The sequence below is a fragment of the Fundulus heteroclitus genome, chromosome 16 (assembly GCF_011125445.2).
Source record: "Fundulus heteroclitus isolate FHET01 chromosome 16, MU-UCD_Fhet_4.1, whole genome shotgun sequence".
Lineage (NCBI taxonomy): Eukaryota > Metazoa > Chordata > Actinopteri > Cyprinodontiformes > Fundulidae > Fundulus > Fundulus heteroclitus.
Genome location: NC_046376.1, coordinates 35870726 through 35938854, shown reverse-complemented (window position 1 = coordinate 35938854; position 68129 = coordinate 35870726). Strand labels below are relative to the sequence as shown.

Below are 68129 nucleotides of genomic sequence, written 5' to 3'. Positions count from 1 at the left end.
CACAGTCAGTAACCTCACAAAAACTACTTTTTCACTTTAAGTTTTCACATACTGAAGTATAAATACATTGATTTGTTTGGTTTTTAGTGTGACAATATTAAAGTACATTAGTTCCAATTGTAGCGCGCACATTTGGTTAACTTTTGTATATTTAATTTTGTTACATACTTAACATCTGTTTGTTTCCTTTTTTTGGTGTTGTGGGGAGTGCCTTCAACTGGGCTGAAGCAGAGGACTCTGGCTGGCACACTCCAATCCCTGATTGACTCACTGATTGGGTGGTACCATCTGGAGTTCCACTAGGGGGGAGAAGACCATGGAGTCTTCATTTTAATTCTGTGGCATAATCTTTCTTTTGCTTTTGTGATTTGTTTATTTTGTTAATTTTTTAGTTATTAGTCATTTAAGTTTAATCCTTAAACCAACTGTGTTTAGTTATCTTTGTTGTTGCGTAGATGTTCCCTTTCCCCTCTTCCTCAGTGTGTCAGTCTGGTCTGATCAGCCAGTATTTAAGCCCCCTTTGTTTGTTTTATGTCAGGTCAGTTTGTTTGTTTGAGCAGTTAGTTTGAGGTTTTTGTTGTGTTTAACTGTGATATTTTTGGCTTGAGTTAGCTTCTTCATTTGACCTCTTTTAAGAGCCCTATAATTATTGTTTGGAATTTTTGTTACTTTGGGGAAATAAAACCCAGTTTTTTGAAAGTTACAACTGTGTCCTCATGCTTGACCGGCTCGGTCCCTAACAAGGGACATTCTGTCGAGATAAGTTCTAGTTGGAGACAGCTTTGGTACTGAATTTGATATCGATGTACAGACTGATTCTCTAATCGTTTGGACTTTTTTCAGTAAAGAAGTTAGCAAATTCATTGCAGGCCCTGGTGGAGAGAAGTTCCGATGTCACAGTCGCAGGAGGATTTGTTACCCTGTCGACTGCGATGTTATGCCATTTTATGACGTGACAGACTGCAGCTCCCAGCATGCAACATGGTCGCTCTGACCATCCCATGAGAACCTTATCTCGTTGCCATGGAAATTACATAAAAGGCGAAGACGAACAATACTCTTTTCTTTTCTGGTAATTTCCCAAAGTGAGAAGACCTAAACAGCTGTCCCTCTCGCTGGGTTTTTCCCCACGTGAATCGATTCCTCGCTGGTCCAAGTTTTTGCCAAATCAACTTACCCTGTATTTCTAAGCAGGGAGGTCGAGACTTATAACAACATGAATTCCTTTTTGATCTTACTGAAAGCAGCTACCTTCCAGCGATCCACACAGACTCCGCTCGTTGTTTTGGCCAAACAAAGAGCTCCCAGAGAACTGAGTGATCTGCGCTGCCCGAAGCCTCTGCTTGGAACCACGGACCCAGGTCATATATCGTCATAGTCGCCATCTTAAAAAGGTACCAGTCAGCTGCCGGGTGCCACCGGCACTACAAGGAGTTAGAAGCTAACCGTGCATGGACATTGCTAGCAACTAGTTTGTGCAAGAAGCATTCCCCATCTGACTTCAGGTCTGTTTCAGTATTCCAGTTTGCTACCACAAAGCTATTTAGCCCATGCCTTTCAATGCTGCTATGTCAAAGCGCTGACTTTCTGATCCTGAATGTGATGTTAATCAGTCCTAAACAACCGTGACTTGATTTATGCATTGCTACCTCTCATTTAATCCATTTCGACTTGTTTTATTTTCATTTACTTCCTTTTGCATGTTCTTCTGAGTAATGAGTAGTGTTTCCTTGTGTTTTATTAAAGGTATACTATGCAACCGGGGTTGATTTTCCAGCGAGGCTCCCCACAGAGGGCGAAAGTAAAAGTGCACTGTCGTAAAGATGCTCAGCTGTTCTGGTTTCTCTGTCAAGCCAGGCGCGGTTGTTTTGAGCTTAGCAGACAGGCGAACGCAACGAAAAGTGGAAAAAACGGCAGTACAAACAATGACTAACACAGTGAAGGTATGAACATCAAGCTTCCCGCAGCGCTATCTTGCCGTCGCCGCGGCCTCGCCAGTTTTATTATTATTATTATTATTATTATTTTTTTTATTTTTTTTATGTGGGCGAGACGCTACCGCCGCCGCCTCGCCAAGCCGCAGCCGCCGCCGCCTCCGCCGCGGAAGCGTCTCGCCAACATAAAAATAAATAAATAAATGATAATAATAATAATAAAACTCGATATGCTTGCATGTTTATTTGACGTTAACACGCGGTTCTTTGTTGTTGCTTTAGCGCATGCATATAGTGAATGGCAGGGCAAAAACACATGGAGTTCTCGCCGTAAAGCGAGACTTCTGTGTGTGCGGGCCGTGAGCTCTTGCAATTGCAAGTGCGGTATTTCCCCCACAGACCCCCAGGGCGGCCGAGAAAACCTTTGTTTGACCTGAAATGACTCATTTACTCATCCAAAACGGTATGGAACACATTAATTAACTGAAAAATGTTGCATAGTATGCCTTTAATGACACGGTCAAAACTTTTCATCCACCAGAAGAGGCCGCTGCATTTGTTGACTGCATTAGTAACAATGCTTGCACAGATGAGGTGAGCCGTTTCCTCTGTTGTTAATCGGACATCTTATTGGGAGGCTTAATTAGCTATGTCTTACCCTGATTGCTCCCATCCCATGTGACTTTTAATTCAAATAAAGGATATTTTTATTCTTAAAGAGGGGAGAACAGTGGGGAAGGGGAGGAGAGGAGGTCTTATTTACTTATAACACAAATATTCTACCTATCATGGTCATTTTTTTGTTCTACCACTACATATAGTGATTATTGTCTCTTTTACTGATGAGTGGGGGGGAAGTCACCTATTATTTCTTTTTTCTTTTACTTACTTACATTTTTTTTTTCACTACTACAGTATACTGGGGCAGAGCTTAAGAGAAAGGGAGTGTGCTTGCATTTAGCGTTAGGCAAGGGGTCCTACAACTGAAAGTGGAGTCGGATCCGGTTCTTTATGGTGCAATCTTTTGTTTAGGGGTGTTTATGAAGGACCTATTGTTAGTTATTGTAAATAGTTTTGTTCTAGATGTGGCCACTGGTTTTCTGTCTGTTGTTAGTACACTCATTACCAGTTGATACACTAGTTACGCTGCTTCAAAATGTGTTGGATTTGTGTTATAGATGAGGATGTTAAGATATGAAGTGTGTAAGTGGAACGATCAGCTCAACCTGGGAACTGCATCCCCCACTTAGATAGCACTGACACAAGGATATGACACAATCTATCAGATAGGTGACACACTTTTCTCCACTGATGACACGTTAGGAAGTGTACAGCCCTTGCTTGGGTGTGTACCTAGATTCCTTTATAATGCTTGTGAGATGATCACTCAGGGCTTCTTGCTGATCAAGAGCCCATCAGCGCTGATGTGTCCCTAAACATTTCTCTGACTTTAGCAGATTAAATAAATTTAAATAAATTGAAGTATACTTTTCTGTTTTGAGCGTCTTCCATCCAAAACAATATTTTAAGTGGGGGTCGCCTGTCGGGTAAAACGAGCTGGGTCCACCGAGGGTGTTTCACTGCTGACCGGGTGTGGTAGCTTTACAAGGACAACTATTTAGCAGTGATATATACCATTAAGTTAATTTATGGTACATACTTAATTTAAGTATGAATATTCCTAGTGTTAAATTATTTACTTGGAATGTATGGCGGATCTATCACCCAGCAAAGAGGAAAAAGATTCTCACCTCTCTTAAGAAAGGAGTGGAGATTGCCTTCGTACAGGAAACACATTTGAAGGATCCAGAACATCTTAAACTTAAGAGGGACTGGGTGGGTCAGACTTTTTTCTCATCCCACACATCAAGCAGCAGAGGTGTATGTATCCTGATAAATAAGAGGCTGCTCTTTCAACTTGAATCTTGTATTAGGGATAGAAGAGGACGATAAATTATAGTTAGGGGTCGGTTGTGGGGCAGATGCATCTGAATTCTTAATGTTTGTGTGCCACCAAACCACCCCACTGATTTTATTACACAGACTTTCCTGGACCTGGCTGAGCTTGAAACGGAATCCTGTATTGTGAAAGGGGATTTTAATTGTCATCTAAACCCGCTGGTGGACAGTGTCTGCAGATCCTCAGGTCCCGTCCAAGAGAGCCAGGGCATTAATAAACTCTTGTTAGGAGTCTGGGTTCATTGATGCGTGGAGGACGATACATCCTAATTCCAAAGAGTTCACTTTCTTTTCCACGGCACATAAGAGTGCTTCGAGAATAGTTTTGTTTTTACCCCTAAGTTACTGCTTTCCTCCGTTGTTTCTTGTGAAATAGGAACCATCTCTATCTCTGATCATAGACCCGTTTACTTGCAGTTTTCTCCGAGAAGCTGCACAAAATTAGTTCCTGGAAGTTCAATCCAAAATTACTTAGTGATCCCCAATTTGATTCGTATTTCAAATCAGAATTTAATATATTTTACAAAATAAATAAAACCCCAGATGTAACCTGATAGGGTTAATGATAATAACCCCTTATTGTCCTAGAAAAAACAACCTAAAACACAAGTTACTTTCCTGCAGAGAAGCCAAGATGGAGAACAGCGCTCCCTCACAGTCTGGCTCATCTCCGCCAGGCTACCTCTGTGTCAGGATTTGTCCTGATGAACCCGAACACAACCACACACACAGAGCTTCTTTTAGTGAGGTTTATTGAATAAGATAAGTAGTGGAGGGTGAGAACAGAGCCTGTATCCGGGAAGAGCAGGTGGAGGATGACGGCAGGAGCTGGTGGACTGGAGAGAGCTGGAGAGCTGCAGGTGCTGCGCCGAAAACTAGCAGCTCAGCTAAGAGAGAATCCTTCTGACGCAGGGGCAGCAGTAGGACCAGGAGCACGGCTGAGAGAGAGTCCTAGGACACAGGGGCTGCAGTGGATCCTGCAGCACAGCAGGGAGAGTTCTTGGAGGTGCAGGGCTGCAGTAGAGATCACCTGGAGCACAGGAACACAGGAGTAGCAGGAGGATCAGTAACAGACTGGGGCAGGCATAGGAAAACTCGGGCAACCAGACGTGGGAAAATCTCTGGCAGCGAGACTAGGGAGAGTTGATGCTCAGACAAACGTGGGTGAATCTCTGACTGAGGGCATTAGAGTTTTGAAGACAGACCGGCGGTGAGGAGCTGACTGAGGGAGGCTTTTATAGAGAGGCTGGCAGGTGGAAAGAGTCCAGGCTGATTGAAGGCTGAACAGGTGTGGATGATTAGTGGAGTGGAGAAAGAGCTGGGTGGAAGAAGAAAGGTGCTGGAAAGGTTCAGGGTGCAGCAGGCAGAATTGCACTCTGACACTCTGTCTTTCTGCCTTTATTGTCGGACATCAAAGAACGGTCAGGAGGGGTCAGGAGTTTACATGTGGGTCGGTATAGAAAGAGGGGTGCAGGTTTATTGGGGATAGTAATCAGTCAACTGCAAGATGCACAGCTGGATAAGGCAAGACATTCCTTATCTGTGAGAACCATTTGTTCTTCCTGTCTGAAGTTAAAACAACAGAACATTCCTGCAAGCCAGCTCTTGAAACAGACTAAATGCCTGTAACTTAATGAAAATAAAATGATTACATTCACATTTCTCTTACAAACCCCATCAATATTATGGGAAACCTGCAAGGTAATGCTAGAGGCCTTATTATCGCCTTTGTTGGGAGTAAGAAACGTAAATCCTTGCAATCTCAAAAAAGATTAGAAGGCATACTTGCTGATATGGAGAAGACATGCAAATTCTCCTTTTGATGATAATTTGCAAGCAATGCTAGCCGCAAGAGCTTCTCTATATGCTCTGCTTATAAAGCCAAGCAAAGCATTAGATTTGCTAAACAGAAATGTTACAAATATGCTAATAAACCAAATAAATATCTTGCAGGACTAGTGAACAAGGATACAAACGGTCATTTTAAATTTTATACAATGAACATTTGTAAGGTTCTTGGGAACTTTTATGGACAGTTATATAGCATTGGAGAACCCCCCGAGGCACAGATTGATAGATTTCTTTCTAAGCTTACTTTACCTAAATTAACTGAGGAAAAAAGACAGGGGTTAAACAAGTTAATTACGAAGCAGGAGGTCCTGGAGGCCTTACAAACCTTACAATCGGGTAGGTGTCCAGGACCAGACGGCCTCAGCAGTAAGTTTTATAGAGTTTAAATCTGAGCTTATGAATCCTTTACTGGAGATGCTAAATGATTCATTCAATAAAATCTCCTTACCTAGATCTCTCACAGAAGCTAATATTAGCCTCACACTCAAAAAGGAGAACCAGCAGATGAATGCCCTTCATATCGACCCATTAGCCTTCTGAATGTTGATTTCAAATTATTAACTAAAACTTTAGCGAGGCGCCTTGAGAAAGTCTCACCCTCTATTATTAATACGGATCAGACAGCGTTTATTACCGACGGAAACTCCTGCAATAATATGAGAAGGCTGTTCAATGTAATCCAGTTGTCAACTTGGTGGTTGGTGTGGTGATAAGTCTAGATGCCGAGAAGGCTTTCGATAGAGTTGAGTGGCTTTTATTTTCCATCTTAGATATCTTTGGATATCTTTGGGGATGCTTTCAGCAAACGGGTTGGGTTGTTATACTATAGATCAGTAGCTGCTGTTCGTATCAATGGTCAGGTCTCATCCTATTTCCCTTTGGGCAGGGAACCAGGCAGAGATGCCCTTTGTCCCCATTGTTGTTTGCTCTTGCGATCGACCCCCTTGCAGAAGCTATAAGAAAGTGTCTAGATATTAGTGAAATATCTGTTAGTAAGAGAAATCATTAAATTGCCCTATATGCTGACCACATATTGCTTTTTTTTTAACTAATCCAACACAATGTATACCATCTGTTCTGGAAGTTAAACCAATTTAGTATATTTTGGGGTATAAAATAAAATTTTCTAAGTCTGAGACTATGCCAATAGGCAACACCACTCCACACAACCCCTGTCCTTTTAAATGATCAACCACAGGCTTCACTTACCTTGGGATTTTCATCACACCATCATTAGAAGCAATGTATAAAGCCAACTTTGAACCTTTATTAAAACAGAATTGTGACGACGTACCCGGAACACCTCACCAGGGAGGCGTCCAGGAGGCATCCTGACCAGATGCCCGAGCCACCTCAACTGGCTCCTCTCGACGTGGAGGAGCAGCGGCTCTACTCTGAGTCCTCCCGGATGACTGAGCTCCTCACCCTATCTCTAAAGGTGAGCCCAGACACATTCCAAAAAAAGTTAAAAAACAAAATAACTGGACTTTTTTTTTCGAAGTTTGAAGACGTTTCACTTCCTATCCAGAAAGCTTTCTCAATTCAAAATGTCTGGGGTAGTGTGGAGCTCCAAGCTTTATAGTACTGCCCAAGAAATGCCTTGTACTTGACTGACCAGTGTAAATTTGTGTTTTGATCCTCCATTTATGCCACTGGCCCTCACTACACATCCACACAGTCTTAGACAACAACAGCAGTTACGGCTCAATAACAGCAACACCAAAAAACATTGTTAATTTCTGCTCTGTTTTCTACTTACCTTACTTATTTTTCTTTCTTGTTCAAACCAAAAAATATAATTTCTTCTGCAGATATGGTAATCTGAGAATCTGAGGATATGAGTAAAAGTTAAATTTGTTTTGTGGAAATACTTGGGGAATTCTATGATAAACTATGAATTTTATATACATTTTTCTATTTGGGTCCCTGTTGGAAAAATGTTGAAATTACAGTTTACAGGTTTGTTTTGTTGAAAAAGAGTTTGATCTTGGTCCATAACCTTACCTTATATTGTTCAAGATATGAACATTCTGATAATATTTTGAGAATTTTACTGCAAACTGAATTACTAAAAGTAATTTCTTAATTTAGGTTTGAACTGCCTATTTTGCTGAAATGACATTCAGCAATCTTTGGTTGAATCTAAGGACAGTAGAAAATATTGTCCCAGCTATAGACATGTGTATCTGACTATAAACTGAAATTTGTTTCAATATCACCCATATGCTAAATGCCTTGAAATTGCAAGATTTAAGAACTCAGTTTTGTCCTGCAAATTTCCAACTTGGTCAACGTCAAGCTGCCGTGAAGCTAGTGAAGGAAGTGCACTGTGAGGGACGAGGTCAAGGTCAGACTTGCTAGGTTTGGCTTTGTACCAATTTATAACTGCCTGTTCTAGTTACTTCTGTATTTTTACTAAAGCTGATGACATCTAGTTTTCACAGAGTTCAGTACATTGTTGCCAACTTCCTTTCAAATCATTTGTGAGGTGTCATCATATAAAATGGCTTTGGAACTACTAAGTTTGTGTGTGTTTATTCAAAGTTAATCACATGATTGAAAATCACCACTCAGCTGTGCTATGAGCTGGTTAACGAGGGTTTCCCAATACTGCTTATGCATTGGTTCTGTTTTTGTTACATATCTTTGTTCCGAACAAAGTGCCTTTGTTTGGAAAAAAAATATCCCAGATATTTTTCAGACTGCTTGGACTCAAACATCTGGTTCATATTGGGAGATCTATACTTGTGTAGCCAACATATGGAAGACATCAGCAAGCTTTTGTGTTTTGATGAAATGTTTTTTGTGCAACTTCCTCAGACATTACCATCACTGTGGGAAGGCAGGCAAGACCATTTTTTTTCATCTGTATGAACGCTTGGGCTAACATGCAAACACAGACTGGAAATACAGCTTTTTCCGCACAAGGACTTGGCTTATTGCTGTTGATTTCCGGACTGCAAGCAGGGACCAGTATGATGGGGAACATAACTTCTGAGGTGAGCCATTCATTGGAAAAGACTTGAGTTTGTTTTAAGAGTGTTGTGTAATGAGGGTTGACTGTTGGATAGTCAATGCTTTTTTTATGCAGTTCAATTGTAGAAGTGATGACTGAGTAGTCGTGTTCTTGTTTCTCAGAAGAAATGGGTGTGTCATGTTGTGAGCAAGCTGATATTAATAGTGCTTTGAGGTTGATGTCTGTTTTAATTTGATGTGATTTTTTTTCTTCTTTGATTGAGAGGGTTTCTGAATTAACAGGTTGGCAGGATGCAGAGCAAATTCTGTTGCTCCAGTGCATTTTAACACTGAAGCTTATCGACCAGTATTTTCACTGGATTTTGCTCATGAGTTGCTAAGCCACTTTAATTGCTGCTGTTCTGTTTCAGGTGTGGTAAGTCCTAAAGATTTATCTGACTTAATTGTCTTGGAGCAATTCCAAAATACTTTTCCAGAACGTTCTGTTTTGCCATTGTCTCAGGATACTTTGTCTGTAAGCCCAGTTTGGATGATGAGTATGGGTAGGAATGTGTTGCCTGTACCTGTGCATAGACTGTGTCTGGACTCAGAACTCGTGCAGGGAGAAGTTTGTATGGGTATGTGTCCCAAGATGCCTGTGGATGGCATTTCATAATTTTGTGGAATGATTTGTTGGCTGGGTGAGGGGATGCCACCTAAAATCTTTGCAGATATAGTTTCAGTGGGGCATGCAGAAAAATGTATGTAAAGGCTCTGGGGTGACGCAGTTGTGTGCAGTTACAGGCACACGCGTACCATTTAGGGGTACAAAAAACATACAATCATATCCTTCTGTACCATTTCTGGCCTTGTTTAAAACGTGATGCTTCCACTTATATTCGCACCTGTCACACGTGCCAACTTTTATAGGGAAACCAAATCAAACCTTTTGATCACTCTTCCTTGTCCAAAAGCTGGTAGTATTTATTTGTTAACTGTAATGTGTCACACTACATGTTATCCTGCTGCTTATCAGTTAGATAGTATTATCTCAAAATCTATTGTAAAGGCATTGACACAGTTTATATCTATTTTTGGCATTGCTTCTGTTGTGCAAAGCAATCAAGCTTCCAATTTTTCGTCTTGCATGTCTTCACAGGTTCTAAAGCAGCTGTGCATTAAACATCATCGTGCATCAGCGTACCATGCAACAGCCAGGGCGCACTGGAGCGTTTTCCCCAAATGCTAGAATCCCTTTTACGTGCTTATTGTACTGAACTGGGTCTGTACTGGGAGGAAGGTTGTTTGTGGCTTTTGTTGTCTGGAAGAGAGGTAGTACCGGAAAGCGCAGAGTTCAGTCCAAATGACCGGGTGTTTGGGCATACTGTCCGTGGTCCCTTTTGCAGCAGAACCTGGAGGATTCTGAGCCACCTATAAATCTGTCGCACTATGTAAATGGTTTTAGGCATTGGCTTTAATTAGCTAGTGTTTTGGCACATGAGAAGTTGTCAGCTGCTCAAATAAAGATGGAAAGCCCCTATGACCGAAAAGCTAAACAATGTGTTGTCAGCCCTAGTGATCAGGTTCTGGCCCTGTTACCTGTTTTGGAATTTCCCTTCTGGGTGAAATTTATGGGTTCATGCTCTGAAGGTATAAGAACAGAATTGTGCTATTTCTACTCTGAGCCGTAAGAAGTCCACTCTGTGTCATGTGAATTTGTTGAAGCCATATCACTCTCATGACTCATTGGTGGAAATGGCACTGTGCAGGCAGAAGTCAGCACTGGTGGGTCCAGCCTTGTCAGTGGGTCCAAGATCTGGAAATACATAGCCTCATGATCTCCTGGACACCCAGTGTTTGGATGATCCAGTCTTAGACAGATGCCTTATATAGTGTCCCTGTAATTTAATGTTATTGCCAGCTATGTATGTTTGTCTTTATTGCTCCCTTCAAATCTCTGATCTGGTTGCTGGCATGAGGTACGTGGTGAGACAGACTTAGTGTTTTGAGGGTTGGTATTGGCAGGATAATCTTAACATTTTGTGTAACATTTTGTCCCTTGGGAACCCCCTTTTTTGTGGGGCAAAACTCCTGTCTTTCCCAGAGTAATTGTTCTTAGATGAAATGAGTGTGGCATGGAGTTAGCTGTTGACTGGGAGCACCTGGGCCAGTCTACCCAGTGTATGCTCCTTACACCAGTACCTGCTTCTGCTTCCCCAATTGCAGGCAGTCCTAGTATTTTTGTTAGATTGGTTTTTGTAATATATAGCTGCTTTTGCTTTTGTTAAATTAGTTTGGTGTTGCGTTGGACATTGTCTTGGTTTTGTTTGTTTTGGGCTGCTGTCCTACCATACTTTAAAATATTCTGTTTTTTTGTTTAAAACTTGTGTTAATTAAATAAAAACATAAATCTGCCTCAAATGAACTGGGTCATGACAACTTGTAGTTAAAATTTAACAATATTTCTACTTTTAGTTTACACAGTGGAGGAGGCGGGGGCGGGGGCGGGGGCATTCACATCAAAAATTTTATTAATATAACAACATATATTTAATTATCATAATGTAACCAGAGGTTTTATAAACAAAACCAAATTGTAGTGTGTATATTGTAAAATTCACCAGAAACCTAAATGCTGTACCAGGTTTAGAAAAACTTACATCAACAAATCAAAGCAAAAACTGCAGGAATCCATCCTTATCTTTTGGTTATTTGAGATCGGGTGGCTGGGGCAACAACTCAAGGAGGGAATTCCGGACCTCCTGGCAGACACACTTGGAGGAAAAGATATGACCCGTGTTTCCATCCATTATCATGAAAAATGTGAGATCTCTGAGAAACACAGTGGAGGACTTAGCCAATCTAACAAGAGAGAAGCACCTGTATAGAAAGGCTAGTCTACTAATGCTAACCGAGACCTGGCTAACAGAGCAAATTTCAGACTCAAGTGTAAACATGCACGGCTTCCATCTCCATCTGATCAGAGCTAACAGAATGAAGGAGAGCGGTAAGAGGATGGAGAGGGCTGGGTTTATTAGTAAGATGGTGCAGCCTTGGACACGAGATCCTTTGCACTAAGGATTTACTGCTGAGCTGCTAGCTGTCAGATTATGGCCTTTGACGGTTCACGGAGAGTTAATTTTATTATGATAGCAGTGAAAGTATCTCTGTCTGCAAATCTGGAACCAGGCTGTGATGCCATCTACACCATTGTGAGCAGAATGGAAACAATGCCCCCCGAGGCTTTGTTTCCAAGCTTGGGGCCAGAGGATTTGTGACCCGCAGTTGTCTACTGAGAGTATGTTGGGCATACGCACTGCGATTTCAGATGTTCATTATTTAATCAATGGTTGGTGGGCTGGCCCCAATATCAAGGTGCCTCAAGAAGATTTAGCCTACTGAGCTTGTCAGCTTTCTGGCAGACTTGGATATATATGCACAAATATCCATCCATCCATCCATCCATCCATCCATCCATCTATCCATCCATTGTCTCCTGCTTATCCGGGGTCGGGTCGCGGGGGTAGCAGCTTCAGTAGGGAGGCCCAGACGTCCCTCTCCCCAGCCACTTGGGCCAGGTCCTCCGGGGGGATCCCAAGGCGTTCCCAGGCCAGCCGAGAGACATAGTCCCTCCAGCATGTTCTGGGTCCCCTCTGGGTCTCCTCCCGGTGGGACGTGACCGGAACACCTCACCAGGGAGGCGTCCAGGAGGCATCCTAATCAAATGCCCGAGCCACCTCAACTGGCTCCTCTTGATGTGGATGAGCAGCGGCTCTACTCTGAGTCCTCCCCGGATGACTGAGCTCCTCACCCTATCTCTAAGGGAGAGTCCAGAAACACTACGGAGAAAACTCATTTTGGTCGCTTGTATCCAGTGTAATGCCAGTTCAAACGTGACAAGACTGCATTAATTCAGGACATGACGGACTGCGTTTCCCATGATGCAATGTGGTCAAAATGGCCACCAACTCCCATCATGCAACGCGGCCCAAAATTGCTGCCGCCCTAACAACGGAGTGGAGAGATAACGTTGCTAGGCAAAAGTTGATAAAACTCGTTCACGCACGAGAATCTGTCTTCTTTCTCTGGCACACTGCCAACCTGAGAAGACATACAGCTGTACTCCGTGGATTAATTACCCACACGCCACGTGCTCGAGTTTCTCGCTGGACCGAGATTTTTCAACGCAAACGTTATTCCCTGCTTTGCTTAGCAGGAGGTCCACTCTAAAAGCTACTTTTAATTCCCTCTGATCAAATACTGGAAGCCGCCTTATCTCCCAGTGATCGAAAGAGGACTACGCTGAATTTAATGAACACAATCCATATTCCAGCATTTTGACTGCTCACCTTGCCAAAAGGGCTATTCGGTCATAATTGATTAAGGAAGCATCATTACTAAATATATACGTGTTTGTGGGGGTTTGAGGCTGTTAACCTGAGGTTTGAATATTGATTTCTGGACTGGACGTCAGCTAGATTAAAACAGACAGCAGCCAGCGTCTGCTACTGATCAGTGTCTGTGTCGTGTTCTGCTTTGAAAAGAGAGACCTTGCCTCCATCTGGTGGATGTTGTGTGTAATTGCAGCATAATTGTTTTAAAGAGGGACATGATTCCCCATCGGCTGGACATTGTGTGTAATTACAGCTCAGTCTTCCCAAGTGAAGGGCACCCTGCCTCCATCTGGTGGCCAGGATAGGTAGTTGCAGTCACGGTTTTAAAGACAGCTTAGACCGCTTAGTGTCCCGGAGGGACCATTTTGAATGTCAGTTTCTCAAAAACTTGCCTTATAGTTACGCCCTTTTGATCTTTTAATTTTATTTTATTCACTTTTTTTACTTATCATATCTTATTTATATATATATATATATATATATATATATATATATATATATATATATATATATATATATATATATATATATATATATATATATATTTTTTTTTTACTCCTTTTTGATTTTTTTTATTTATTTATTTTATTTTGGTAATTTCTTTTCTTTCCTCCCTTATCCCCTTCTGCTCATCATAAGTGGTCAAATAATTGAGCTGTGATTTTGAAACTAAAGTTGCAATTTAGCGGTTTTTAACTGTCATTCTTTGCCACCTCTGAAGCTCCAAAAAACTTTGCTATTTTCCACTCATGTGTAGAGCACCTGTTCTTAAATAACTTACATCACAAACAAAGCCACAGCTTTATCACATAATTACTGGCCGAAAGGTTAGTGGTCCATGTCACTCAAAGTTAATATTCTCAAAGTTAAACAAGCATATTAACCGTTCCTAAAACATAGGAGTTGTAAGTCGCAGGGTTGATTTTCCCCTGCACAGCCTAATTAAACGCACGTATTTGAACCCACTTCCTGCAGTAAAGTGTCAGTCATAGTGCGTGTTTGCTGTTGACAGTTAAGGTGAAGCCACTTAACAGTTGTTGTTAGCAGTTGTTGTTTAGCGCTGAGCTAAACTAAAGTGTATGCGTTGTTGCCTAGTGCTAAGCTAGAATACAGCGTTATTTGTTGTCTGTCATTTAGCGCTGAGCTAAACTACAGTGTTGTTACTTGTTGTTGTGTAGTGCTGAGCTACCGTTGTTGTGTTGTTATCCATAGCTGACAAAGAATGGATAGTAGCGGTTCTTCAGTCAAAGGAGCTGAAGGTCCAGACCCTTCCATTGGAATGGAGGCCCAGGATGTCATTAGCTCATTGCTTAAAATGACACCGGACGAACAAACCCGCCTGAACCAGTTTAACATAGAGGACTGTGAGAGGAGAATTCAGGAATTGGTGGAGGAGGTCCAGAGCAAGGCTAAACATAGATTGGTAGCAGATATTTTGGGTGAATTATCTGCGTTATACCATCGAAGGTTAACGCTAGAGACGATCTGCGTAACAGAGAGGTTGAGATGCGGATCGCAGCTGAGGAAAGAATCAGGGAGCTAGAACAGAGAAGTGTTCAGGGCAGCTGTCATCTCACAGAGGAGCGAGAGGAGGATCTCATTAGCTTGCAGCCAGAAGGATCTGAGGGTGAGAACCCCAAAGGAAAACATGGGGATCACACCTGGAGGACATTGGATGAACTGGGCCCTCAGACACCTTCTGAGCAAGGGGTAAGCGAAGGTCAGGACAGATATAGCAGTGTGATACGGAAAGAAATGCCTAAACAACTTACGGTGGCAATCAGGACTGATCCACAAGATGTAAATCATGGAAAAACACCTGCTTCCCACCTGACCCCTGACACGGTCCGCTATGATCTTTTCCCCCCACCAGGGCGACGGGAGCACCGTTCCTGGGACACAGGTGAACCCCACTCCTCTGAACTGCGTCCACAGACAAGAGTTCATGACAGGGAGGGTCCCCCGGCGTCCCACGAGCGGCCGTCGATGCCAGGTAGGAAGTCGAAACTGGAGCCTCATTCCCATCGTGGTTACCGCAGGCAGGAGTCGTCAGGAGAGGACTCAGATGGACCAGCTCCGATCCCAGAACAGGGACTGCGGATGCGTCAACTTGAGTCCCTGGCCCGAGACATAGAGCGTTTTGATCCTAGCAATACAGAATCCACCATTGATGACTATCTCAGAGAGGTAGAGCGCTGTCTGCTAGACTTTTATAGCCCCTCAGCTCGAGAAAAGTTGAAGCTTATCTGGAAAACCACGTCCAGAAGTGTCCATGTTTTCATAGAAAGCCCCCCTCCAGCTACACGTGACCGTTATTCAGCTCTTTGTCAGGCTTTAAGAGAAGAATATTCGGTGTTTACAGACCCAGCTTCTGCAACTCTTGGAGCTTTTGCAATTCAGCAAAAGAGAACTGAAGCACCAAAAGAGTACTACCGTCGCTTGCGGGCTGCTTACTTTCAGGGACGACATGCTCCCGGCTTGGAGGAAGACCACACTTTCAAATCTTTGTTCCTCCATAATCTTCATGAAAGCGTGCGTTATGAGGTTACCATGCATTGTAGAACCAAGAAACTTACCATGCAGGAAATCAGGAAATACGCGCAGGTGGCATAGGAAACACGTGTCCGGCCCAATAAAGGAGCCGATAGTGATAAAAAGGTTCTGCAGATTCAGACCAAACCAGAAAAGAGTTTAAGTCTGGAGGGACATGAGATGCCTCCCTTCAAACCTAAAACTAGATTTGGCCCTAGGAAGCAACATGGTTTTGAGCCGCAGCAGAAGAATGCTTCTCAGGATAAGAGAGGTCAGCATGACAGCATGGAAGGTGAGAGGTTTCAAAAATGGCACAAGCCGGATCCAGCCCGATACTGTAAGCAAACTGAAGGGCCAGAAAAGCCGAAAAGCACACATGACAACAAAGGCTGGAACCTGCGCATGGAGGAGTCAATGAGAAAGGAGATGGAGGAGACTTTTCGCAGGTTGCTAGCCAAAACAGTGCGTCAGATTGTGCCGCAGCCATCCCAGCCATCATCCAATCCTGTCGACCCTCCAGGTAAGCCAGGCCCAAAACCCCCGTCAGCATGACTAGGCGTGGACCAGGCTCCCCCTTCTAACAGAGTTTATCTGATTAAGTGGGGGAACCAACCGAAAAATCACCAACAACCTTCTAAGATCCCATCAGCAAGGTTTCTAGGTGAGCTAAACCATCATGAAAATGCGCATCGCTTATACTGCTCAACAGTTATCGGAGGATGTGTAACTGCAAATGCTCTTTTAGACACGGGTTCCGAGATCAGTCTAATGTGCTCAGATTTGTTTGATGAGGTGACCAGATCTATGGTGTCTCTTGGGAAACCGTTCCAGGTGGAGACCTGTAACGTGGGCATCACTAGCTACACTCAGGATCAGTCATGCATCACCAAACGGGCGTGGTTAGACATCACTTTCCGTGACATGACCCTGGTGCACCCCATCTACATATGTACTTTGGACACAGAACCTTTTCTTGTGGGTCAGGATCTGTTGAACAGGTTAGCCCCACTCATTGACTGCTATCATGGTCATCTTTGGGCCCAAGTGGGGACTCCCAAGCCTCTTACTTCTGGAAGTGGACCGTCCGTCCCTATCAACCAGGTGGCATGCTCCGAAGAGCCCAAAGAACTCTTGGCACCATTTCTGCCTTCAACAGAGCCGATTTCGAAATCCTCTGACACACCACCGCTTCTCAGCGATCAGAGAACTTCTCTCTGCAGCCACACATCTTTCCTCTGCTCACTTAAACACTCTGGAGTTGAACCCTATAACCCCAGAGTGGCCGAAGCTGTGCACCTGGAAAGCACATTCATGCCAGACGTGCTGCTGGCTCTTTGGTCAGAGAAATCTGCGATCAGCAGAGATCTGTACAGCTCTCTGTGCCGTGGAAAGCCCCATCTGGCTGAAACAAAACACAGCCACTACTTGCTCTCAGCAGACTGGCCTCGCCGGCTTCTGAAAGCAACGGGGGTGTGCATACTTTATGCACAGATTGGCACAAGACAGCTCTCTCATCCTTTTAGCATTGTGGAGAATTTCCATCCTCCAGTGTTTGTTGGTGCTGATTTTCTGGTACGGCTGGGTGCACAGCTGGACACTTGTAACCAGGTCCTGTGGGCCCAAGCTCACGTGACCCCAAGTTCCTTCCTGGGCACCCCTGAAGCCATGCGATCAGGGCAAACCATCCCACAGGCTTGCCAGGTGGCTAGCGAAACAAACATGCTAATACCACCACAGACTGCAGGTGTACCTATCAGATTAGCCATTCTGAAAGGACAACAAATGCAGAGCACACAGGTTTTCTTTCAACCCCTTTCTTATTTCCAGGAATCCAACCTGGTCATCCGGGGCACACCCCTGCTTGAGCTGAACAACCGCTCAGCTTACCTGTTAGTGGAGAATCCAACCCACATGCCGATCCAAGTGGTGGCAAATAAACCTCTCGGGGTGCTCATCGAAAGCTCTTTCCACGACTTTGAGCTGAGCATTCCCATCATTGGAGACCTGCCCTTATCCTTGACCGGCAGACAGGACTCCCCAGACACTGTGTTTACTTTTCCTTCCAACATGATCCAAATCAGGCGACATGAAGCTCGGCCTGCTGGATCCATGTGTGGTGCTACGCTTGAAGCTGAAGGAAACCTGTTGGTGTATGCGACAGCAACCAACCCAACAGAACCAGCACCAAATCAACCAGAGGACCGGGACTCACCCACTGAGCCCTACCCTGGTTTCAAAACAGAAATGATGCAACAGCTGGAAAAAGCTGATGCACTGACCACTGAAACGGAGAGAACAGAACCTAGGGAGCTGTTTTATGAGTTTCAGCCCATTCAGCCCAAAGATTCAAACGAACTTGGGATCACATTGACACACGTCCATGACTCACCAGTAGGAGGATACAGAAGCTGCAAAGCTAATCTGAAAACTTTCCAACAGGTGGCGTCCTGGCCCTTAACGGCCCAGGACACCCAGGAGTATGTACAAGGCTGCTTAACCTGCAGCCAGTTACAACCCACACGACCACTAGACTGAGCCCTGCTTCAGCGAAGGGGGGTTACATTTCCGTGGTCACATTTGCAGACTGACTGGATTGGTCCAGTCCCCAAATCGTCAAGAGGTAACAGATATCTTTTGAAAATAACAGGCAGTTTCACAGAATGGGTCGAATGTTTGCCGGCACCGAATGACACCGCTGTCACCACAGCAGCCCTGCTGCTAAATCACGTTTTCAGCCGGTGGGGCCTTCCCCTGTCCATTGACTCGGACAGAGGAACGCATTTCACGTCAAACATCCTGACCGTGCTTTCTGACATGTTGGGCGGGGAAGTTAAATTCCACATCCCCTACCGCCCACAGTCATCCGGACAGGTGGAGCGAATGAACTGCACCGTGGTCAGCATGTCAAAGGAACATGCCAGCAGCCATGGCAGGGACCGGGACATAAAGCTTCCCCTGGTCCTAATGCTAATCCGCTCTACCTCACCATGCTCCACAGGGGTGACACTTTTCCAGATAATGACAGGAAGACAAAGGACACTTCTCCTGAATCTCATCTACCAGCCCGAAGACGTCAGTGTGACAACCGTCTACACGGCACACCAGTGCGTCGCTGACTTAAAAGACCGTCTCCGCACGACTTTCGCGTGGCCTCGAAAGAACCTAGAAGCCAGCGTGCAAAGTCCAGAGTACACATGGGTTCAAGCGAACCAAACTAAACCATCCACTAAACTCTCCTCACATGGAACGGAGCCTAACTCCGCCCCTGCCGAAGAGAACAATGCATAGCATTAAATAGGACAAGTGCATGTTCAATTAGGACATTTTAAACATGCACTAACAAAGCAAATGTCCATACATAACTTCAATTCAATTTTATTTATATAGCGCCAAATCATGAAACATGTCATCTCAAGGCACTTTACAAAATCAAGTTCAATCATATTATACAGATTGGGTCAGATTATACAGATTGGTCAAAAATGTCCTATATAAGGAAACCAGTTGATTGCATCAAAGTCCCGACAGGCAGCATTCACTCCTGGGGAACCGTAGAGCCACAGGGAGAGTCGTCTGCATTGTACATGGCTTTGCTGCAATCCCTCATACTGAGCAAGCATGAAGCGACAGTGGGAAGAAAAACTCCCCATTAACGGGAAGGAAAACCTCCGGCAGAACCGGGCTCAGTATGAACGGCCATCTGCCTCGACCGACTGGGGTTACAGAAGACAGAGCAGAGACACAACAAGAGAGACAAAAAAGCACAGAAGCACACATTGATCTAGTAATAGAATTTTAAATTCTATTCTTGATTTAACAGGAAGCCAATGAAGGGAAGCTAAAATTGGAGAAATAAGATCCCTCTTGTTGATTTTCATCAGAACTCTTGCCGCAGCATTTTGGATCAGCTGAAGACTTCGAACTGCATTTTGTGGACTTCCCGATAGTAAAGAATTACAATAGTCCAGCCTTGAAGTAACAAATGCATGGACTAGTTTTTCAGCATCACCCCTGGACAGAATGAACTTCACGTCTATAATTTCACACTCAGCCATAACACCATGCATTGCTTTGGAAACGCTCACAGAAGTGGCAAAGAATGACATGATGTATACTCAGGTTGTTAGAGATTTAATGCAGGACCTCACTCGAGAGGTTAGTTCATCCATAAATAGCCTTGCTGAAGGACGGATTCCTCCGTACCTGGTACCAGTAGATTTGGTCGAACAGGTTCTCAAATCTGCCTCTAGTGAAACACTGCAACCACCACAAACACACCTGGCGTACAGCCTAGGTAGTGCAATTCCAATATTTGTAAATCCTGACAACTTGGAGATAGGATTTATGCTAAACCTTCCCATCATTGAAAGAGCTAATGTGTATAGGCTTAAATCAGTATTGAATGTCGGTTTTTGGCAAGGTGAGACCCACGTACACCTACAAACCCCCTCAATATTAGCCTATCATGATGCTGACCCCAAACTTTATTTAGTCCCTAATTTGGATTTTGTACCAAAACCAAAGACATCCACTGGGTATGCCCAAGCAACCCATTTATCAAAGACGTTACCCATTACCTGTGCGGTCTAAGGAATGAATCTCCTGAACAGAACTGTCAGGCTAGAATGACCCTTAAAGATGCAGGTGTGGAAACCAAAATTGAGCGGGCAGGTAACCGCTGGCTCGTTGGCACCCCAGAGGCAGAAGCCCTGTTATCCTACGAGCAGCATGACACAGTTACTAGACTAAAACTGCCCAAACCATTTTCTGTTCCCCACCTCAAGGTGCTGTAGTCCACATTGGAAACATGGTTCTGCATCACCTTGAAGTTGACAAATATGACTCAGAGATTGAAATAATAGATGTCTTTAAGGGATACAATTTCAGCATTGATGTCGGCATTGAGAGACAGCTTTTACTTGCAGGCACCCAGCTGATTAAATTCAGTCTCACTCCATCAGAGTTGAGCTCGGTCCCTCTGCTTCGCTTCCCCAGAGCTACAGAGTCGACCGACACTCACATTATGACCATTATTGTGGTTCTCCTTGTATTTGGATGGGCCATCACTACTGCGATGGCGTATGCAGCATACAAGCAGATAAAACAGTTGCAAACCAGGATTGACACCCTCACCTTCGTCGCCCCCAGGTTCGTAACATCAGCTCCTCAAAAGCCACAAGCTGATTAGACTACGAACAGCTGTCTTTTTCCTTCCCCTTTTTCCCTATCTCCTTTCTTTGGTTCAAAGTTCAAACCCGATGACCAATGAATGTGTCGACAATGGTGATTGTGAAGTTTGCATTTTCTTTTTTTTTTTCATTTATTGTTTGCCTTATTAGCCAATAGAAAGTACTAGCTATAGCTTAGTCTGCCCAGGCTAGGTCACTGACCCAGGCACAATGAATGCTTTGTTTTTTTTGTTTTTTTCCTCGTCTTGGATGATGAACGGAACTGCATGAATCCCGAAGGACTACTAGAAAGACTATTAGGTTGTTCCACTCATGCACAATGGATCTTCGTCACGCCAGAATGGACTTGGTTGTAGCTTTAAAGACTGTGACCAGCATCCCACTCTTTAAAGCTAAAGGGGGGTATGTAATGCCAGTTCAAACGTGACGAGACTGCATTAATTCGGGACATGCTGGACTGCGTTTCCCATGATGCAATGTGGTCAAAATGGCCACCAACTCCCATCATGCAACGCGGCCCAAAATGGCTGCCGCCCTAACAACGGAGCGGAGAGATAACGTTGCTAGGCAAAAGTTGATAAAACTCGTTCACGCACGAGAATCTGTCTTCTTTCTCTGGCACACTGCCAACCTGAGAAGACATACAGCTGTACTCCGTGGATTAATTACCCACACGCCACGTGCTCGAGTTTCTCACTGGACCGAGATTTTTCGACGCAAACGTTATTCCCTGCTTTGCTTAGCAGGAGGTCCACTCTAAAAGCTACTTTTAATTCCCTCTGATCAAATACTGGAAGCCGCCTTATCTCCCAGTGATCGAAAGAGGACTACGCTTTGCTGGGCCGAGCAAAAGCGACTGTTGAGCCCGGAGGAAGAAACGAAAGAGCCTCCTCGCCCGCCCCTGCTGCTGCCTGCTCTGGTGTGTTCAGGACGCCGCGTGATCCGGAGCGCGCTCACGGATCCAAACCGGGACTTCATTCGGGACCACCTCAAAAATTTCTTTTTCATCCATAGGATGTTTAGAAGTGCCTGGGCAGACGTTAGAACTTTGTAGGTGTAGGTTAATGCTTTTATTCCACGACGAAGTTGGAATTATTTTGCTGAATGTTTTTCTTTGTATGTGCATGCATTTTACAATTGATTTTGCTGTGTTGATTGTGGTTTATCAATAACCCCGCCGTGGGTCACTGTTTCAGTTATTTTCCATCTTCTTCCATGCTTTCCCCCCTCTCTTCTCGCTTCTCCTTATCAGCAAATTTAATCTAGTTGTCCGAGCCCCACTCGCGGTCTTTGCTTAAACTCCCAGTTAGCCGTGCCCTCTCGAAGCTCCTATCAGCATAAGCGTGGTTACGTCATTAGGACCTCCCCTCACACATCATGTAAATTGGTAGACCATACGTCATCGTAGCAGCCATCTTGGGAGGGTGATGTACGTCTGGACTGTAGGGAGCTTAGCTGAACTAGCTTTTGTAAGACATCAAAGCGTCCAGGGAGATTCCCGAAGCTGTTCTGTCTGTCAATGCTGATACGTCAAATGCCGGTGTTTTGAGGGCGGTGTTGAACAACTGTGAGTTGAGTTAAGATCTGCTAACCGCTCAATTTTAATCCATTGTTTATTTTTATTTTGGTTCTTTTATTTCCACCTATATTTTTGCATGTGTAGTTTTAGTAATGAGTAAGATTTCCAAAGTCGTTGAATCAGAGAATAATAATAATAAGCATATTCACACAGCTTCTGGCATAACACCAGGATCTCGTTCTTTCGGTCACAACCCATAGCTCGTGACCATAGATGAGGGTGGGAACGTAGATCGACCGGTAAATCGAGAGCTTTGCCTTTTGGCTCAGCTCTCTCTTCACCACAACAGATCGGTACAGCGCCCGCTTCACAGCAGACACCGCATCAATCCGCCTGTCGATCTCCCACTCCATCTTCCCCTCATAATGGGAAACATAACTTCTGAGGTGAGCCGTTCATTGGAAAAGACTTGAGTTTGTTTTAAGAGTGTTGTGTACGAGGGTTGACTGTTGGATAGTCAACGCTTTTTTATGCAGTTCCGATGTAGAAGTGATGACTCCTGCCTTTGCCTGAGTAGTCGTGTTCTTGTTTCTCAGAAGAAATGGGTGTATTATGTTGTGAGCGGCTGATATTAATAGTGCTTTGAGGTTGATGTCTGTTTTAATTTGATGTGATTTTTTTTCTTCTTTGATTGAGAGGGTTTCTGAATTAACAGGTTGGCAGGATGCAGAGCAAATTCTGTTGCTCCAGTGCATTTTAACACTGAAGCTTATCGCCTGTATTTTCACTGGATTTTGCTCATGAGTTGCTAAGCCACTTTAATTGCTGCTGTTCTGTTTCAGGTGTGGTAAGTCCTAAAGATTTATCTGACTTAATTGTTTTGGAGCAATTCCAAAATACTCTTCCAGAACGTTCTGTTTTGCCATTGTCTCAGGATACTTAGTCTATGCACAGGTACAGGCAACACATTCCTACCCATACTCATCATCCAAATTGGGCTTACAGACAGTGTCTGGACTCAGAACTCGTGCAGGGAGAAGTTTGTATGGGTGTGTGTCCCAAGATGCCTGTGGATGGCATTTCATAATTTTGTGGAATGATTTTTTGGTTGGGTGAGGGGATGCCACCTAAAATCTTTGCAGATATAGTTTCAGTGGGGCATGCAGAAAAATGTATGTAAAGGCTCTGGGGTGACGCAGTTGTGTGCAGTTACAGGCACACACGTACCATTTAGGGGTACAAAAAACATACAATCATATCCTTCTGTACCATTTCTGGCCTTGTTTAAAACGTGATGCTTCCACTTATATTCACACCTGTCACACGTGCCAACTTTTATAGGGAAACCAAATCAAACCTTTTGATCAGATCAGAGCTAACAGAATGAAGGAGAGCGGTAAGAGGATGGAGAGGGCTGTGTTTATTAGTAAGATGGTGCAGCCTTGGACACGAGATCCTTTGCACTAAGGATTTACTGCTGAGCTGCTAGCTGTCAGATTATGGCCTTTGACGGTTCACGGAGAGTTAATTTTAATATGATAGCAGCGAAAGTATCTCTGTCTGCAAATCCTGAACCAGGCTGTGATGCCATCTACACCATTGTAAGCAGAATGGAAACAAAGCCCCCCGAGGCTCTCTTTCTAATCTCAGGATACCACTGTCCTCCACCCTCCCCGCTTTTTTTTCAGTATGTTACCTGCAACACTAGAAACAATAAAATTCTAAACTTACTGTATATAAATTACAAAGAGGTATACAGTTCATCACCTCCCCTCCCTTCCCCTGGGTTGCTCTGACCACAGTCCAATCCGTCTTGCAGCCTTTGTATATCCCCCTTATACACAAAAAACAGTTGTAACATTCAAAGAGAGGAAATGGTCTGAGGAGGCTGAAGAAGTCCTGAGAGCAGTGGTGCATGATAAGTTAAGTCAGGCACAAAAACTGAACAGCTGTTAGCAGCAACAATTTTTTTGTGATGCATACAACCTGACTTTGATTAATTTTAAATTAAACAGATAAATCAGCATAAACCAACACACTAGAAATGCCATTTTATATAAGCTAAATTTAATAAAATTTTATACATAAAAATTACAAATAAAGGCTCACTAATGACGTTAATTTATTGAACAGAAAAGATTCATATCAATCCTTTAATAAGCCAGCAAGGACAACCAACACTAGATAGTCGCATACTATCTGGCAGAACATAAACGTAACGTGCATTTCCGGTATTTGATTGGACGATCCGAGCTTGAGGCCAGAGGATTTATGACCCGCAGTTGTCTGAGAGTATGTTGGGCATACGCACTGCAATTTCAGATGTTCATTATTTAATCAATGGTTGGTGGGCCGGCCCCAATATCAAGGTGCCTCAAGAAGATTTAGCCTACTGAGCTTGTCAGCTTTCTGGCAGACTTAGATATATATACACAAATATCCATCCATCCATCCATCCATCCATCCATCCATCCATCCATCCATCCATCCATCCATCCATCCATCCATCCATCCATCCATCCATCCATTGTCTTCTGCTTATCCAGGGTCGGGCCGTGGGGGTAGCAGCTTCAGTAGTGAGGCCCAGACGTCCCTCTCCCCAGCCACTTGGGCCAGGTCCTCCGGGGGGATCCCAAGGCGTTCCCAGGCTAGCCGAGAGACATAGTCCCTCCAGCGTGTTCTGGGTCCCCTCTGGGTCTCCTCCCGGTGGGACGTGACCGGAACACCTCACCAGGGAGGCGTCCAGGAGGCATCCTAATCAAATGCCCGAGCCACCTCAACTGGCTCCTCTTGATGTGGATGAGCAGCGGCTCTACTCTGAGTCTTCCCCGGATGACTGAGCTCTTCACCGTATCTCTAAGGGAGAGCCCAGACACACTATGGAGAAAACTCATTTTGGTCGCTTGTATCCAGGATCTCGTTGTTTCGGTCACAACCCATAGCTCGTGACCATAGATGAGGGTAGGAATGTAGATCGACCGGTAAATCGAGAGCTTTGCCTTTTGGCTCAGCTCTCTCTTCACCACAATGGATCGGTACAGCGCCCGCTTCACAGCAGACGTCGCACCAATCTGCCTGTCGATCTCCCGCTCCATCTTCCCCTCATTCGTGAACAAGACCCCAAGATAACTGAACTCCTCCACTCGGGGTAGCACATCCTCCCCAACCCAGCGGAGTCACTCTACCCTTTTCAAGACCATGGTCTCGGATTTGGAGGCACTGATTCTCATCCCGGCCGATTCGCACTCGGCTGCGTACCGCTCTAGTGAGAGCTGTAGATCACGCCCTGATGAAGCCAATAGGACCACGTCATCTGCGAATAGCAGAGACGCAATCCTAAGGCCACCAAAACGGATCCCATCAACAACTTGGCTGCGGCTAGAAATTCTGTCCATAAAAGTTATGAACAGTCCAACTCTCACCGGAAACGAGTCTGACTTACTCTGTATGACCAGACTCTGACACTGGTCATACAGAGACCTGACAGCCCTTATTAAAGAGCCTGGTACTCCATACTCCCGGAGTAGCCCCCCCAGGATCCCTAGAGGGACACGGTAGAATGCCTTCTCCAGATCCACAAAGCACATGTAGACTGGTTGGGCAAACTCCCATGCCCCCTCCAGGATCCTGCTGAGGGTGTTGAGCTGATCCAGTGTTCCAGGGCCAGGACAAAAACAACACTGCTCTTCCTGAATCCAAGATTCGACAATCCGACGGACCCTCCTTTCCAGAACCCCAGAATAGACCTTACCAGGCTTAAGAGTGTGATTCCTCTGTAATTGGAACCCTCCGGTCCCCCTTTTTAAATAGGGGACCACCACCCCAGTCTGCCAATCCAGGGGAACTGCCCCTGATGTCCACGCAATGCTGCAGAGCCGCGTTAACCAACACAGCCCCACAACATCCAGAGCCTTAAGGAATCTCATCCACCCCCGGGGCCTTGCCACTGAGGAGCTTTTTAACAACATTGGCGATTTCAGCACCAGAGATGGGAGAACCCGACCCAGAGTCCCCAGGCTCTGCTTCCGAAATGGAAGACGTGTTGGTGGGATTAAGGAGGTCTTCGAAGTATTCCGCCCACCGACGCACAACGTCCCGAGTCAAGATCAGCAGCACACCACCCCCACAATAAACAGTGTTGGTACTGCACTGCTTCCCCCTCCTGAGACGCCAGATAGTGGACCAGAATCACTTTGAAGCCGTACAGAAGTCTTTCTCCATGGCCTCTCTGAACTCGCCCGAGTTTTTGCCTCGGCGACCAGCTGAGCCGCCTGCCGCTTTGACTGCCGGTACACTTTCGGAGTCCCACAGGCCAATAAAACATGAAAGGACTCCTTCTTTAGCTTGATGGCTTCCCTCACCGCTGGTGTCGTGGGTTGCCGCCACGACATGCACCGACAACCTTGCGGCCACAGCTCCGACTAGCTGCCTCACCAATAGAGGCGCGGAACATGGTCCATTCAGACTCAGTGTCCCCCGCCTCCCTCGGGACGTGTTCAAAGCTCTCCCGGAGGTGGGAGTTACAGCTCTGTCTCACGGGGGACTCTGCCAGACGTTCCCAGCAGACCCTCACAATACGCTTGGGCCTTCCAGGTCTGACCGGCTTCCTCCCCCACCATCGGAGCCAACTCACCACCAGGTAGTGGTCGGTGGGGAGCTCTTCCCCTCTCTTCACCCGAGTGTTCAAGACATGTGGCCGCAGGTCAGATGAAACGACAACAAAGTCAATCATTGAACTGCGGCCTAAGGTGTCCTGGTGCCAAGAGCACATGTGGACACCCTTATGCTTGAACATGGTGTTCATGATGGACAATCCATGACGAACATAGAAGTCCAACAACAGAAAACCACTCGAGTTCAGATCGGGTGGGCTATTCCTCCCAACCACGCCCCTCCAGGTCCCACTGTCATTGCCCACGTGAGCGTTGAAGTCCCCCTGCAAAACGAGGGAGTCCCCAGGAGGGGCACTCTCCAGTACCTCCTCCAAGGACTCCAAAAAGGGTGATCTGAACTGCTGTTTGGCGCATAAGCACAAACAACAGTCTCCCCACACAAATGCAGAGGGAGGCCACCCTCTCGTTCACCGGGGTGAACCTCAACGTGCAGGCACCGAGATGAGGGGCAACAAGTATGCCCACTCCAGCTCGGTGCCTCTCACCAGGGGCAACTCGAGAGTGGAAGAATGCCCAACGCCTCTCAAGGAGACTGGTGCCAGAGCCATGCGTTGAGGTGAGTCTGACTATCTCTAGTCGGAACCTCTCAACCTCGCGCACTAGCTCAGGCTCCTTCCCCACCAGAGAGGTGACATTCCACGTCCCAAGAGTCAGCTTCTGCAGCCGAGGATTGGAACGCTAAAGTTGCCGCCCTCTACTGCCACCCATTGCACAATGCACCCAACCCCTTTGGCCCCTCCGATAGGTGGTGAGCCCATTGGAAGGGGGACCCATGTCACCTCTTCGGGCTGAGCCCAGTCGGGCTCCATGGGTAAAATCACGGCCACCAGGTGCTCGCCAACGTGCCCCACCTCCAGGCCTGGCTCCAGAGTGTGGCCCCGGTGACCCGCGTCCGGGCGAGGGAACACGACATCCATTTATTGTATTCATCATAAGGGGGTTTTGGGCTGCTCTTTGTCTCGTCCCTAACCTAGGACCTGTCTGCCTTGGGTGACCCGACTAGGGGCTTAAAGCCCCTGACAGCATAGCTCCTAGGGTCATTGGGACACTCAAACCCCTCCACCACAGTAAGGTAGCAGCCTAGGGAGGGGCTGCCACCTTAGAAAGGTTATAATATTTTATAACCAAAGGTTATAATATTATACACAAATATTTATTACCAAATTTTATTGGTATTCCCGGAATCTCTTTTTTTTTTCTTTTTTTTCCTTTTTTTTTTTACAATATTGCTCTATATAGAGTTCTGATGAAAATCACAAAGAGGGATCATATTTCTCCAGTTTTAGCTTCCCTTCCTTAGCTTCCTGTTAAATCAAAAATATAATTTAAATTTCTCCTTCTCACGTTTAAAGCCCTTAATAATCAAGCTCCATCATATATCAGAGCTCTGATTACTCTGTATGTTGCTAACAGAGCACTTCGCTCTCAGACTGCAGGTCTACTGGTGGTTCCTAGAGTCTCTAAAGGTAGAATGGGAGGCAGATCCTTTAGCTATCAGGCTCCTCTCCTGTGGAACCAACTCCCAGTTTTGGTCAATGAGGCAGACACTCTGTCTACTTTTAAGACTAATCTTAAAACTTTCCTTTTTGACAAAACTTATAGTTAGAGTGGCTTAGGTTACCCTGAGCTACCTCTATAGTTATGCTGCTATTGGCTTAGGCTACTGGAGGACATCAGGGCCTATTTCTGTCACTCTGTTGAGTTCTCCTACTGTTCGTCATTTTGCATTGTCTGTTATTTCAACTTTTAACTTTTTGTTCTCTCTATTTTTTTTCTTCATAGTAGGTACACCTGTTCCAGTGTTCTGTTAGCTGTAACATCATCCAGGGAAGACAGATCACCCACTATTACCATATAACGTTGAAAAGATTCCTGGATCAATGTGTGCTTCTGTGCTTGTTTTTCTCTCTTGTTGTGTCTCTGCTTTGTCTTCTCTAATCACCAGTTGGTCGAGGCAGATGACCGTTCATACTGAGTCTAGTTCTGCTGGAGGTTTTTCCTCCACATTAAAGGAGAGTTTTTTCTTTCCACTGTCGCTTCATGCATGCTCAGTATGAGGGATTTTTGCAAAGCCATGGACAATGCAGACGACTGTCCCTGTGGCTCTATGTTTCTTCATTAGGAGTGAATGCTGCTTGTCAAGACTTATTGCAATCAACTGGGTCCCCTTAGATAGGAATTTTTTTGACCAATCTGTATAATCTGACCCAATCTGTATAATCTGAGTGAATGTGACTTTGAAAAGTGCCTTGAGATGACATGTTTCATGAATTGGCACAATATAAATGAAATTCAATTGAACATAGAGCTCCACAGCAACATCTGGTGGGGCCAGGCCCCACTGGCCCCAAATGCAGAGATGCCACAGCCTGAGAGACTGCTTCAGCCCAACTGCGTGGGATGCCCTGACATACAAACCCTGACATAAAAGCTTTACTGAAGGAGAGGAGGGCTTTCCGGTCAGGTAAGAGGAAAAAAAAAACTGTGGAAGAAGATTGGCGAAGGAGAAACAACTACTGGAAGAAAATGGAGGCACAGCTGCAAGCCAACAACATCAGTGAGGTTTGGAAAAGCAAGAACACAACTTTAGGTCACAAACAGAAGGTCCAGGCCAACATAAACCAGGTGAATAATCTGAACCAGCACTTTCTGAGAGTTTTACCAGCCATCCCCCCAACCCAGTCTAACATACTGCAGGCACCCCCATCCTAGATGACCAGAACTCTCAGTAATCATCCACCCCCTCTGCTCCATGTGACTCCATGAATCTGCCCTGTCTCCCACCCAACACTTCAGGTGTGGAACATCTTGCATAAAACCAAAGTGAGGAATGTTACGGGTCTGGACCGCATCAGTTCCAGGTTCCTTAGGTGCTATTTGGATCAGCTCTGTGGCATAATGGGACACATCTTCAATATCAGTCTGAAGCAGGGGAGAGTACCACAGCTGTTGAAGACGTCCTGTGTGATATTGGTGCCAAAGATGGCACACCCCAAATACCTCAACAGCTACAGGCTGATAGCACTGCCATCATGCCCGATGAATACCCTTGAGAGGCTTATCCTCATCCATCTTCCCTCTGGTGAGGTCCTCATTGGATCCACTGCAGTTTGCCTGCCAGCTTGGCATCGGCGTGAATGATGCTATCATCTACCTGCTACACCAATATCATTATGTACTTTGATTTCTCCAGCACTTTCAACACCATCCAACCAAAACTCGTGAGGGACAAACTAGAGCAGTAAGGAGTGGAGCACCCCCTGTCTCAGTGAACACTGGATTATCTCATTGGTCAACCTCAATTTTTTTTTTAGGACAGAAGGGTGTGTCACAGCAGGGAACTGTGCTGGCACTGTTTCTGTCTGCTCTCTACATGAATCAAGAATCTTAATTTTCATTAGATGTTATCATAATGAAATCTTTGAGGCAAACACATAACACACAGACACAACAAGACATAAGCGTTCCTTTTTAAAAAAAAACAAACAGTTGATTGCAAAGGCCTACCACACCCCCTTAGGGGTAAGCAAATAGACCTTAGCAGCTAATGGACTCATTTTTGAGTCAAAAGTCAGAAAGCTGTCTGCAATACTGTGTATTAGATTTAGTTGCAGAACTGTGCAGCGTCTGAACAGACAGTCCCCGAAAGATTGAAGTGTGCTGCAAATACACATTTGCAAGTGAGAGACGGTATAAACGGTTCTCATCGCATCAGAAACCTGTGTAACCAGTAGTGTGTTTGTAACATGTAACAAATTATGATGTTTAAATTCCAGGACAGGTCAGAGGAGATGTGCATTCCCAGAAACGTTATGCTGTCCACATGCTCCACCACCTACCCTTGAATGCAGAGAGGAAAGAAACTGAAAATCTCCTGTCATGGATTTTTTCCAGAAACCCATTCGTCATTCCCCGTCTCTGTGTGTTGGAGAACAGCAATATGTTGAAAGGAGAAAAGAAGTAATTCTACGGGCACTCAACAGTTTACAAATCAACTGCACAGTGGTAAGAAAGACACATTTGCACTCTTTTTTTCTTTACTTCATTTTCAAAAGAAAAAAAAACATTAGTATTCATAGAGAGAGGTTTTAATATTTGTAATGCCGTTTACAGAATCAGGAGACCCATTGATTCAGCCGACACAGAGAATAATCGTTTAAGAATGTTTATTATAAATGAACTGTTGGAACAGGAGCTGACTGGAGCTCAAACTAGAATCACTGTGGAGCAGGGTTAGTGGCTGTGAACAATTCAGCGGAGATTGCGAAACACTGAATAAAAGCCACTAACTTTCTCAGGTGCCAGGAGGTTGCACTGGCTCTGGTGATTGATCCCAACGGCTCCGTCTGAGTGATTCGAATCACTGACTGACTAATCCGGACCTCGGTGTAGATAGGCAGGGCTGAGGCTATCTGGCTAGTTGTTGTCAGTTTGGAGGTCATGCACGGGAAGACAGTCCACAGGGCAGAGGTTTCCAGAAGGGCTAGGCAACAGGGCAATGCGGGATCCAGGCAAGAGAATTGGTAACAAGAGGCACACACCGGGCAGAGGTTTCCGAGTGGGGCAGAGACAAAAGACAGGTCCAAAGTTCAGGTTTGGGTCGTTACCGATAGGCAGGAGAATCCAGACAGGGGCAGAGGGAGGCAGGCTTGGTCTATAGGCAAGGCAGGATGTCGATGTTCAGAGATTGGAGTATCCGAAAGGGGCAAGACAGGCAGGAGGAAAACAGGAACGAGACAGGTCAAGTTCAGGAGGTCAGTACCAGGGATGGAAGGTATTTCCTGGTCTCGGTCTTGGTCTCAGCCTTGGAATGTAATGTCTCAGTCTTGGGCTTGGCTTCATATTGTTGGGCCTCGTAAAAATTTGGTCGTTGGTGGGGGGTGGGGTTGTCCACAATTTTCAGCCTTTTTGGCCCCATTTCAGAAGTCAGAAGGCTGAAGTTACCTTAGAAAACGAGACTTCCGAAACACAGCGGTTGCTTTGAGCAGCGTGTTTAATGGTAAATGGACTGAGCTTACATGCGCTTTTCCACTCATCCTGACCACTCAAAGCGCAATACACCAGAGCCACATTCACCTAATCGCACTCATTAGTTGAATCTTTTTAAATTCTGCATTTTGTGCTGTGAATAGTTTTTTTTTGTTGGATTAAAAAAAAGAAAAGAAATGATATCCCCCCAAAATATTTTCCCAAAATATGAGTCTAATTCTAAAGTAGTGATGTAGTGTCATAACAGTAAAAGCAAACAAGTCAACTGAAACGGCTTCTGAACCTGCCTCGTGACTCCGAACTTTTCTTGGGTTCCTGACTGGCTTCTTGTGGGAGCTCTTCAGTGAGTGTCAAGTTTTGTTTTGATTTTGATTTTTTTCCCTCAGTAATGCTCCACTTGAAAGAGCCCAGTCGGCAAGGAACAACTCAGAACAAGGATTTCCCCTTTCTTGTTTATTATTGAAATTTGTTTTCTTGATTTGATCAAGGGAAGGGGTCATTCAGTCATTCAGGTTGAAAACCAGTTACGTTTGACGGTGAACTGAGGGATTTTAGTTTTCTTGGTTTGGCTTGTTTCTTTAAGCTTTTGCCCTTAAAAACTTTCCTCCTTTGTCCTCCACAGCATGTATTGAACTGATGTTCAAGATGGCCGTCTAACAGGAAGTTCCTCCTCTTGACAGGAAGTCAGTTGGGGTCACTGGGCTATATTATACACTGGAGTGGTAATAGCCCACTGTTAGAACCAGTCGCTTTGAAGCCACCACCCGCCAAATTGGTACTCCTTATTTTCCCCCAGTAACTAGGGAATCATCGAATAACGATGATTTTCTCATGTTCAGGGGGAGCTTAGAACTTTTAAAATGTCAAATGCCATATAGTTTTATGTCATGTTCTAAAAATATCAAGTACTGAAAAAGTCATGTGCTGAAATATTTTGCATTTTATTTATTTAAATATATATATATATATATCATTTATAAACATATAAATAACAATATACAAAAACATATATTTACATATATGTATACACACCCTCGAGTTATATATATATATATTTTTTATATGAATACAATATTTCAGCACCTAATTTCCTAGTAGTTGATAGTGTTAGTAAATCCACTGACTGTAGAATTACCTGTGAAACATTTTCACACAGCCAGAAAACTGCTTGTTGTTGCAACCAAATCCTACAGGATTCTGTGAGAGTAGGGAGTAGCAAGATGGCGGCCAGTGACTTCAGTTTTTCGGCAAAATCAGCAATCCAGTGTATTATATAGCTCAGTGGTTGGGGTGCTTTTCTGGTGATGTTGCAAAAATGCAAATGATTGATTGTCCCCTGCAGGTCCACCTGAAGATTTGTTTTGTTTATGGAAGTGAATGAAAGAGGTTTTTGGATGTTTTCGTCGTGCTTTCTGTCAGTTGGCATGACAGTGAGTCCAGAGCACCACCATGGGTCCCAGCAACCAGGCCACCGTCTCTCAGAGCTCAGTTGTGGGTTCCAGTGGTCTGGTCGCCATTGGATTCCTGGATTCCAGCCTGCAGGGCTCCAGGTCACAGACTCGAGGTCTTCAGAGATCGTGTCTTGCCAGAATTCTTCAGTGGTCCTGTCTCTGAGGTTTTGGTGAATGCCTTAAGTCCTGCTCCTGCCTCTAAGGGACTAGTGGATGGCTCAGCCCCTGCTTCTGCATCCGAGGGTCCGGTGGACGCCTCAGGTACTGTTCTTATCTACATTCCTGAAGTCACAGAGGATGGTGTCCCGATGAGCATGCTTCATCTCTGGCCTCCAGAGCTCCGCCGTGGGTTCCAGTAGATCGGCTGCTGCCAGTTTGAGTTACGACGTGGGTTCCAGCAGATCGTGTACCACCAGTGTGAGCTTTGCCGTGGTTTACAGAGCGCAGCTCCTGGTTCCAGCCTGCACCATCTAGGTCCAGCTTGCAGCATTATGGGTCCAGCCTGCAGCATCGTGGTTCCAGCCTGCAGCATTGTGGTCATGGTTCCAGACTGCAGCTTCGAGAGGTCCCTAAACGTCTGGGTTCCACCAGACAGGCCACCACAAGTCTGAACTCCGAAGTGGGTTCCAGTGGATCGGGCCTGGCGTGGGTACATCTGTCTTTTCCATGCTTCATAGTTGTTCCAGCCTGCAGCATCATGGTTCCCATCTACAGCATTGTGGTTCCAGACTGCAGCTTCGAGGGGTCCTATGGCTTTGGTCTCCAGACCTCTGCCAGCATCGATAGCATCTTGGACTGTGTTCCTCATCAGGAAGACTTTGCAGCCATGTACATGAACTCCTTGCCTTGTTGGGATGACCTCACAGCCACGCTCTTGAACATTGTTTTCTTTATTTTTTTTTGGTTCCTTTGTCTGATTTTCTGCTAGCTACCTGTTTTTGGGTCATTCTTTGTTTCATTCCTGGTACACATGTTCCTCTGCCCAGTCTGTAAGTTTGCCGTTTATTGTTTTATTAAACCACAATTTCTCTCATGATACAGATTCCTGGCTCTTGTTTGCACCTTGGTCCTACACACCTAAACCAAATACTTTACACCCTGTGCATGCGTGGGTTCTCTCCAGGTACTCTGACTTCCTTCCATAGTCCAAAAACAGGACCCTTAGGTTACCTGGTCTTTCCAAACTGCCCTTAGGTGTAAGAGTGTGTGCATGTTTGTTTTTCCTGTGTGTTTCAATGTATGATAGACTGTCCACCTGTCCTGGGTGTATTCTGCCTCTCGCCCAATGACTGCCTCAGGGGCCAGAATTCTAAAATGAATAAGAGACAGAATAAATTCATATATGATAAATTGCTGTTTAAGTATTTCAAATTTAAGACATGTCCAGTTTTAGCAATCAATTTGAGTAATTCCCTATAATTTCTTTTTGCAGGACTCAGTCCCTCACATTGCCCTGGCGGCTTCTGGTGGGGGTCAGAGGGCAGCAGTGGCTCTGATGGGCTTTCTTTATCAGCTGGAAAAGGAAGCCCTGCTGGACACTTTGCTCTACATAGGAGGAGTTTCTGGCTCAACATGGTAACAAACAAAATTAACCATGATTACATCACAAAGAGGGTTTAGCTGGAGAGTTAGCTATGTAGAAAAAGGTGAAAAAGGCTTTATTGAACCTTCCTGTTAATGGGCAGTTTTACCTTCCACTGTCGCTTCATGCTTGCTAAGTATGAGGGATTGCTGCAAAGCCATGGACAATGCAGACGACTCTCCCTGTGGCTCTATGCTCTTTCAGGAGGAGTGGATGCTGCTTGTCAAGACTGTGATGCAATCAACTGGGTTCCCGTATATAGGAAATCTTTTGACCAAACTGTATAATCTGACCCAATCTGTATAATCTGATTGAATTTGACTTTGGAAAGTGTCTTCAGATGACATGTTTCATGAATAGGTGCTATATAAATAAAATTGAATTGAATTTCATGACCAGATCCATCCCTTTAACCCTGAGCCATCTTCCAACCACCATACCATTTCCTTTAATAAATCATTTAAACTGTTCATCGGCCCCCAGTTTTTGCCTTCCCATTCAGTCGAAAAAGAATCCTTAAACATGACATGTCGGAAGAATTGGAGAAAAATACGCTAATAGCACTTGCATCCCTATTAGACTTTCAATACAAATTAGCATCATGCTAACCGTTAGTTGTCTGTGTCCTTTCAGTTGCACATTCTTGTTAATGTCAATGTTAAGTTGTGTATATGATCCCCCCCCATAATAACTATAAATAATGTGTTAAATTTTTGCATGGTACAGTTTTACTTTTCTACATGAGAGGCAGTGCCTGCCAATTGTGCCATAATAATCAGAAGGTTTTTGAATGACTTGTTTAGATGCAGACAAAACATACTTTTTGCCAAAAAGAAGCTTGATTTTTTTTTTGCACTTGGACTGTTTCTGTAAGCAGCCAAGACACAAGTGGTTGTACAAAAAGTGAATTTGCCATGATAGGTTACCTTTAAAGGAGCTATAAGTAAGATATTTATTGTAAAATCAACCTAAATCTTTCTCATTTGTCACCTGGGATTCAAGTAACATTCCCTATAAACAATAAGTTCTCTCCATCAACAATGTCTTAGTCATGTTTTTCTCCTTTCAAACCTAGAGGTACGGTCCAGAATTACTCCAGTCCAGAGTGTAGCCAGTGTTAACTTCCTAATTCAATTACATTTCAATTAAATTTTATTTATATAGCACCTATTCATGAAACATGTCATCTCAAGGCATTTTCCAAAGTCAAATTCCATCAGATTATACAGAATGGTCAAAAAAATTTCCTATCTAAGGGAACCTAGTTGATTGCATCAAAGTCCCGACAAGCAGCATTCACTCCTCCTGAAGAATCGTAGAGCCACAGGGACAGTCGTCTGCATTGTCCATGGTTTTGCAGCAATCCCTCATATCTGTGCCAATCATATGAAAGTTCCCAGGCTTCCCAACACAGAGTGAAGCATTTGGTATTTTATCTTAGCAAAAGAGCATCAATCTGCTAACATAGAGGCCAGAAAGAGAAACAGACCAGAAATAGAACAGAAAACAACATCATATACGTATCATGTGGAAGTAAAAATTCAGTGCAACAACACACCGTTTAAAAACGACATATTAGATTGATATGATTGGCAACTCTTGTACCGATTTGAGCCACACGGTGTGAGTATTACTCATAGCTCCTTTAAGGTTGGACTATTCAAATTCTTTTTTTGCTTGACAACATTTTACTGCAGTAAAAGACAATACACCCAAAGTTACTGATAGTAATTTATTGCTTTACAAATAGAAAATGTGTAGGCAACAACATGGTCTGATGTAAGATCAGATCAATGCTTTTCCCCAGAAATACTACCATGTAAAACCAGAAATGGTACATGGACCTAATTTATATAGCACTTCCTGGTCACTCTCAGAAACATGAATAGATCCAAACATACTATTTAAGCTAGCCTCCTCTTGCTGGCAAAAAGCTACAAGTTTTATGAGGACATGTTTAGCATGAGCAGGACACGAGTGTCAGCTGAGTTTTTTTCTGTCAGTTAGTTCCCTTTACTTGGTTCTTTTACACAAAAAAATAAGAAAACTGTATCCCAGTTTTAAATGATTGAAAAAGATAAGTCTCAAGATGAAACTTTCACCTTCTTTCTAATGTGTTATCTTAAATATATTTCTCAAAATAATGTTATTTTTTTTTAATTTTTCTGTGGTAACACAATAGGATAATGAAGCTTTGAATTAAATAGTAAAGAACATTATTATTTTAGAATAATAAGTAGAGACAAATAATTAGTAGAGACAAATAATAATTAGTATTATTATTTGTCTCTACTTTCTGGAAAATGTAGAGACAAATAATTACTAAAAAATGTCTTGCAACTTAGTTGAAAAAAAAAATCTCATTTGATGTTTGAAGCTCTAAAAAGTGGTCAAAAAATAATTTACAAAACCTCCCATCAACACACCAAACATTTACCAAACAATAGCCCCGCACCAAGCACCCTGTGTGTTCTTAATTACTCAAATTAATGTGAGGGTCTAACAATTAACGTAATCTAAACAATACCAAATATAAAAATGAGATACAAATTTTAGTTAAAAACTAATCTAAATATATTCTAACTACCCAAAGAAAAAAACTAAATTGGTAGAAATTACAATCCACAAGATTTTTCATAAATGGCCACAACATCCCGGCCCCTAATTCATGCACAAGAATTATGTCTCATATCTGCATAAGTGTCCATTAACAAATGCAAATTAATATCAACATTAGAAGACTTAGCTCATCAATATTTTTCTATTAACAAAAATGATTTAAACAATAGTCCATGTTATACATATTTTTTTTATTTTAATTTTTTTTTGCAGTCCATATGTCTTCTTAGTGAAAAAATAAAGCAAAAACAGTCAATGTTCCACGACTTCCATGTGCTTCTCTTGTCCATATATATGGTCTGTGTGTGAATAAAAAAGTGTATGTAGCAGAATGAGATGTTCAGCATGTCAGTAAATGAGTAGCAGTGTAAATGTAGAGCCAGAGGTTCTAGAACTCAGCTCAGTTGGAGACACACATTTGCTGTTGTCTCTACACAGCCTCCAGCAGGAGACATATCTTGTTAAATCAGCTTTTCCAGCTCATTTGTTCTCGTCTTGACTGGAACACGTCGAACCAATCCACATGCATCTGCCATGGTTTCTGTGATGCGTCCAATAGGCCAAGAATTTCTTGGTGCAGTCTCGTCAACAACTAGCACCACATCATCAATGGCAAAGTTCCTGCGAGTCTTGTTCCATCTCCGTCGTTCTTGCAGCATAGGGAGATATTCTTTCACCCACCGTTTCCAGAACAGGTCCACAATGTATTGGGCTTGTTTCCAACGTCTCCGTATGTACAGGTCCTCCTTTTTGAACAAACCTGGCGGCAGCACAGGCTCTCCCTTTTAACTGGAGCAAATGATTTGGGAGAATTTACACCAATGAGCAGCCCAATGCCAGCATCTATTGGTGTCAACTCAACAACGTTTAGATAAGACCATTTTCTTAAGTCTTCCTCTTTTTTCTTTAGTGACAGGAATGGACTGTATAAACATCAGGCAACTTCAAGTATTCATTTTCTTTTAAAGCAACTACTTCCAAACCAGATAATCTATAGCTACTTACAGGCTTTTCCTGACCCATGGTTTTTAGCATGATTTCCACTTTCTTTCCAGGTGCATTTATCTGCATCATCAAAGCCTCTGTACAAAATGTTGCAGAGCTAACTGGATCTAAAAAGGCACAAGTCTCCACAATCTTTGTCCCCTTTTCCAACTTTACTTTTACTGGGACGAATGACAGAACACACTTATTAGACCCGGCCCCAGGGTAACAAACAACATTCAAAGATACAAGAGCATTTGGAGACTGGTGACTCTTTACCCACAGCCTTATCTGCTTGGTACTGTGGCTTTGTTGTTTCTATATGCAGAACAGTAGGGTGACTTTTATTACAGGTGAGGCATGTTAGACGTTGTGGACAGTCCTTGTTGGCTTTCTGCTTGAATGAGTCACATCTTTCCATGCAATGATTTCTATCACAAAATAAACACAGTGCTTGAACTACCTTTGTAACCTCATGGCTAAACTGGACCTGTTTGTCATTGTTCTGTTTAGAAACTACAGCAACAGAAGTAGCAAAACTGCTACTTTTAGTTCTAAAAGGAACCTTTGATGGTTTTAAAGCCATCTTTTCTTTTGCAGTTTGACCTTCTCCAAAAACAGGAACTAATGCAGCTTTTGTTTGTTTTTCCAGAAAATCAAGAAGATCTTTAAACTTTGCTCTACGATTATACTTTTCTGCTATGTCAACCACAATCACTCGCCAATTGTCACGAAGTCTAAAAGGCAACTTTGAAACAAGAATTCTCATATTGGTTGAGTTTTCAAGCTCATCGATAAACCCAGCTTCATCCATGGTGTTGAAACAACTTCTTAAAAAGAATATATAAGCTTTTAAAGCTGCAGCATCATCAGACTTTAAAACTGACCAATTCAGAGCTTTGTTGATAAATGCAGATGTTATTTTTGCTGTTACCAAAGTTCCACTAAAGCTGTCTTTTTGCTTCCAAATAAGCAGTTTGTGGACTCATATGCATACATCTCACTAAAGCTTTAAGCTGACCTGTGGTAAACTGTTCTAAGTAATGAAGCCTGTCCTGCATGTTATCTGTCTTAGTTTCTATTCCTTACTCAAATGCCTTAAGAAAGGACCTAAAATGCAAAGGATCTCCACTATAAACAACGATTTCTACAGGCTCTTTCCACCTTCGCTTCCATCAGCACCATTGAAGCTGCATGGGAACTCTTACTCTGCGCACTAGAAGCTTTACTCACTATACTGGGCGCCGTGCTGACTGGTTTAGCTGCGGACCTAGATAGCCTTTTAGAGTCTTTGCCGACCGTTTGTTGCGCAGTCTGTGAGACGCTGTCATCCGGCTCCACGTTATGGTCATGAGACCTTGGTTTCAACGTCAAACGCTAAAAACACCTCGCTCTTATGTGCATCAGGATCTCCATCCATCCAAGTTTCAATTTCATCCAAGAACTCTTTAAAACTGGTCAGCTTTGGTTCGTACCAATCGCAGTGATCGGTTTCTTTTTCCTCATCGCTCAGCAGACTTGCAGTCTGAAGATTGCAAGTTCATAAACTCCACTAAATAATTATTAGAAGTTTTCATATGCTTGTCTATGGAGGATTTTGATTCTCCAGCATCAATTAAAGCATGAATGTAATTTCTTTTCTTGTCAGCACGCTGAGTATGACTCTGCACCTTTTAATTAAAGAGTTCTCTTTCCTTTAGAAATCCTTCACCTTGTTCATCCATTTTCAACACAAATTTCCTTTTTCCAAATCCAAAAGAAAATTTTTACAAAACAATGAAGTTGGAATTGCTTGCAAATCAAACCACCTGTTACCATCCATGGCCTATGTTGGAAATTTTGGTTATAAACTAACTTAAATATATTCTTACTACCCAAAGAAGAAAACTAAATTGGTAGAAACTGCAATCCACAAAATTTATCATAAATGGCCACAACAAATGGTCCGAGGAAATTTTTACTACTTTTGTCCACACAGGGAGGTTCTAAAAGTCAATTTTCATTTTCCAAAAAATTGGCAAACAAACCTGTATAAACCAGTGTCAGAAAAAAACTTGAAACGTATCTTCAGAGATTATAGTGCCAAAATGTGCGAAATGAAATGCATTTGATGTGCAACTGTATAAATATCGATAGTTTTCTACACAGCTTGTCGTCATTATTAAACCTTTGTTTTATTTAAAAGCAAACCATTATCTTGCCTAGGGCACCATGATGCCTAGAACAGGTTATGCCCAGGGCACATCAATGTCTGACAGAAGGAAGCTGGAATTAACACCAAAACCTTTAGATTGCAAGACCTCTACTCCACCCTCTAAGCCACAGTCGCTTCTATGATTTATCCCTATATAGAACGGCTTCTTTTTTCTTCCACGTTGAATTAGTTTTTTGGTCAACCAGTTGGTGAAAGTCCTGCCCTTTACTCTGCAGTTGATTATCAGTTTTACAATATGAAAGTTTAAAGTCAATTACATTTCTGGGTTGTAATTAAACAATATTTTGATGCACAAGGCTTTTTCTTGAATTCTGTAAGCCAGCCCATCTTCCACTCCTTTGTGTTAGGTCCATGGCCTCCCTGTACAGTGACCCTCAGTGGAGCGCCAACATGGATGAAGCTGTGTCCAGGCTGTCAGGTCCTGGGGTGGAGCTGGAGCACGCTCTGGCCTGGTTGGCTGAGAGGTCGAAAGAGGAGCACTTCTCTTTAACGGATATCTGGGGAGTCCTAACCTCTGCTGGCATCATGAAGCAGGTTAGACACGTGTACACCTTAAAAATCCTCCTTTGAACTGACATGAGGATGCCTCAAATCAATATTTTGTACTTTGTCAGTTGGATCCACGACCTCTTTCAGGGGAAGCCAACAGGAGTGTCACCAACCCTTACCCCATCTACTGTGCCATAGAGAAACACTGCTTCTCAAACGGGCCACTAGGAGGTAAACAATTACATATCCAGTCACTGAGGGATTTATTTGAAAAAGGTTTAAAGTGTTTTCCTTTTTTCCCTTAGGGAAATGGTTTGAGATGAGCCCTCATGAGGCAGGATTCACAGAGTTAAACCTCTTCGTTGAAACCTCCCTGTTGGGGAGCACGTTTCAGAATGGGGAGCTGGAGGAGAAAAAAGCAGAGATGGACATGATTAAGCTCCAAGGTGATTTTGAAAACTTAATTACGGAAAACAACATATCAAATCTCATCTGTCATTGCAGAACCTATGTGTAGAATGTCACCTTTTCAAAGGACTGCTTGGATTTAATATTTGGTAATGTATTTCTAGTGTCATGCAATTATGCCCTGCATTGCAAATATTCCATTGTTGTGAAAAAATATTTGTCTTCTTACAGACTTTTAGTGTATTCACTTTTTTGTCACGGTTAAATGTTTTAGATAATAAAACAAATTTCAATACGAAAAATCACCTGAGTATCCACAAAAAGTTTTCATCTGATGTCTTTTATTACGTGGTAAAGTTTTCCAAAACAATCTGGCCCGTGGGAAAAAAAATAAAATTTCCCTCGTTGTGAATTAACTGATAAACCAAGAAATTTAGAAAAGCTGCTTTCAAGTTCACCATCCAGTCCTAATAATGGTCAAATACATAGAAACAACAAATTGCTTAAACTCCGCATAGAAACACAGACCTTGTTTGGCTGAAAACAAAACCAAACTTGACAACAGTGTCCTGAAAAAGCTAACATGGGGGTTGGGGTGGGTAAGTTTGACATTTCCTTTTCAACAAACTTATGATATCTGTCTACAACAGGTATAGTAACTGTTAAAAAAAAACTTCACAGAACCCGTTTTAAAAAACTCCAAACAATCACTTTAAACAGAATATGTCTGACAACATGAGGTGGGCTAAATATCTCAAAAAGCAATCTTGTCCTGATTAAATAAATCCAAGAACAGATCAGGACGGGACGGGACACAACTATCAGTCTGGAATGGGTTACAAAAAATTCTAAGGATTTGGGACTCTAGAACACATCCAGAAAACTTCTCCAACTGTGGCTGGCCTACTAGAATTAATCAAGCATTCCAGCATTGACTTCTTCTTTGGTGACTTCTGTCATAGCTACAAATTAAAACAGCCATATATTTTGTTTTGAATTTAGATTGCTAAAGCAAAAATCAAACACTTTAGATTTTTAATTTATAATTTATTTTAGATTTTAATACATAATAATAGTTTGATATTCTATTGATATTCTATTTTTACATTACAAAAAAGGGGGGAAAATATCTTTTTTTTTTCTTTTTGTTATTTGGTTTTGATACAAAAAAAAAACAAAGAACGAATCATACATAGATTCTGGAGCAATCATGAATAATAAAGTTCATTCATGAACACGTTTTTTTTGTTTTTTAATGGTACAGGGGTTTTAGGTAGTGCACTGGCTCATGAGGAAACTCTCATGGAGGGGCTCCCTTCCTGGCTTACTGGTAATCACAGCTGGAAACACATACTTGTTAAATGTCTGTTGGCTAACTAACCTAACTCACTTCTTGTGTATTTGTTTCAGTGCCTATAGATGAGGCAGCCGAGAAATACCTCCATGTGTACATTGTGCTCACAAACCTGATTACGCTCACATCAAGCATCATTAAGGATCCCGCAGCTCTGTCTGAACTGGGCCAGCTGCAGAAAATACTACATGGTTAGAATTTACACCCATTTCTTTATCTTTAAATCTAATTCCGCAGCTAGTGATGATAAGATTAGAACGTATTGAGTGTTATGGCTGTTATTGCAACCTGACCTTTCATAATAGGATATAACCTTGCCTGCAAGCTGAATTCTCGTGGCATTTGTGCGTTCACAAACACATGAGAATCCATCTTGTACTACTCCAGCTTCAACCGTTAGTAATCAAACCAAAAACGGTTTGGGCCAATCGCGTTGCAGTAGTATAGTTTAAGAGCTGCTGAACTCATAGCCGAACAAACATATACATAGCAGCACAGGAGGATGCACGTGTAGTTGCTGCTATCACATCTGTTTTGTAAGAATCCACGATTTCTTCTATGAAAATAGAACAGCAAGAAGTTCCTTGACTAGCTTATCTTGTGTGGGTTTCTCTTAGTGCCTGCTGCTTATGTTTTAATTTGATATTGTGACTAGCTAAAACTATCCTTTGGTAGGCGGGCACTAGGTGTTACTTTGCCCAATCAGTTCAGAGGGTTCTGCTGAATGTCCCTCCTTTCCTCAAACGGATTCAGTGGAAGCAGTCCCAGATTGAGGATGTGCAGAACGTAGAGTGCTACACATTATGAATGGCTGGTCAGGTTAAATGGGATCATGATGCAGAAAATTCTTGGTTGTATTTGTTACTCTGCCCATTCTATCCTTCTCTTTCCAAGACAAGGTTAACCGTAATGAGTCTGTTCTGCTGGAGTCGCTGTGTTCAGAGAACAGAACAAATCTGTTTCAGCAGTGGAGTCTTGACCTGGTGGGAGTAGTCGAAAGCTGGGGCCAAAGGCTGGAGGATGGACCTATCAAAACATCAAGTCTGTAATCTATAGCGCTGTACTGCAAGCAGGATTATTGGCAGTATTGAGATAGAAAAGTCTAATTTATCTGAATTTCTTTCCAATGCATTTTCACCAGTTTCTTTCCTGACAAATCAAGCCCTTCCTCTTGTTTTGAAGTGGGAGTGGGGAACAACCAGCAACTTCCTCTATCAGTTCCAGAGTGAGTACAGGCGACCTGTAAAGCTTAATGATTAAATTAGACTGCATGATAGTAAAAAGCAAACAACTGATCAATTAGCAATTTTAGTCCAGAAGTAAAGCTGATTTAAAAAAAAAAAACAAAAAACGGAAGACCGGTGGGAAAGACATGTGCTCATAAATTATTTAAAGAAACTTGGATAGATTGAGTCCCTAACATTTAAATTTCCTTTTGAGATAAGTTTAATAATTTTCTGTAAAATGGAAATTTATTTAAATTTGCTCTTTATGAATTTGGATTACCAAATTCTTATATTCTGTTACCCACAGATGCTTCAGTTCCTGACTGCCTCCAGTCGAAAGAACAGTTTCACCTGATAGACGCTGGTCTGCTAATCAATATGCCCTACCCGTCATTTCTGGGAGACAAGAGAGACATTGACCTGATGATTGCACTAGAGTCTAGTGCTGGAATTATGTTTCAGGTACATCAAAATATTTGTGCTTTAACTGCAAACTCATCCCTGAAAGTTCTCTTTTGCATCTACATTTAACTGCAAGACTGTAAAATTATAATTACTTTGAAATGTAAAGATGAAGATTGGATGGGGCTGATCTCTGCCTCAAGCAGAGGAGTTTAAATATCTTGGTGTCTTGTTCACGAGTGACGGTAGGATGGAATGAGAGCTGGACAGCCGGATGGGGACTTCAACTGCAATAATGCAGATGCTGCTCCAGTTTCTTGTGGTGCAGAATGAGCTGAGCCAAAATGCAAAGCTCTCAAATTGCTGGTTTGTCTAAGTTCTGACCCGCACCTGTGGTCCAGATCAGGACCTCAAGAAAGAGATCCTGGATACGTGATGGAACGAGCTTCCTTGGGAGAGTTGCCAGGCTCAGCCATAGAGATAGCTTTAGCTATGGTGGCCGAGAGGTAGAAACGTACTGTAGACAAACTTCAGCTTTTCAGCTTCCATATGTGCTGGCCAGCTATATCCATGGTTCATGTGGCTTTTATTCTTTGACAGCTCAGAAAATTTGTACATATCTCAAAGAAATATAACTAAAATGTCTGACGACCGTATGTAGAGATGACATTTTTGATCTATCAACTCAAAGCACATCTTCGCAGCATTTTGAATATGGATCTGGAAGCATATATTGGTTCTCTTACCAGTGTTCTTTTAAAAATGCTGTTGACATGCAATATGTATGCTTTTAGTATTTTTTTTTTTTTACATGTCCTGTCTGGCTGTGTATCACTAAGAATTGCTGTCTTAATGTCAAAGAGAACCCAACAGATTTACTTTCACAAGTGGAGCATTAGTGCTTTTGCTATAATGCTCCGCTTGATATGTAGGCATTATATGGGGATTATTTCAAATTCAATGGATACAGAAACTGCAAGGTAGAGAAAGAAAGGGCAAAATGGTAAAGGGTGGGGGGGGGGAGTTGACAAAAATAGAGCTGAGGAAAAAGTGAGTACAAGATAATCTCTGTCTGCTTCTATGCCTGAAAGAGATATAAAAGCTAAAGCAAACCAACCAAAATAGTTTCACAGGTACAAAAAACCAACACCTTTGATAACACTGAAAAATATCCAGTATTCTTTAATACAAGATGTATTTTGTTACCGTCAAAGCTAACTATGCTTTTTTTGCATTAAAATCGAAGTCTTCTCCTGATTTTTGTCAACCTACCTGCTATACTTATAGAAACCAGTATACTGGTTCACATGGAGAATATAAGTCAGATCAAAATGAGCATATGAATGTCAAAAGAGTATCTGGTAAGGAAAACCTTGTACACAACTTTTAGTATGCTACTAATAGGAAAGTAACCCGTGGGGTATGTGTGACTGTATGAAAGTTAGGCCCTCATAAAGTAAATAGTGAGGCTCTAGGCTACTGCAGTACTATGGCTTGCAGGGTGATGTGGTTGAGACTGAGGTTAAGGAGGGCCACTCTGACTTTAGATGTAACTTCTTCTGTATCAACAATACAAATCTCTTTTCTTTGTGATACTACAATAAAGAAAAACGTAGCGTTTGTAATATCATTAGTACTTCCATCAATCAACACTTAAAGGATGTAAGGTTTTCCATTAATTATGCATGTATAATTTTTTTTTAAATAAAAGATGATAATAAAAGCTGTATGTGCTGAATTCCAGTATTGAGCCATAGATTATTCACCTTCTGCTTCCTTTTACAGACTCTGACTCTTGCCAGAGACTATGCAGCTGAAGTGCAGAAGCCCTTCCCTCATATAGATCAGAAAATCCTGGAGGAGAGGGACTGGCCAAAGGACTGCTACGTGTTTGAGGGAACAGAGAAAGAGCCAACAATCGTTTACATGCCACTTTTCAACAGGAGAAACTGCAAAGGTTAGTTCTTTCATGCTTACTTAGAACAGCAAGGCAATTTTATTAATATAGCACCCTTCACCCTACTAGTCATATCTGCTTTCCACAAACCTGACCTTTTTATAGAAGAGTGGCAAGAGGAGATCCATTGTTTTAACAAAATAGCCATGAGAGGAAGTTTTTCTTATCAGATGAGATCAAAAATAAACCTTTGGACTCTCGTGCAAAACACAGTGTGTGGAAGATGACTGACACCAGCTTACATGCTGAACCCTCCATTTACACAATGAAATGTAGTGGTGGAAGCATCATGCTGTGGGGATGCTTCTCTTCAGCAGGAACAGAGAAGCTGGACAGAGTTTATTGGAAAATGGAGGGCGATAAATCCAGAACAATGATGGAGGAAAACCTGCTAGAGGCTGCAGAAGACCTGAGACTTTGTTGGAGGTTCACCTTCTAATGGAGACAACCCCCTAAAAGCAAACACCCAGAAATAAAATGCAATTAGGAAGCAAGTTATCGAGTAATGAGTTAATCCAAAGTTGATCGATTTTATCATTTGACCAACAATGAATTGATAAATGGCCATTTTGTTAAAGACCGCAATGTTCTCTTATTTTAAGAGGGTCTTTCCCAATGAAGGGGCAGATTTTTACAATATGCTGAATTTAAAACAGAGTTTCACTTGTTGTGGAAGCCTAGACAATTGCTGATAAATAATTCGGGACTCAATGCATTTTTTTTCTTCCTTATCAAAATTTCTCTTATTTTTGTTATTTTTTTTTTACGCCCGCAGGAGACTAGATGAACGGAACAGGGACATTTTGACAAACGTATTTTATTATTATTATTATTATTATTATTGAAAGGACATTGAAATTTGACTAAACAGATTCATCCAAAGAGAACTCTAATTTATTACTGGACTATTTTTTATTAAGCTTATTTGATTGTGGTTTTGTTTTTGAAGGATTTAAGATGGCAGAGAAGAGCCTGCAGCTGAACAGATGATGTGTTTGTTTATATTAAGTACAGCTGGTGACGTAGATGGGTGGCGCACGCTGATGAAGTAGCTTATCATCGAATGTTGTACGCGATTTAGTCGTAAACGATGATCGTATAATGTGCACACATCAAACGTGATGAGCCAAAGATAATTAGATCCAGTGTGTGTCATGGAATAGTCTTATAAGACTGTTAAAGGTATACTATGCAACCGGGGTTGATTTTCCAGCGAGGCTCCCCCCAGAGGGCGAAAGTAAAAGTGCACTGTCGTAAAGATGCTCAGCTGTTCTCCTGGTTTCTCCGTCAAGCCAGGCGCGGTTGTTTTGAGCTTAGCAGACAGGCGAACGCAATGAAAAGTCGAAAAAACGGCAGTACAAACAATGACTAACACAGTGAAAGTATGAACCTGCACACACAGAGAGAAAAACCATTCCAATTACTTACAATCGCATCAGCAGAAGCGCGAGGTCCGCGTCAGCCTTGCAGCCTTCTTTTTCTTTTAGCTCTCGCCATTCGGAAAAAGCTTGCCCGATGTTCACCCGTGTACGACTCCTCTCTCTGTCCAGAGCCCTTTTCCTCTTTCTTGCCTGCTCCGACATGGGCTTTCGCTGTTTTGTCCTGGTTCCACCATGATAACTGCACAAATATCGCCACTGCGCTAGCAACGAGCATGCCTTTCACCGGGGGTGTGTAGCAGTTCTCGCCGTAAAGCAAGACCAACTCTCGCGGTCTTGCACGAGACTTCTGAGCCTGTGGGTGAGCCTGTGGGTGCGGGCCGAGGGCAAAGCTTACCGTTCATCATCTCGGCCAGTTTTCCAGTCTTTTTAAGCCCTCGAACCTCAAGCCATCGTTTCAGCTGAAGGTTGGTGTGTTCTTCGACAGTGCGACCAGTAATCCGTGTGCCTGGAACATCGTCTTGGGAAAGTTTAATGGCTGTAAAGTCGGTCATATCGCTGGTTCTGTTGCGCTTGTAATCGCTGGTTGCTACGGGCGTTCTCTACCTGTATGTCCTACCTAAGCGGCAAAAGGGGCGTTGCTCTTGAGACGGTGACGTCACGTGCGCGGTACCCCATTGCAAGTACGGTATTTCCCCCACAGACCACCAGGGCGGCCGAGAAAACCTTTGTTCGACCTGAAATGACTCATTTAATCATCCAAAACGGTATGGAACACATTAATTAACTGAAAAGTGTTGCATAGAATAACTTTAAAATCACACAGTCAACTGGGCATAAGGGTGCGTACCCTTCAGGATGGCGGCCACACTACAACTCTGAAAGAAGGTCCGTCTAATGCGGACGTCATCAGTTAATTGGCTGGAGCCTATTTCAATGTAATAAATCCTTTTTGCAACAACTAATTGTAAGTCAATTATTTGTTTGCATGCCTAGTTTAGATCAAAGCATATTTATGAGTTAGAATGACCAAGGTAAAGTACAGACATAAAATCCTATTGGGAATCAGTTGCAAGACTTGAATATTGACGCTCAGGCACTCTCCATCCAGTCTGACACAGTTGGAGCAAGAGTTGGATCAAAGAATGAGGAAAAACTTCAGTCTGTAGATGCAAAGCTGATAGAGACATACCCCAAAACACATGCAGTTATACTTACAGCGAACGGTGTTTCCACAATGTTTTGACTCAGAGGGGCTGAATGCAAATACAGCTGCCTTCTTAAATATTTATTTCAAAACATTTTAAAGAGTAAAATGCTCTTTCCCCTCACAGGTATGCACTACTGTTTTGGTCTATTATATAAAAACACAATAAAATTCATTGTTGTTGTAAAGTGACAAAACATGGTTGGTACAGTTTGTTAAATAAATAGTTGAGCAGGTCTTTAGTAGTAGCTGAGATGTGAAGGATCAATAATGTTCATAGTGAAGCTAAAGAGTGATGACTAAAGAACCCTCGCTGTTTCTATAGATGCAGAAGAGTTCAAAGCAAAGATGAAGATGTTCTCCACCTTCCAGCGTCCTTTCAGCCAGGAGAAGATCGACTTTTTGTTGGACACTGCCAAAACCAACATCAAGAACAACAGGGAGATTCTGCTGAGAGAGATTAATAAAGCAGCCCTTCGTCGAATGAGCAAGATGATGGGACAAGTCTGAGAGACGGGGTACAAAATGAGTCACACAGAGAATAAAGGAACCTTGAGATCAGTTCACAGCTCTATCAACTCTGTAATCTTTATAAAGTATATAATCTAAAAGATCAGTGTTGTTCCTTTATGTCTGCAAATGAATGCTTACAGATTAAATCCCAGTTAAGTGTGTCTGTAACACTAAGAAATATATTCACATATGATACTCTCTTTTTATGATTTCTATGACATTCCATTTGATTTCTGTTGCTTTGGAGTGATGGAAAATGAAAGGTTTCATCTTGATGTTAAGGCACATGCTTCAATTTAAAGTGGAACTGTAGAAACTCAGCAACGCAGTATATCTGAATAAATAAATATGTGGCACATGTGTATTGTTTTGCTGTACATGGACCCCTCTTTTTATTACCAGAAGTAAAAGTCTTGGTAGAACATTACAGTAAGAATATATCGAGGTGAAGAAAATATTTTTGTTGCATATTTTTTAAATATTTTTGTAGCTTTCCTTAATTATTAACAATAACAGATTACATTAATGTCAATGTTTTTTATGTTTTAATATCAAAAATGTAGATTATTATATTAACTTTCTTACATTGTTGGCAAGTTATTTTGTGTAATGAAGTTTAGACGTAAATTCAAACTAGAAGACTCATGCCAGCCGCTCCTGCATCCCTTCATTGTCTCATCAGGTGCCTGTGCTCCAGCCAATCTGTATCAAGTCTTCATCCCACTTCAGCCAATCATCTTGCAAAACTTTGCTTATAAATTTCTCCGTCCATGGATTCTCCCACTCTTCTGCTGAGTTTTGAGTGTGTAGCATGTCTCCTAGCTCTGGTTTGCACTCATCCCATCTTGCCCACCTTACCGCGCTCCTGCTGTTGGTGACTCTTTTTCTCCTCTCCCCCTCCACCAGCCATTTGGTCTGGCAAGTGCCTCAAAAACTCATCAGATCCTCTTCCAAAGCATCGCCAAGGCCTCCCGGCTTTGAACCCCTTTAGTATTTACAGACATGTCTTCTTCAGCTTGATAATGAGCTGAGCAGGGCACTTTTCTGTCGCTCATTGCTGACATTCATCTCAAATACGGCCGCTCATTTTTTCCAGTATCACAAATCTATTGCACCATAGCTGCATCCGGCCCTCATCCAGTCAGGTTTCTGTGTAGATTGGGTCATCCTTGATACTGTAATTCTCATCATGCTCTCTCAACACATCCCCTGTTTTCTCGTGGCTATCAGCTCCTTCTTCATACCTGCAGCTTCTTCAAAGATGCTCATCCAAAATCCTACTGTCTCCGCTGCTCATCTCTCTTCAGACGACCCAAAACATGGGGAAATCATCTTTTCACTCCCATTATTATTCCTGAATAGGCATTACTTTTCAGTGTTGTCTAGACTGCCCTTTGATTTTCTCCTCACCAGCCTCTCAGGGTCAGGGTCATAGTCAATTTAAGATTATTTGTATAGCACATTTCAGCACAAGGCGGTTCAATGTGCTTCCATCATGAATACATCAAACACATCGAAACTGTCACCGGTCGTGAAACCAGTGTCAAACATTAAATTGTGTACCTGCTTCCTCTACTTCCACTCACATTTGAGCTAATCTCCAGTTTGAGCTATGTGAAATTGGAGGTGGTTGTTTTGCCTCCCCTCAAGGAGGTTAACAAGGGTCTTGTGATAGGGCCATTTAAATCACCCTTCTGTTTCTTTCCATGTTAGCTCTCTGGGGATAGCCACTCATGGAAATATTCATAGAAAAAGCGCCATAATTGAATTCTCAGCTCTTCAATTCAGCCCTCATTCCAGTTTTAACTCCCTTATCTATAACTCCCCTTTTCCCTCTTCTATGCCACGGTGGACCATGAAATATCTCTCATCAAAAAGTGCTTGGCTCGCTAAGGCTGATATTGCGGACCCTTTAAAACTATGCCGTTCACCTCTCCCAGTGGCATGTCCTTGGCAATAAGTTGGATCCACGTTTTTATTTTACCGTGAAGCTTAATTTTGGCAGTAGGAGTAGCCCTGCTTGTTCAACAGATTGGCTGAAGCTCTTTGCTTCAGAAAAACCCTGCAGGCCCAGCCAAACAGCTGGAGTTCCTTGGCATCAAGTTGCAGTGAGGTCTAGAGATCCTGAGGTTTCCATTAACTCAGTGTGGGTGTTGGAGTGTGGGCAGGCAGGTGACAGCTGGAGAAGAGAAGCTACAATGGGTGAAGGACCGTGTTAATGGTTCCAGGAGGCTTTGGCAAAGAAGAAGTTTTTGAAGGAATCTGGGAGCGGCGTGGTCACCAAACGGCTTCAACCTGAAGGCACAGAAAATCACAAGGAGTAAGCTAGAGACAGAGTAAGCAAAAATACATCAAAGATATTGTTAAAGGAAATATTCCTGATCCTGCAAAAATTCAAACCATGGGTGAAGAGAAAAGTTAAGTTTAAACTAAACCCCCCCCCAACTGCCCCCCCCCCCCCCCCCCAATGAGAAACGCTCCTTCTCGCCCTCCTGGTCTTCCCCCAGTCCACATGCACAATACCAAACACTTCCTGATGGACCTTACGTTCTGACATAAATGGCTTTGTCTCTGGTAAATGATACTTTCTTATGTGAATGGTCAGCAACACTTACATGCATACCATGCTGTTCTGTTTACAAACCCTGTCGTGCACACGCTGGAGGCGATGCTGCTTAGCAACGGCTCAGCATCTCGTGGTGCCATTGGCAGAGAAAGTCGTCCCGGGTTGTCACCATTTCACTGCATATTCCTGCTAAAAAGTCTGGCCTCACTCAGTTGTGCAATCAATTGTAAGTGAGTGGCGTGATGGTCTCTCTCAGTAGCGGCTGGTGCCGAGCATCTGATCAGATTCGTGCACGTGGCAGGTGTGCAGAGCTCCGGTTGCAACGGGGCATTCCTCAAATGACGTCAAATTGCTAAATTTAGAACAGGCAGTGCGTCTGCATCGCGGCCATCTTGTGGTCGGAGAAGCTGTGTAGAGTGGTGAAGCAGACAGCTTTGTCCCGAATCCTGCATCAGCAAATATAATGGTAACAATGAAACACTGCTGCTTCAGTGTCTATCGGAGTGATTCTTGATGTGGCCATGGTGACCATTTGAAACAAGTTTTTTTTCATTCCTTTTCCTAAACCCTGAAAGAATGCCGAGAAATGCCATTGTTGGATAAGAGCGAATAAGTGGGAGGGCTTTGCAGTTCAGCTGTGACGGACTCAGGAAGAGGGATTTTTGGTTCAGCAGGCAGACATGTCACAATCTGATAACACAAAGCAAATATTATTTTTGTGAGACATTTGTAAATGTTTAACGTTTACTTTCTGAGAATGGGTTATTGAGGGATCAATCGAGGATAAACAGACGTGATTATGCATTGACCAAACGTCCTCCATCTGTTCAAATAACCCCGTGCTGATGTGTTAAATCTTCAGTTTTAACCCACTAACTGAACGAAAATGTAACGATCATCTTCTTTTTCTCCGCTAACAGAAATAAAACATCTCTATTTTTGCGTGTAGACGGTTGGAAATGAGACGGAGCGGACTGGATCCGCTCTCCCTGCTGCATGTGCGCTCCCGACACGGCGGGGATAACTCAGAGAACCAGCGCTGTGAATCCACAGAGCTGTTTAACGTTAGCTTAGGTGGAATGTTTAGGTTTATATATTTTTTTTGGAGAACACTGCAAATGGCTTGGCTAGGCCTAGCTCGCATAAAACTGGAAGGAGTTAGCTACCACACAGCCCAACCATACTACTAGCAAAAGAAAACCTTAGTGTTCCACTAATACAGCTTTCTTTCCGCCAACTTTCAGGCCTCTACATATTAACCAACGTCTCAGTTGTTCGACGCTGTGCTTCTCGATAGAAGCACGTTGAAATAAAGCTCCTGGGACATCCTCATCTTCCAAAATTATTGGTGTTGCAAACGTTGCCATTCCCCAGTTTGTAATTGTGGGGGATGGAGCTAAGCGGACTTATTTGAGAAATGCCCAATGCTGTCTCCTTCAGGAAGTAGGTGAAGAAAAATAGCCTTGTCAACATGATTAGGGACACAATCTCTGCTTGGGAACCTGTAATACTTTCAGGTTCTTTCCTGCTTGAGCTCAGGACTAACAAGACTAGTCTCTTATTCTGCTGGAGACAGTCACCGGGTACACAGAGTAGACTGCGCTTATTTTGGATCCAAGGTATTATCGAAGATTAATTTTTTTTACACAACCTGCTAGAACAAGACATTCACGCAGGTCCCCTCGTGCAGACTCGTCTTGTGAATTTGTGGGGAAAAGAAAGAGTTCACTATAGTTTTGTAGTGATATGACTTCACTAGGATTCCAGGTGTGAAACTCCTCCTTCCAGGGAGCTGTGATGACAATGGGTTAATACTGTGCATTTAGAGTTTTTACTCGTCTCTTTTGTTTGTAGTTCAGTTCTTGTTTCATTCCATGGTTGAGTCCCAACAATGACTAGAATGACTTCACTACGTATTTCTGTGTTTAATATAATAATATCTGTTTATGCTGAGAAGGGCCTTGCAACATTCTTTGTAAATTGGTGTTTTATAAATAAAGTGAATTGAAATAAAATTTATTTAAATAGTGCAATAAGTATGCAAAGTTTCAAAATAAAGACATTTTCATAGCAGTCTTTCACTAACTATGCATTTAATTACTCATTTATTTTTCCCTTTTTACTTGAAATAATGATATGTCTAATTAATCATTTAGTGGCTCGCAGTGATTTTTGTTTTTGTGATGCAATGACTTCAAGCTAACAGCAGAGGGGGCACAAACTTCACGGTAGACATTTGTTAGTATTTATTTAGGTCAGAACAGGCAAATATTCGCCAATGACACCTCCATGCACCTCACTCCATCCAAAGAGAAAATTACTCATTAGAGGGTTTTCTATACAGCATGGTAGATTCATATCTCCGTGTTTTCTGAAGAATTTTGAGTGTTTGAGAATCACTTTCGGGGACATACACTAGAATCGTTTTGTATTTGTTTGCAATTAACTGAAAGCATTTGTACTTTTGTGTTATACATTTACGCCGAAACTGAATTATCTTCTGCTTCGTTTATTAAATCCTTTCCTGACATCATCTGTTGAATGAATATGCGGAGTTTTTCTCTCAGGCTTTGCGCGTCCACCGCGGCTGCGCGCTCTCAGCCAGCATCATCTCCAAGCAGAGGAGCGGATCTCTCCGCTCCGGCGTCCTGACGGCTTCATACACAGACAAACACCTACATTACACACGCTTCTGAGAGATAAAAAAAAGGGAGACAGAAGAAAGAAATGTTGCCTGGGCAACACATCGGTGTGTGAAGGAGGACGACGCTGTGGAAGCCGATCTGCTGTTCCTGAGCTGTGAGGCTTTCCAAACGTTTCAGCGTTTCGGGACAGAGACGGGGACCAGGGGAAAATGCTCAAAGTTTGCCCGTGTAATCTTCCAGCGCGTAGTGGCTGCAGGACATGAACAGGAATTAGACGAAGAATGCGTTTTCTTTGGGATTTATGTTTGATTTTGCAAATGTACATCATCTGCAATCCGTCAGGTAAGGATGCCTAGGAAACTCCCATCATTCCTTACGGATAGAAACAGTCTAATCAAGCTATAAAAAAATACTGAAAATAACAAAATTAAATTCTACTTAGAAACTAGTCTGTGTTTGTGCTGTTTTGCTACCACTCCGGGAGATAAGCTCCCTTCTTTGTGTTGGAGCTGGCTTTAATACTGCAGCCTGTTTATTCTAATCAGTCTGTGCGTGTTGGCCAGACTTGGAGAACTGACACGACTGACTCCACGCACACTCACACATCATAAGCTGACACTTTGATCACTCTCTTACTCCGCATGCATAAAAACAGCTCATAACACCAACAGCATAGCATGCCACACATACTCCATATATAATTCATGAGAAGTGCTGCTGCTGTTTGCACTTCCTATCAACCAATTGCTCTTAGGCAGATTCCTATAGGATCAGTCTACGCTTCTTACATAATTACAAAAGTTACAAACTGTTTGGACTGTATTTTAGGTAAGGTTAGGCTCCTATCAGTAGCATCTTTTACATGAACATTACCCTGGTTGAATGGCAACCTAGCCTCATGCACAGCCGAAAACACATCCAGGGCCAGATGAAAGCCAGTGTGCAAATTTGTGCAAATATCAGTCAGCTCAGTTTTCCCAGGTTTTTGTCTGTGTCCAGACAGTAGTATTAACATCCTCTTAAGCCCTTAAGTCAACTGTTCCATTCTTTTTCTCTGTTACATATTTGTTCATATTCTTCAAAACCAGCACACTTGTTTGATTAGTCTTAAAATCTTATTTTTTGTCAGAAAAGACCCAAAAAATACCACTATGAGATAAGGCCTTCAATGTTGAAACCTGATGCTTACAGTACAAAAAGTAAATCTTACAGTTGGACTGGGAATCAGTATACATTTTCCCTGTTTTAGGCTCTGTTAGGATTAAACATTTTTGTTCACTAAATGCCCAAAATGATAAAAGATAAAAATCTTCTTCAAATTCAGAAATGTACACAGTTTTGCTCAGCATTTGGTTGATTAGGCTCTTAAACCTTTTTATACATTCTAGGTTTCCTTCCACAGGCTTTTAGAATTCTGGCACTTTCTTCTAGTGTAACTGGGTTACGTTTGTGGCTCCCACACACCTTTTCAGCTTTGCCCCCTTTGTATCCATATTAGTAGTGTGTTTAGGGTAATTTTCCATTAAGACCCATCTGTGGCCAAGATGCCTTCTGGCTATTATCTTAAAATTTTAAGCAAATAAATATTTCCCTTTATAGTGTCCCAGAGGGGGAATTTATCTCTATATTTAACCCATCCCTTAGCGAGCAGTGTACTGCCAACAATAGCTACCTTTACATGGACAAAAGTAACGGCCAATTGGAATATAAGGAATATAAGGTGTCATGTGAACCAGCCAATCAGAATATGATGTATTAAATGATGTATTAAACTCAATCAGAATGAAATTGTAATCTGAATGAGAGGGGTGGTTTATGCAGAATTGATAATCCTATCAACGTGCGTATAAACGCTTGTGGCAAACTGACCCGAGTGCGCATGTGTGCCCGACGTAAATGTGACATATTTCTGCGTCGGTGAGTGGCGGAAATACATCGGGAAGCAAAATTTTCGTGGCTCCCGGTACAACCTTTCTGTCTGAAAAAAATAAAAGAGCCCAAACTTGTTGCTTACTCAGTAAGCTTCAACCGTAATTAGAACATTGTGCGAATTCCAGCCTGGGTGCTCGGAAGATAAACTTTGTTTATTATTTTTGTTGTTTAGCAAAGATGGAAGTACTTCTTATGTGGTTTTTTTTAGGGGAATTAGATAACTGCGTATGTCAGAATGGTTATATTCACAATAAAGTCAGGTTCATATACGCACACATTATGATTGGATTAATTGATTGTGTGCCCATATAAATAGTACAATCCGATTATCTTTACACTTTAAACCGATCCTGGAATTTTTTGCATGTAAACATAGCTACTGAGTGACGTACTGGGAGCAATTAGTGATCAAGGGTTTTGCTCACGGACCCAGAGTGAAAGAGTGAGTTTTGAACTGCAGAAAGTTTGGGGCGTCCCGAAATGCAAACGCCCGGCCCCTAACCACTAGGCCACCACTCCCACTGGAATATATTTGAAAATACTGAATTTTGATTCAATATTTCCACATAATGTCCTTTCGAGCGCTTTGGGGTCCTGAGGACTTGATAAAGCACTGTACAAGTACAGGCTATTTATCATTTGTGAAATGCACCAGTGTCGCTGCAGCATCTTTACAACATGATGCTGCCACCCCCGTACTTCACAGCTGGGACGCTCCTCTCAGGCTTGCAAGCTTCCTGCGTTGTCCTTTTGCTCCTTATGGTGACACACTTTTATTTTATTTTAATCAGACCACAGGGCATGTTTCCACTGATTAAGGTCTCTATCCCTGAATGCAGTTGTAAACTATAATCTGGCTATTTATGTTGCTTTGAAGTTGTGGCTTTTTCCTCTCCTTTAAGCTCATGTTGCTACTGGACTCTTCTCGCTCTGGATAATGACTCTCTCACCAGCGACAGCAGCATCTTGAGAAGGATTTTAGCTTTGATTCTTGGGTTAATGCCCACATTTTTGGCATCATAAATAAAGAGAACAAAAACCAAGTTATCCGCTCCATAATGTGTACAAGCGTGGCGGGAAAAACAGAAACCCACAACACACCTGAAAGAAGATTTGAAAGGAAAAACTCAGGGTTGAGGGAGGAGCTGCTGGAACAGGCTGCCTGCTCGCTTGGTGCTTGAAGACAACCAATTAAGGAATTCTGTGCAAGTCAAGACCCTCTGCTGTTGAATCATGTCTTGGAGCATAAGTATTTTATTCATGCTGACTAGAAAATAGCTGGAGGATTACAGCCTCACATCTTTTCATAATACTATGCTGTTAGTCTCCTGTCTGACCCGATCTTTTCTAAGCTACTTATGTTTGGATTTACACTTTTGTTTTCCTGAAGTTTAGTTAGGCTTGACATTTAAATTGTTATTTTCAAGCCGAAATTTGACAAAATATTTGGTTAGATTTATTTTATAAATGATAAGGCAGTTAATTAATGATTTGTTCAAAAACCTGCTTTAAAATGTGCCCAGTTCTTGCTTTCTGATATAGAGCTGCTGTTAAGAGCACAAATACCCAGATAAATTACAACCTTTTGAGATGTAAAAAAATTAGACCATGAAAAATTGTTTAAAGATGTTTTTGTTTTTCAAATAAAATGTGACATTCGTTTTGTAAAATTCCCCGGATAAACATCGAAATCTGTCTGGGGAGCACGTTCTGATTGATTTAAACTATTCTCTATTGTTGGGTTCACAATTACCATCAGTTACTTTGGATCGGATTAAAATAAAGTAAAGTTCAGCTGTGCTTGTAGGGTTTTCCTGACATTTCCATATTTGCAACCTTTAGTTAAATCCACAGTTTGCTGAGAGGATACGGGGGAACAGATGGATCTCATTATACAAAGGTATCATTTGGGAGAAAAGAACACAAAGTTCCACAGCATTATTACAATGCCACAATGAAGACAGTCATTAACACCTGGAGAGATGTGGGGCAACAGGCACATTAGTAACATGGGACATTTCTCTATAATTACTGAACAGGTAGGCTGCCAGCAACACCGAGGGTTGTAGGGGAATTTCCAACTATGGAACCATGTGACGGTATTCTCCACTATTATCCGTTGGTTTAGGCCAAAACATTTGTGGGTTAATATAAGAAGAGTTTCATACAAATGATGTCTTCAAAATCTGATAGATCTGCGGAACCTCTGCAAGGTAGAGTAGCCAAATGTTCCCAAGTAAGGATGTGGGATGGGGAGAGACTACTAGAAAAGACTGAATGCTGAAATAAATGCTTCATCAATGCATCAGTTGAAGTTATTTTAGACTTTTATTTGTTCCCTCTGACAGATTTATTTCTCATTATTGTACATCAGAAAAAGCTGGTATTTTAAGTTGTGGTTTGTAGACTTTCAAAAGCCACCGTATGAATGCTGTACTTTCTGCTAAATGGGGTATTGAGACTCAGGAGAGAAAGCACATTGTCTGATAGCTAGAAATCAGGAGTTTGAGCTTGGCTCGAGATTGTCCCACTTTTTAGGTCAAACTGTCCTGGAGTAGACTCTCAGTTTGTTATTCCCTTCCATGTTTGTCGGTATGGGCATATGTCTTTGATAGAAAGCATCAGATTTTTTTTTTAGAAAAGACAAAGAAATCATTGAATGGCCCTGATGAAGCCAAAACATGTTAGCCTCGTGAGACCATCCTGATCTTGCGATTTTTTAAGGTTTCACTCGCAGATCAGTCTGGCTACTTTCCGTTAAAGAAAGTTTGGAGCCGTTCACCAAACGAACGTCCAATCAGCGTTGGCTTTGAGGCGGGTTGAGGTGTGACGCAAGGAGAAGCGCGACAGTTCAGTCTAAAGAACATGGCGGCTTCAGCCGATGAAACTAGCGTTAGCGTGGCTATCGAGCAAGTTTTATCAGAATTACAGAGTATTTCTTCACTGAAAGAAGAGCAAAACACTGCTCTGGAGGCTTTTCTCAGAGGAAAAGATGTTTTTGCTCTTCTCCCGACTGGTTTCAGCAAGAGCTTGTGGTTGTGTTTTCGTCGTCGCTCTGTTACGAGTGACGACGAATCTGATTGGTTTATTTGGCCCGTCTATCACCAACATAGGCCAATCAGCTGACCAGTATTTTCGCCCCTTCCCAAAATTACTTCAACGGGAGGTTTCCAGATGGATATGCGGAGCAAATCTATCTGGCGGAGTCAGGTAAAAAACATGTTGGTCAGCTAATAAAGTTGTCTCCCAGTATTTCTTGTGTTGTTGGAGTCTTCATCAGTTCCACACATAGGTCAGTGTGTTTCTTTCAGCACCAAAACCTCTAGAAGTGAACTATACCTTTATCTGTGACCTAAGTTGGTCCTTTCCAGCTCCTAACCTTAAAATGGTTAACAAATCATGGACTAAAAATGTCATATACCACACTAATATTTTTATCAGCACATATACAGTATTTTGATGGTTTACTCCACTGTGTGTTTGTGTCCTCCAGTTTGAGTGTTCCGGAACTGACCACTGACTGCTCTGACGGCTTTGTCTCCTACAATAACCATTATTAGGCCATCTAGAATACCTGTCCCACTGACGGCAAGAAATTTGAGAGTGGTGCTCGGAAAAGAAAAGAAAAAACAACCTTGTTTCTCGAGTTTCACAAATTAGTTGAAACTACACCAAAGTTTCTTTAACAACTGCCACTGAAGATGATCCTGTTGAAGGACGATCTCAGACTACCCGAGGGAGAGGAGGAGGAGATGCAGCCAGTGCAGGTGGATGCTGGGCTGGTTGGGAACAGCGGGAGCAGCGGGAGGATCAGGCAACAGGAGGAAGCATTAAGTTTACAGCGACCCAGTGTTGTGTGAAATTCAGTTTCTCTGAAATAATTTGTCCTGCAGCATTATAGCTTTATTAAAAAAATAACATCAGCCTGAGAGGTAGATTCTTCAGCTTGCAGATTACAAGCTTATTTCCTTGTTGAACCTGCAGTTCCCAGTAAAAGAAATAAAAATAAACGTGTTCTCGTTTTTGACACAGTTTTGTGTTTTGAGTCTTTTTTTTGTGCCGATATAATCCCAGCCTTCTCCAACTTGAGTCTTGTACTCTTGAACAATAGTTTAAATTAGCACAGATTCAGTCACTGGACGCGACAATTACAGCTTCAGTTTTCCACCTTATTTTATAAAACCACTATTCTAATGTAAACTATCGCATATCTCTGCATAAATATAAGAAAATTCTAGTGTAGTTTCCAAGTTCATGGGAATAGTCCAAATGGTTGTGAGAAAAAAAAAAAACAATAAGCCAAAACGTGATCTGACTGGTTTCTCGCAGTTCTACAATTAGGGAGAACAGGTTGTTTTAGAGAGACAAAAGGCAGGTTGAAATATTCTGTTCCCTTGGGTAGCTTTAGTAAAGAAAGAGCTTCAGATGTAGACAAATAGTTGTGCACAATGAGTGGAAGAAATGATGTCACTTCAGAAGACCAGAAGATGGTCCATTTGGTTCCTCTCAAGAAGCTGCCATCATCCAAGGAACTGGGAGAGATTCTGGCTCGTGAGGTGTTCTGCCTGCACGGCATCCCAGTAGACATTGTTCCTGACCGTGGACCCCAGATAATCTTCAGGTTCTGGAAGGAGTTCTGCTCCCTGTTGGGGGTCAACATCAGCCTGTCTTCTGGTTTCCACCCCCAGACCGATGGTCAGACAGAGAACCCGGGGGTCGAGACGAAGCTTTGCATAATTTGTGGTCTCGAAACCAGAAACGTGGCCGCACAAGCTCCCATGAGTGGAGCACGCCTGTGTGCGACAATCAGAGTCACATGCAGGCATGCATTCAAGGACCGTTGGACGGTCTACTCACACTAATGGTTTTTGAGAACATGGCGCCTGCACACTGGTGAAGCCAGGTATAAATAGTGCTCCACACAGGTGTGGCAGCGCCAGTAATCAGCAGTCCCAGGTGCAGGTAATCAGGGGATAATTGCTACAGCAGCACAGGAAGTAGGGAAGGACGTCAACAGTTAGCAGCAGAGACACAGAATCACAGGAAAAGCTGTGAATATTACACAATAAACTTTGAGAACATAACCTCTGTGTTGGCTTGAATATCAGATTCTCTACTTCATTACATTCTCTGAATACCCTGATGGTCTCACCACTGTTTCCTTTCCTTACAGCAATTAGCAAATGCTATTAGTTGTGATGTAATTCTCAGATTGCTGTTCTCACTTCTGAGGCAAATCTTATACAGCATCCAAAACAGCAGGAAAAAAACACTTGAATTGTAATGTATCACGTATTCTACAATGGCTGTTTATTTCCTTTCTTTTACAGAAAGCCCTTTTGGGGTGAAGCTGACTGGAGCAGCTCAGTCCACTTGACACCAGTCTTAGATTCAACTGGAACTAGCATGAGAAGTGCAGTTCTCATGCTAGTTCCAGTCCTGTATTTCAGAAATGACTTTTCTTTCAGAAATGTCTATTTGTCTAAATTGGTTTCCCAAGTTTATTTCTTGAGCTGCAAACTTTTCTGAGGAAACTGTTTCTGATGACAGAAGCACCACACATACGGGTTGCATCAGTGTTGAGGAGATGATTAGGGGTGTGCAAAGCTCTTCACACAGCAGAGACTGAAGTTTGCATTTGGCTTACATCCAAAACTCATCAATTAATCTGTCTTTATTTAAAAATAAAAGGTGTTTCATTGTGCAGCAAAAAGATTTTTTGTTCATGATTAAATTTATTTGAGGTGCTCATTGATTTGACATCATGGCTCCTGTTTACTCTGTGTTACAGCACAAACACACCAACAGCATCTTCTTCTAACACACAGCGGAGAATATCTGTAAACTATAATTTTTGTGGAATAAATTGCAATCTAATTACAAACGTGATATTTTAAGTTGTCACATCGTTACCCTTAAGTTAAACGTTGATTATTGCTTACAACTCACAGCATGCTGCCTACATGTCTTCTCTTTCATCGTGTTCCTCATCTTTCTTCGCTTTGCCAATGAGTTTAAAAAGGCGCTTTGACATGAAAAAGAATTTTGAAGAGTCATCAAGGGTGCTACTATAAAGCTCATATTCTCTTTTTTCTGTCCCTTTACAGCTCAGCCTATTATGTCCAAGCTTGATGAGAGTTGGTGGGCATACAAGGATGTGGTCCAGGGAAGCTTTGTTCCAGGTAACAGCCTGTCTCACAACCAGCATTAGACACATTTATAAAAAAAGTGCATTACTGCCATCAACTTTCATGTTGAGCTTGAAATTGTGAATTATAAAGAGGCAGTAAAAATAACCAAAGATAACAGGATTGTCTATTTTTGGAAAAACAAGCTTTCATGCTCTCTTGAAGTGATTTTTGCTTTTTTTTATGTGCATTGGTCATAGAATACACCTACACTGCCTGGCAAAAGTGTTTATTCCCCTTGAAGCTTTCTACATGTTGGCATGTTACAACCACAATCCTCAATGTGTTTTATTGGGGTTTCATTTGAAAGTAGTTTGGTAGAGAAGGGAAAATTATGTAGTTTTAAAGGGTTTAATAAGCAAAAATCTGTGAACTGTGGTGTAAGTTTGAATTTACCCCCACTGAGTAGGTACTTTTCATGTCTGTCGACTATGCACATCAGGAGACAGAAATATTTACCCATAATTCTACTCACAATTGCTGACACTCAACCAGATTAGATGGAGAACATTTGTGAACTCCAATTTTCAAGTCGCAGACTCACAAATACATTCAGGTGTTGACTTTGGCTGGGCTATTCAGATGGAAGTTGTTCTGGCTTTCTTGCACCCATAGGCATTGTCAGACCTGGGCTTCCTGAGCTTCAGTACCGGATATTTTTTTTTAAAATAAATCTAGATATCACTAAAAAGACACTGAAAAATAAATTTCGATGACAAAGAAGCATTAAGCGCACAAAATGAAATCAGAGTACTGCACATTTATTTAAGAGCAAGCTGACTTGTTTCTAATATATTCACTATAATCATGTGTGGTTCACAACTAATTTGAGCACAAGCAGCACTGTGACTGTGCAGCTAAGGACATGGACAGAGGCAGACTGGCAAATTGCCTGATCCAAAACGGCTGGTCAGTTTAAGGCAGTGCTCTCAAACTCAAACTCTGAGGCGTGTCCTTTGCCCTACAGAACATTAGAACATCCTATCTTTATATAATACATAGGTAGCAAACGCTGATGGATTAAACCCCCTTATTAGAATATTTTACCTGAAGTTCTAACTTGTGGGTGTAATTGAAAATTAACTGTTTCAGTCCAAGGAAACAACTAATTTTTATTTTGAATGAATTAAAAGAACTATTTACAAATACAGATTACCCGGGCAGACAATTTTGGCATAAATAAATTGTGTGACTGTGTTCTGTCTGGCTGTGTAGGATTGCTTTCTTAATGCCAAAGAGGGCCCAACAGGTTTACTTTCACAAGTGGAGCATTACTGCTTTCGCTACAGTCCTCCGCCTGATATAGTATATGCAAAAAAACTTGTTTGGATATTATTTTGGGATTATTTCAAGTTCAATTGACACAGACACGGAAAGGTCAAACATAAAGAAAGGAAGAGAAAAAGATGAGGCAAAACGTTAAAAAGGAAAAGGGTAACAACAATGCAGCAGAGGAAAACAAGAGATCAATATAACATCCTCAGAGTCTGCCTCTACACCTGCAGAAAGAGATATAAAAACAACAGCAAAGGCAACCAAGAAAAACCCCCAATAACAAACATCCAATGGCTTTGATAACATCACTGAAACATTACATCACTGAAAAATACGCAGTATTGTTTAAAGGTGCATTGCGCAAGTATTGAAAGTTTTGAAGTTAAATATTATTGATTTTCTTTCCCATATATGCCATTACAATTGTCTGACATGTAACATGAGTTATCTTCTATTTACTGCAGTTGCCTCTATAGGCCCCATTAGTCAGTCTATGAGAGCGAGATTCGGGCTGAATCCTCTGGTCAAGTGCGTATGTGTGACCTTCAGTGTGACGAAAATGGAAAAATTGGACTCAGATCGGTGAAGGAACAAAACCAGTATCCGGTCAGTTTCAAGCAATGCAGGGAGCTCCTTTCTGCCCTGGGAATGAAAAGGGCCAGCAGTTGGCTCTCTTTTTGCTAAAAAGATAAGATGCTGTGACAGAGATCTTTAACTGCTGACAAAATTTGTATCTGCTGCGTCGAGAGCGCACATTCAGCAGAAATAGCGAATCCAGTCAACTCCACCCCAATTCCAACCACTTGCTTGATAAGTCTTGACAACAATCCATGGCGTTAATGCACTGGGTCGCTCGTTATTGGTGACTTGAGGGAGCCGTGATTCCCTTTCCCCTTCAGTCTGACAGACAGCTGCTGCTGCCTCGTTCTGGCTGCCAACTTTTACCTGCCTGCAGTCATAGCCTCGTCCTGGCTGCAAAGACGGCAGACAGCGGTCTCACAGACAGTGGTGTCTGAGACTAACTGCAGAAGAGTAAAGGCTATCATGGCTGCCTCACGTAACTGGAGAACAAATGTTGATTTCACGGTGAAGTCGGCAATAAAACAGAAAAAAGACGAGAAGTTGATTTTTTTTAAAACGAACAAATCGGTAGAGCAGAGGTCTGAAAAGTCGCTGGTAACAACACTGCTGTGTGAGAGAGTGTCAGCCTCCTCAGAAAATGACAGGAGGGATGTGTGTCTGTCTTTTCCTTCTCGCAACTGTAATCTGAGGAAGTTGTCTGTCAGAGACCCGAGCGAACCAGTGCATGAATGCATGGACTGTTTATCAAGAGTGATCCGAACCTTTGAGATCTCTGAGCAGACTAGACCCGGCCAGTTCCATCCGTTATTGACCAACTAAAAGGGTAGCTATGTTTTTCCCCTAAAAAAAAAAGACTATGGATGAAACATTTCCATTCAAAATAAAATATTAGTACTATATAATATTATATTACAAAATATATTTCTAACTTTCTTACCTTGGAAGACTTTATGCCACTAAAAAACAAACAAACAAAATAAAAATCTGTGAAGTTCTAATGGTTGCTTTTTTTTCTCTTCTCCCATACGCATGGTGTTATTTCAAAGTCAGCAAAAATCCTGGAACTTGCACAGTGCACCTTTAATACAAGATGTATTTAATGACAACCAAAGATAATTATAGGGTGTGATAGTCTTTATAATATATGGCACCTTCAAAACATGCCCGCTGACTCAAACTTAACTGATAATCTGGAATGTTCAATTCAAGTTGGTGATCCTAACTTTTTAAGTACAGTGAAAGATCGGCTGCATCTTGCAACAAACACTGAAGGACCTAAGCTTCTTACAGAAGTCCAGTGTGCTCTGTCCCTTCTTGGAGACACTATACTAAATGGAATGCAGCCCTGCTTTGGCTCAAGAAGCAGGGCTTCGTGAGATGGAAATCTTTAGCCAAACTAATAATATTTTTTTAATTCTTTCCTTAAACAAAGACTAAGACAATATTATGCGTCCTTCTCGCTAGAAAATTCACATAAGCAGTAGCCATGTTCTTTATTCACTGGGGGAAACTTGATAGTCATGTGACCTGGCTGCAAGCTAATGTAAATGAAGAAGTCAGAAAAACAAACAAAAACAAACGTAGGACTGTATTGGAATGTATTGGAGAGCCAAATTGTGACAATGCAACATGTATCCCTGTGTACCAACATGGCTATTACACATCTTTAAGTGAGAAGGAGTGGCAGGTGTTGTAGCACCAGCAGTTGAGGTGTTTATAGATACAGCCGCAGCTCAGGTGCTGTAGCAGCAATGGTTCAATTGTTGTAACAGCAGTTGCTCATAGCTACAGATTTTGGAAGCGTTTTCTTTCATTTTCAGTCGTTATGTGACAAGTTACAAGTCAATTCCAGCAGTTTTTCATCACCTTAAACTCTTCTTTTCACACATGTTTTATCATTCAGAATATTCACATGGCCTTGAAATGACAGTGGTAGTGGTATGGGTCAATTATATATTTTGTGTTCATTCATGAAATGTGTAACTGAAATGAAATGAGGATAACATGTGTTATGCAGTTCTCCACAGGATTCCCTGTTAGGAGCTGGATCACTTATTGGATCTGTTGTTCTCAGGGTTGGGCTCTTGCTTGTTACAGTCCTTTCTCATGGTTGAGTGCCTTAACTGAATAAGATGGCATTTTAAGAGCCGAGAGCCTGACAGATTTGGATTGTTGGCCATCTGAGAGACTCAGAGAAGCCCAAATTCTGGTTACCCAGGGCAGCCATTAATTACAGATACTTGGCTTGTTTATCAGGACCCATAAAATACCAAGGGGCACTGTGCCCACTCTTGAGGGGGAAAATACACCAGGATGGCTGTCATACAGTGTGGTTATTTTATATAAAAAAAAAAACAGTTCTTACCATTAACATACATCAAATTAATCACTTTAAAGTGCAATGGTGAATTCAGACATAGTGGTGTCTGGAGTGACACTACTACCGGTGTGTCTGAAGCAGAACAGAAGCAATAAGGCTCACTGATTTTTGTGTCATAGAGCAGAGGTCAGCAGCCAGATGCCTCTAATCTGCTTGAGGGGTGCTAAATATGGCCTGTATTTTAGCACATTTTGCTGCTCTCCTGCTACAAACTTAATAGAAAGAGCTGTCAAGTCTCACGCAACACATGGCAATCTTCACAAAGACAAATAAAGTCCAGATGGGATGCAAGTGATCCGTTCACTGCACTGTCCGTTCAGAGACCAGCCTAATCCCTGCCTTCTGCAGAGCTGCGGCCCCTTTTCACCGTTTCTGTTGCCGACACAGCGCATGCTGGAATGTCGCCCACCCCACCCGCCTCTGACAGCTTTGCGTGGACCGACCCGACACTTTCTGCAGGTTGTAAAAGGTTCCAAATAAAATCAAGGAGAGTAGTTAGTCATATCACTTTGATGAATTTTAACAATGCATATATATATATATGTATATATATATATATATATATATATATATATATATATATATATATATATATATATATTACAAACTCCAAGAATGAATTCAAAAGTAGTGTAAAGAGCACTTTTATTTTAATGTTCTGCTGCCATATGAACAAAAGTGTTGTAACATTTGTAGCACTTATCAGTAACACATATTTAGTGTAAAGCTCAACTTAAACATGTAAAACAAAAAATAGCAATAATAATAAATTAAAGCTTA

At 42.4% G+C, this 68129-nt stretch overlaps 2 protein-coding genes across 4 annotated transcripts in view; both read left to right on the top strand.

The window, feature by feature from the left end:
• Positions 1 to 8360: 8360 nt before the first annotated feature.
• LOC105937975 (cytosolic phospholipase A2 gamma) lies at positions 8361 to 50141 on the top strand. 2 transcript variants are annotated; one of them, XM_012879561.3, is made up of 13 exons: positions 8361 to 8743; positions 30901 to 31011; positions 34879 to 35021; positions 41194 to 41380; positions 41461 to 41566; positions 41641 to 41781; positions 43008 to 43073; positions 43154 to 43288; positions 43992 to 44138; positions 44239 to 44322; positions 44631 to 44785; positions 46511 to 46682; positions 49594 to 50141. In XM_012879561.3, exons 1-13 carry the CDS (start codon positions 8615 to 8617, stop codon positions 49776 to 49778), a joined length of 1761 nt encoding a protein of 586 aa, XP_012735015.2. In that variant the 5' UTR covers positions 8361 to 8614; the 3' UTR covers positions 49779 to 50141. The 2 variants fall into 2 exon arrangements, with proteins under 2 accessions (XP_012735015.2, XP_036004472.1); XM_036148579.1 differs by lacking the exon at positions 8361 to 8743 and adding an exon at positions 22752 to 22779.
• A 4776-nt stretch (positions 50142 to 54917) lies between these two features.
• LOC105937949 (carbonic anhydrase-related protein 10) overlaps positions 54918 to 68129 on the top strand; it is a 249376-nt gene continuing 236164 nt past the window's right edge. The window contains exons 1-2 of one of the 2 annotated variants that reach the window (XM_036148578.1): positions 54918 to 55334; positions 63032 to 63106. In XM_036148578.1, the coding sequence (XP_036004471.1) occupies positions 55274 to 55334; positions 63032 to 63106 (136 nt within the window). In that variant the 5' untranslated portion in view covers positions 54918 to 55273. The remainder of the gene's footprint in view (positions 55335 to 63031; positions 63107 to 68129) is intronic. The other variant, XM_036148576.1, reaches the window with a different exon arrangement.

What these genes read in the sequence shown, in the direction of transcription:
- LOC105937975 (XM_012879561.3), top strand. Translation starts at nt 8,615, where the DNA reads ATGAACGCTTGGGCTAACATGCAAACACAGACTGGAAATACAGCTTTT. An exon ending in CTGCTGGCATCATGAAGCAG is followed by an intron (nt 41,381 to 41,460) that starts GTTAGACACGTG and finishes GTACTTTGTCAG; the next exon opens with TTGGATCCACGACCTCTTTC. An exon ending in GCTCCCTTCCTGGCTTACTG is followed by an intron (nt 43,074 to 43,153) that starts GTAATCACAGCT and finishes TATTTGTTTCAG; the next exon opens with TGCCTATAGATGAGGCAGCC.